This window comes from Melitaea cinxia, chromosome 16 (assembly GCF_905220565.1).
Source record: "Melitaea cinxia chromosome 16, ilMelCinx1.1, whole genome shotgun sequence".
Classification (NCBI taxonomy): Eukaryota; Metazoa; Arthropoda; class Insecta; order Lepidoptera; family Nymphalidae; genus Melitaea; species Melitaea cinxia.
The window spans coordinates 5,620,716-5,692,804 of record NC_059409.1 but is presented as its reverse complement, the minus strand read 5'-3'; the positions used below and the strand labels follow the sequence as shown (position 1 = coordinate 5,692,804).

The following is a 72,089-nucleotide window of genomic DNA, read 5'->3' as shown; positions in this document are numbered from 1 at the left end:
ACACGTCAAAGTTTTAAAGGTTAGTATTTAAGGTTGTATAATTTTATAAATAGTAATAAATTCCGTTATATCTTTTATCACGTCTATATACTGGGTCATTGAGTCTGCATATAGTTGTAAATAGATGCTATTTTGTTTATAATTTATTTAAAAAATACGTAGGCATCTATCACAATCACAAAGGATAGTTGCCCTGATTTTTTGAGGTATAGGTGCCCTTAGGGCTATATCTACCCTTCATTCACCATATACAGAGTAAGTTTATATGTATAATTTTTTTTTTGTGTCTGTTATATTTTTTATGTATTTACGTATATTTATGTTTGGATGTTTTATTGATTCTAGCAGAACTATGCCACGAAAATATAAAAGAAAGGAAGAAATGCGAGCTCGAGTATGTTCTTGGACTATAGAAAACCTCCCCAGTCAGCTTTCGATGAGAAAGTATGATTGTGCAATCTGCATGTTGACACTTGATATGAATATTTTAGACCAACAATTAAGAATTTATACTTTTGTTGAATAAATGCTTGTATAATTTAATTAAATTTATATATATATATATATATATATATATATATATCATGTTGAAACTTAAGAATTTATATTTTTGTTAAACAAAAGCTCTAAAAATTTAATTAGGTACTGTAATCTGTGTGATATAAAAATTATATTCTAATTATAACAATTAAAAGATATAAAAAACACAAATTTTTTTTCATTGCTATGGCCCATGTTTCTTGGAGACAATCGATGTTTTAGGAGTAGAACTAACCTAACCTAACATTTGGTTTGGGTTTTTCGTTTACACGGTTTAAAGGGCATCTATCCTACTCACTATTTTCATGGTGGGGGCAACTATCCATATAGGTAGGCATCTATCCTCAAAAAAAAGGGTTCACGAAAAGCTAATTTCTGCTTAATCTGCATTGGCTAGGTTGAAAAAAAATAGTCATAATTTAACATAAAGGATTGAGCTAGCTACATTAATAAAAATTATTTGAATAAAAATCATATTTTTAAAATTAGGTGGCTATTTCAAAAAGTGAGGCATCTATCCCGGTTTTACCCTATATTGGACGTAACGATCTATAAACTACAACTGAACATTCTGATTGTGATAGTTAAATGTTTAATGACCTTTATCACATTTGGCTAGAAGTTTTTAGTAGTGAAGTAAATAGTTATTAAGTTACTTAAAATAATCGAAGATTTTTTTTTTAAATATGAACGTTAATAACTTAGAATCGATCTATTTTGGTCCACTTTTTTCGGGAGGCCCACACCACGAGTCGCTTACTAGAGCACCGGAAGAACAAGAATGAATGTAACTCTTTAATGGAGTTTATAGCTGCTTAAAAATCTTGTACCAATAGTGACTCACATAATATGTGCTAGACTGAGGTGCGAAAGAGCAGTAATTTAGTTAATAAATTACTGTCTACTATACACTTGCCTAGTTTACGGTCAAAGATGAAGTTACAATTTAAAAAAAATGTTGATAGAATATATTAACCAGATTTTTTGCATTAGTATACTTACATAATGCTAGACTCAATTGAACTGCATATATTTGAGTTTATGGTAATGTCTCGTCCAGTTTTTATTTTGATATGGCTCATCGCAGATTTAGTAAAATTTAAAATTCGCTTGTCAGAGGTTATTGCACCGCGAACAGTTAAACCACGAAATATGAAAAACAATGGAATAGCATCACATTAACTTGAAATAATATTTAACTGTGTATTAAAAAAACATTTGTACTTAATTTATTGAAAATAAAGTAGTTATAAAAGTTACTATTGAATTGTTCTATTGAAAATTATTTTCATTTGTGTTTGTCTTTTATAAATTAAATATATATATCACCGTCCAAATCAATTGTTAAATATTCTGAATTTTTCGAAGTATAAATGAAACATTATATAAAATGAATTCACAAAATGTCATGTATTATAGATTTCCTCAACCCCTTGTACATTTACTAAACCTATTTCTTAGTCGCGAAATTGTTTTAAATGTCAACATTCCGAAATTTATGTTGTTTTGTAACACTTTTTTATGCAAATTGATACTAGTAGATATTATTATACTACGAAGTACACTATTGCTTTCAATTGAATCTTTATACGAAAATAAATCACATTATCAATATATTTTATATTCGAAAATCGTTTTACTGTCACTACAATAACAAAGTATCAAATGTATAATGTTGTTGTAACATTTACGGGAATCTCATCCTGCTTTTGAATATTTCTGTAAATAAATGTCTGTAAATAATTCTCCTCAACGTTGCAGGAGAGCGTATGCTTATTAACACAACTATGCTTATTATATTTCAACAACAATTTCTTCGCTCTGTTAAAAGTTTTAAGCCTTCGTTTAATATTAAAGACTGAATTTTATTTTAATCCGTTTTCAGTGTAATTTTATGATTATATTAATTTTATATTTAGTATTTACTTTTTATAAAATAAATTAAATCGTAAGACGGTAAATTAGGGAATTAAATAATTTTGTGGAGTAGAGAAAGTATAAAAAATATAAATAAAATGTATTTTAATTTCTAACAGAAAAATTTCTTTATATTTTTTGTACCTATAAACATGTAGATATGTATTTTCGTCTCAAAACAATTCTATCTTTAATCAGCAAAGAAAGTGCATGAATTTTATACTCAGTATTTACACCAACTATTAATATGTATTTGTGTTTTACCTATCCACAAATTCGTTCCTTAACTCGTCGTGTTCTAAATTCCAACGTTTTGGAAAATGGGAACAATGTCATTTCCCCGGTGACGACAATCCTCATCACATGCTTTCCTAAGAACGCGATCTTTAGCTTTATTTAGAACAAGTAGTTAGAAGTAAAGTTAGTTGACACGAAATAAAATGATCAATTCCAGAATACTTTTTAAAATATATAGTTATACATATATTTTTAATATTTTTTTATGAAATTGTTAAAATTTTTATCTTTTTTATTGGATTAAACAAACTTATTTTTAGACATTTGACGAGATTGTAACGCTCTATATACACAAAGTTTCTTTTGCTTTTTTTGAAATGAATAATAGTTTTTTATTAAAAAGTATAAAAAAAGCAATCCACATAAATATTTCTTCTAAAATAAAACTCCAGTACAAAATTAATAGCTACTCAACAATATATATAAATTAACTTGCTCTACCTTTGATGATAATTAATACCAATATAAATAACATTATGCTCATTTCCTTATAATTACATTTTACCCGTTCACATCACACCTTACATTTTGTTTTAAGCTTTATTGGCTAGCCTATCCAAAAAGAGCTATGTACACAAGGCCAGACACTTCCTTTCAAATGGCTATATATAAGTTCAAACACATTGCTTTTCATTATGTCAAGTGGACCTAAACTTCTAACGACTCTCGCGTGACCCTAAATGACTCCGAATGAACGAAAGAGATTTATTTTCTCACTTGTATAATCAACTAATTAATCCCTGAGATAAAAACTACAGCTTTAAATAAAACGAAAATCTATCAATGTCAAAGGAACTCTCGCTAGGCATTTTTATTATTGTCAAGTAAATGCGTCTACATTTGTACAAATAAATGTAATACAAGTGTTATATGTATAAGTAATGTAGTTATAATGTTGTATCTGTTTATGGAATGGTGGATACACGCGAGAGGTATTAAATTACATCACAAATATGACATACCGCTTTAAGCTAACAATCAAAATCGTTAAGAAGCAGGAATTTAGACAAGATTTTTAATTTTACGATAGTGAAACACTTTGTAAACAAATTCAAATCAAAGTATACGATACAACAATTGATGAAGTTAAGCTTGATTGAAACACAAGTTACAGTTTGTCATTATGAAAAATGAAAAAAAAAACATGGAAAAAATATAATTACTCTGTGGTTTATAACTTTCACAGAAAAAAATCCAAAAGTCATTTTTACTTACTTTTATGTTGAAAACGACTCAAAATAATGCTGAAAAAAAATAACATTTTGTGAATTACAGCTGACTTTTGATCACTACCATAAATTAACATAGGACATTCAAACATTATTGATAGCGTTTTGTCGGATTTCCGTTTCCCGTATCCGAGGTTATCCGTAAAAAGGTACGTATTTTTGGCGGATCTTTGTAACAATCAGTATTTTTTTTATATGTCGCTTATGGTTAACGAAAAATACTATCATTCATTCATTAATTCATTTATATTGACTTTTAATGGTACCGAAAAAACATAAGCGATCCAAACCTGAAAAACACTGTTTTTCTACTAAAAATTTCAACTTTTCTTATAATGAATAACAAACCAGAACTTATTATTTGTGTTGAGCTATCCCCGTGTAAATAGAATCTTAAACTGCATTCAAGATAGAGTATAAAGTATTTTAAAAGAGTGAGAAATGAACCTATATAAAATTAAGTGTTATACTAAAATATTTATTTTATTTTATTTAGGAAACATTTTTTTTATAAACGTTTGTTAAGTTAAATTTGCTCAAAAGTGATAATTAATATACAAAAAATTATTAATGAGACCAAAATATGTTGTACTTACTAATTTCTACGGCTTTTATTCTAAGAAATATGAAAGAAAATTTTTCTGAGTTCTCGGGTCGGGTCTCGGTCTTTATACGAGTACAATGACCTCTATTCAAACAGTATGTAGACCAAAGGATTTTCTATTGTTTCTTTACAAACTGAGTAAAACATATTGATTTTGATTAAAATGCAAAAAATATATTTAATTATAATTAAGATCGTTTATTCGTAATCGCTTAACTCTAATTATTACCTGATTTTAACAATTTTGTTTATATTATAAAGATGATTTTTTTAAGTTCTAATTCTTTGGACTATTATATTTTATAGATTAAAGTTGAAGAATAATAAATATAAATATTTATATCTTATAGATCAAAGTTGAATTCAAAAATTGTTATGTATGTATTACATGTATGCATATTAGTAGTGGCTAATTTAGGAAATTGTAAATAGTAAAAGATTCTAAAATGCTGCGCCATAATAATATCAACGCGTATAATTAATGCCTATGTGCTGTATACCGGAAACAAGTGTATCATGAAAATTTCGTCGTTTACGAAAATTTTTGTCGTATTACTTCACATTCTCTATAATAATAATAATAATAATACACTTTATTGTACACCAAAAACAGAAATGATACATATCAAAGAAAGAAAAAAAAAATATTGACAATTCATAAGGTACAAAGGGCACATTCTCTATAATATACATTGTTCAAATTTTAAATCGTTAACAAACTACGTTTTACTTATCCTCTCTAGTTGAAATATTATTTTATACTTATAGTGTATGCGGTATCGCTTTTTTTTACAACTAGGACAAACTACTCCCAATCCCCCCAGGTTTTCTGGTCACCTTACTCACCACAGAAACACAAAACTGCTTGAAAGCAGTATTATTTAGGTGTGACCTTCTGTAAGGTGCTGCCCCTGTCGGGCTCCTACAGATTTTAAGCAAGATATTTTCTGTTAAGCCTTACCTAAGTTAAATGCTAATGTTAATAGAGGTTTACAAACACGGATTCATTAATAGGAACAATTTACATTAAAACCTTTTCATATTACTTGTTTATTTGAATTATATTAAAAAATTGTAATTAAAAGAAATGTGATTATAACACGACTTCATTAGAATCCTAACAAGTATTTTAATTAGTCGTTAGTCTATCAAAGGTTATCGTTATAAGTTTTCTTAAATGTTGAACATTTCTTGAGTGACGCAAGCTTGAGCAACGAGCAGCTGTAAGTGCCTTAATTTAACTTTAAACAATCGCAAGTTCCTTCTAATTAGGATTCCCGTTCTTAGCTTTAATTGAACTATATTTTTATTTATACTGGTATAGAAATAGTTCATTTGTTCAGGAAAATACACGCAAAAAAACAATTTGGGCTGATATTAATTTATGTACTAACCTTATTATCCAATATGATTGCTTATTAAAAAATTGAATTACGATTATAAAGAATCAACTTAAAAATCTAGTATATAAAATTCTGGTGTCACGATTTTTATGGTCGCACTCACGAAATAGAACAAGCTATTAAGTAGTTACTAGTTTTTCTTATTCCGAAATGTTTCTCCGATTTTTATAATTCTCTATGTCATATTTGGTTGAAACACGAATAGTTTTAACTTCACATATTGTGTTTGAAAGTTCTCAAAAAGACAACGTGTGTTGGGTAAGCTAGTAGGTATTATGATGTTATTTGAAGCTAAAAGTACGTCAACAAAATGAGTTCACGCCATTTTTGGCGTGAACTTGTGGAGGCCTGTGTCCAGGAGTGGACTGTGATAGGCTGAAATGATTGATGATGATGATGATGAACAAATTAAGCACTAAGTATATATAAGTAAATTATACTTTATCAAATTATAGCTTAAAATTACATATTTACTTGTGTCTTATTTAAATTCTCTCGGAGTCTTGTAATATATACATTGCCATACAATAACTCAGCTTCAAAACGAACTGTAAGCTATGCACTGTCTGGCTAGACTGGCGACCTAAAATGAAACGTTCTATTAAATCTGTCGTACGAAATACGAATATATACATACTTATTATACAAAACGGTATTTAAATTGTATACAGCGTTTACTGAAACTTCTATTATCTTCAGATTGTGTTTATTTTAGCATTCTTAAGAGTTTATTACGTCACCACTTTAGAATTATTTCTTGTAATATTTTTTTAGCATAACTCGTTTTAACCGAGTTCAAAAAAAGGAGTTTTTTTGTTGGAAAGGAGATATTCCTACTTTGGTATCATGATAAGGAAACCGGGCTCTGATGATGGAATCCCAGAGAAAACGAGGGAAACTCTCGAAAATCTGCATAAATTTTTACTGGGTGTACCGATTTTAATGATTTTTAATTTAATCGAAAGCCGATGTTTACCATATGGCCACATTTAAATTTCATTGAGATCTGATTACAACTTTTAGAGTCATCTTTGATAATGCGTATTCACTTGACTATTTTTTCGTCTACCTACGTTGTATTACTTGTCAATATAACTGAAGTCGGTTTTTCTTCGTTTGCCTGCAAACACAATTATTAAATATTATCTTCAATAAAAATCTCGAAAGAAAAAAATAATTTTTAAAACGTTACGTTCAGTATTTAGAAAGTTAATTTAAAAAATAACAGTTGATCTTCTTAAAAGAAGTGTAATTGGCGAAGGGAGTTCAATTCGAGTCCCTTCTTAACAAAGACTATTCAAAAACTGGTTTTTAAAATCATTCACTGTAAGTAGGTCATGTGAAACAAGTATATCTAGACTTTTATGGTGACAGAAATAAAATTCTATTATTTATTACATTAAATAATATAAATAAATAAATAAACGCCCAATATTATTCATATATCAACTTATTAAGATTAAAGATCTTTATTTTCTCATTTACAACCATACAGTCACTTGCATGAGAAATAACATTATATGACAGATTTAGTTACAGTCCAGTTTATAGGTGACAGACCTAGTCTGTGATTTTTGTAAATTGTACAACCAACGCGTGAAATTTTTTTAAAAAAAGAAAAGAGAAAAAAAAATTAAACGACGATAAAAGAAATTCGTAGTCAAACCATATCGTTTTGTGTGATGTATTGTTTAAGTCTCCGTTTGAAAACAATGATCGATGATAATTATAATATTTTTTGCATAAATTTAAATACACTGTAATAACAATTGTCTATATAAATCGCTAAGTAATGAAAATAAATCGCTAAGTGTAATGATAAGTGCAATACTTGAAAACGGATATACCAATTCGTCTGAAATAAAATATGTATCAACAAAATTGCACAAAAAAAATTAAAACTAAAAACGTTACGAATATTTTAATTTCACAGGTTTAGTTCGTAATACGCGAAAAATTTCCTCGGGTTAGTCTAAAATATAGTAGCTAACTCAGCAACCACATACCGTATGTATTTTTTTAGGGTTCCATCCTCAAAAGAAAAACCGAACCCTTATAGGATCAATTTATTATCCGTCTGTCTGTCAAGACCCTTTTTCTCAGGAACACGTGGAGGTATCGAACTGAAATTCGTATCAAATACTCAAGTCGATTGTCTCTTGGAGCTGTGAAAAAATTAAACTTCCAAGCCAACGTAATCAAAAGATACAACCATTTATGGTGCAAATTTTCGACACTCGCAAGGGAATCAAAACCTACAGGGAGCTTCCCGTGACCTCAGAATCTTGAAATTTGGTACGAAGCTACATTTTACACAGATAAACGTACGCTTTGAAATTGCGAAAAGCATAAATTTTTAGTTTCATCATATAATAAAAATATTTTTAATAATTTTGTTTGTACGGAACCTTCGGTGTGCGAGTGCGAGTCGCACTTGGCCGGTTTTTTGTACAAACTTTGCCCTGGTAGGCTGTTAATTATGAACGCAACAAAAAAAAAGAGTAAATTCTAATTTGGAGCAGTCGTTCGTAAGTTATACGTATGTACACACACAAAAAGATTTGGTGATTCGTTTTTATAAATATAAAGGTATAGAATTGTTAATAAAGGTATAGAATAAATAATCATCGGTATACCTGTTTAAGATTCCATTTCTGAAATTTACATCACAGTCTAAATAGCTTAATAGGGTAATTTGGCGATTGAGGTTGCCATTACGTAAGCCTATTTCATTAGCAGGTACAGTTCTATGTTATAGAATATAGTGACCGCTCATTAAAAGGTTAAACGGTAAAAGGTTAGACTGTATAATGTTACGTCCTTACAATACAATAATACCAACATATACATATAAACGTTATGTAAACTTAAGTAAGTGTATAACTAAGTATTCTAGTAATTGGTGTGCTAAGCAATTTGGTTAAATAGCTTATATTTCAGTGTTTAAATTGTCTTTAGAATTTTTTTTATTTATTTACTAACATACGCTCTAGAGTAGTTAGTGGTGCGTGTGCCGTGTACGCGCATAAACACCGGCCGTTTGCGGGTTTGATTCCCGCTCGGAATAATTATTTACATTGGTACAAATATTTCTTTCCCGTTTCGATGTCTGTTTTTATTGGTCTGCCGACCGTATCTTGGCGAGCACATTAAGCTGTCGGTCCCAGTTGTTATTATATACACCTGATAGCAATCATTACTTATAGTTCCTATAGATCCGCTATATATAGAATATATCCGCTAACCCACAATGGAGCAGCGTGTTGGATTAAGCTTCGATCCTTCTCCTATATGAGAAAGAGACCTAGCCCAGCAGTGTGATGTTACGGGCTAAAGCGAATAAACTATTTTTTATTTTTTGTAAGTATTCAATCGTTTTGGCGTAATTGAGTAACAAACATCCAGTAACGCCTACCTTGAAATAGAAAAAAAAAAAAAAATTGCATGTTTTTAGAATAAAAAAGGACATGGGTTCATAAGCCCGTGGATGTATATCACTAAAAAAAAAAAGTAACAAACATCCATCCGTTAAAACAATCGCATTCAGAATAATATAATTTTTACATTCATTACATAGTCGTACAACAATACAATATAAATATGTTGCATCTTACCTCATATATTAACACTGTCGTAAATTTACTACGGAAAATTTACAAAACAACTATTTTACACAAACCAAAACTCCAGACGAAAACAATAATATTTTGATCTTGTTTACTTCAACGGAACGTGCCTATCATCTTCAGCTGACACAGTGAAGCGTTAGATCATGTAGCCTATTATCAATTTACTAACCGATAATATAATCCTGGCTTCCAATTCACATAATTGTAGCTTATTATACTGTGGCCATTGACACGTAAGGATTGTGTGGGCTCGTTGGAGCAAATCAGGGAGTGGTACAGGAGCGGTACGTTCAGAAAAATAATGAATAAATTTTATGCACCTACATACAACTTGAATGTAAAGTATGATATGGCGTATCGGAAAAAAAAACTTAGCTACACAATGCCACTGAACTTGAATAAAAGTATTTTTCATCATTAGAAAAATTCGATATACCTCATAAGATAGAAAATAATTAAGTAATAGAATAGCGATCAATTACAATTTCAATATAAACGATAATATAATCTCTTACATTTTTATCTCAGTTAATAAAAACGATTTCATTATAATAAGTGAAATTCACGTAAACGTTAGAAAACAAAAACGATTTCATTAATATAATAGCAATTCTGACCCAAAATCCAATTTAACGACACATTAAGCATTATTTATTAAGTAAATGTGCTTATATTTTTTCCTTCTACAATAATAACCAAGTAATAGCACTTTCGCGAACGAAGGTGTTAATTTATTGTATAATAAACTTAATTTCTTATTCATAGATATGCAAATCGCGTGTTTTGCGTTCATTTGTAACGCATCAGGTAATTTCTGGTTGCGATGTATCGATTGACGCTCAAACGCTACTTTAAAATAAATATTTTGTAATAGCTTGAGACGGAATAATTCTTAAATTATTATTACATCATACCAAGTTTTTTTTTTTAATCTTGTCTTAGTTCAAATTATTTTGAATGCTTAGCTTAATAAGATAGATGTCTTCTTGAGTCAAAGTATGTTGTCTCTTATATCTTAGAAACGTCTGAGACTTTGCATCTGCAGGGAAAGAGTGTTTCAAATTAAATTCTTAAAAGTTACAAATTTAAATACTTTCTACTTAAAAACTTTACAAAGTATTTCCCAAAGGTTAATTTATCACTTCAGCCTCTCGCAGTCCACTGCTGGACAAACACATATTTCTTACATCACTTTAGCCTATCCACTGTTTTCCACTTCAGACCACTGCCGGACATAGGCCTCCACAAGTTCACGCCAAAAATGACGTGAACTCACGTATGTTGCCCATAGTCACCACACTGGGCGGGCGGGTTGTTGCGGGGCTGGCTTTGTCGCACCGAAGATGCTGCTGCTCCTCTTCAGCCTGTGTATTTCAAAACCAGCAGTTGGATGGTTATCCCGTCATCGGGCGGCTTTTATAAGTTCCTGCCGTAGCCACACAACTTCATAAAGTAAAGTTCGATTAATTGCTTACATTGTTTGAGATTGTTTACAAACAAAACGATCGATTTTGCAGTACTGATAAACAAACAAAGACGCTTTTATTTCCTTCTTATTTTTATAATCATGTCATAAATTTGGCACGTGAAGATAATACCACACGTGCAAAACCGTTAAAAAAACAATAACGTAATCTTTTGGAACAAACACGATTGCTTCGATGACGATTAAAAAAGACAATCACAACAATTAAAAATATTAACCTCAATTATCTTTAGATTATTAAAAGTACATTCACCTATGACAAAGCTTTTGTTTCCAGACATGCATGCACACATATACATTTTAAATAGCCAGATCCTTATAAAAGCATCCTGTCAAATTTTGAGACATGGCTCAGAATACAACATTCTTATTTCGTTTAACTCTATTTGCAAAGTCCGTTTATCAAAAAGACGGAACTAGACAGTTAAAAATCTAAATTGGTAAAGAGCAGTTCTAATCATAAACAACAATGAACGTTTATAAGATAAAATATGAATCAACTAAGCGCAGACTACAAATATTTAAAATTGTGTTACGAAGGAAATAGGTTTAGTTGTATTTAATTTTTGAATGACGACAACATAGTGATCGCACGCAAGCCTATTTTATACTAAAAAAAAAAAAATGTTTTCGGAAGAAGAAGAAAACACCTCGTTAACAATATTACTTGAAGTTTATAATTACCATGTTGTTTATTTCTCGTTACAGGATAACTTTCTTTTGCTTGTTAAAGTAAAACACGCCTCCAGCGTTTGAGACACTTATCAACAGGTTCAAACTTTGAAATTGAGCGATGATTTTGGACTAACTAGATTATGAAAAGAAATTGTTTCTACTTATATTCTGAACTTATTACATAAATTTGTCGATATGAAAAGCAGCGTCATTCAGAAAGGCTAAATCTAAACGGTTGCATCATGTTTAATGTGTCGCGTCTTTTATGAAAGAATAAATAAAATTATGCCTTTTTGCATTTAAAAAACATCTCACAAGCAAGACACACATAAAAGAAATAATTAAATTTCCAAAATAGAACTTTTATATACATAATAGCTAATTTGCTGGCTATTTTATTATAATTACATAAGGTGTGCGACTCCTAACTATGTTTCTTCAAAGGGAGGGTTCTGTATGTGTAATAAGATCACGATCAGCGGGGAAAAAATTCCTATATTTTTAAATTTGACTTTGTTTAAATAGACGAGCTTCTTTGACGAGCGATAAACGCGTAAGCACAGCTATAATTTACAGTAAAAAATATTCTACAAGAAAACGAATTCGTTTCCATAGGCGGCTCTTTAGTTGCATGTGGCAGCTATTATTGTGGCAGTATGTGGTATTATTAGCGTTTTTTAGGGCTAAGAACAATAGTTTTGGACGATTATGCAGAAGCACGTTGCCAGAGTAGCTCTTATATTAAGACAAAGTAAAATTAAAAAGGGGCTAGAAATTTTATTTCACTTGGAACGTGATCTATAACTCATCCAGGATACCTTATTTGAAGAAAGACAGTTAGGAGTTAAACAGGTGGTATATGTAGGTATAATTTTAATTTTCAATTTTCAACAAGTCCATAAAATGGCTCTCTAGAACCTAAAAAGTATTCGTTTAAATTTGGATTACTTAAAGAAATAATGCAATGTTAACTTTTGTAAAAATAAATGAAAATGTGCAATCTCATGTTCGTAAATACATCTTTATATTTGATTATTTCGTGGATAAAATAACTCTTACAATTATTAAAGTAGACACTAAAAATTTACTTAGTTTCGTTTTATGAGTTTAGTTACAAGAAAACTAACAAACAATTCTCAAAGTGCGATATTCGTTAATAACACAAGTTTATAGTTTATATTGAAATACAACATAAAATCCAATATCACAACCGGTACACAAACAAACGTAAACAATGATTTACAAACAGATGAAACTATACGTCAACATAAAAATAATGAGACTAAAAATATATACTTGACACAGAAAAAAAAAATGAAATGACATGTAATAAGATTCATTTTCGTTTGAGCTTACTCTCGATTCTAAATAGGAATGGTACTCGTACAAGCGATTGTCCTGGTAACCACAGATGATGTAACTGGCAGATGTTGACTTTTATTAAACTACAACAACTAAAACACTATTCAGAATTGTATTTGAAACTATTGTAGCTAGGTTCTAGTACAATATGTTATACGTTTAAATATATGACTGTTATAGACTGCACATTCAATAACTATTCTATGCTAATATTATTAAGGAAATTATATATACCGATTAAAATGCCTATTAGAATGCTACGTTTTCAATGACATAGTCTATATTTTGATGGATAAAGCCGAAACTGTCCAAGTCATATAATACACACACGCTCGAGGCAGCGAATGAAACTAGTTCATTATTATTACATTATTGACACTTAAACTTTTAAAATTAATAAATTACAAATAAAATGATTGATAGATAATAAAATAAAAATAGATTGTAGCATCAGATGGTTTAATTATATTTATTTTTGTTTCAGATAGTAAAAATGGCCGACACAGAAATATTTAATTACACAGATGTGCAACAGAGTGAACTCTCAAAGTAAGTACAAAACAAAGCTTTTAATTTTTTATTTTATATGTAGTAGATGGTATTTATGAGCTATTTTCCGCTACGTTAGTCTGTGTTATGTTTGGAAAATACTGTTCATTTTTAACCGACTTCCAAAAAAGGAGGAGGTTCTCAATTCGACTGTATTTTTTTTAAACAATACCTATGTAACAATACACGCACTACACATTTTATTAATTTTATTTTTATTTTTTATTTTTTTACGTAAGTATAATAATATATTAAACTACGGTTTCGTAATCTATTCAATATTTTTCTTTTAATAATTTAAACTAAATATGTTTATACTTGTAACAATGTTAATGAAAGCTACCTAAATTATTAGATATAATAAATATAATAAAAAAATTCTGTAATTCCCTGAATTTATCAGTCAGATAACGATTCAAAAAAGGAGAGTTGTAACCACAAACTGTACATGCCTTAAACATTAAAATGCTTAAAATTACGAATACATTCTAGATACAAAGAAAATATTCTTACATGTATTTTTAATGTTTCGTTTTCTTTTTTTTTTTTACGAAAAAATGAAAAATTCACGCATACATGTGTTCATTTAAAACAAAAAATAGCATTCGTTGTTCAGTCCTCTTTATGCTTTGTTTTAAAATCTTTTTATTCATTATTAAAAGTACTTACAACACCGCTGACACTTAATGCTTTGGTTATTTTCACGTTAGCAATAAAAGCTAGGCACAAAAGACATCCGGTCCGCTCTGTGGTACCTAAGGGTTACTTGAATGAATTCTATGAAGTCTGAGAATATGCTTACTTTATTTTATTTCGATACGATAATCGGATTGAATTTTTCTTATTTTATTTAATTATAAATGATTTTGGATAGAAATTGCTAAAAAGTACGTTACAAAAGCTTAAAAACAAAAAAAAGGATGGAGGGACAAACAAAGACCGCTTTGCTATTAAATAACGTATTGTATAATAGCGAAAATTTTGCAGTAAAAGAAAAATTTGTATAGGTATTACACCGAATACACGTATTATCCTAATATTTGATGTAACATTTTTAAACTATGTGCCTGTATATTGCGATGATAGTATTAAATATCAATTTAAAAAATCTGATAGTTTAATAAAACAAATACTTTACTTTAAAAAAGGAACATAAAATGAAAACTAGCACGTGATAATTTGCTACATATAAAATATCATAAAAAATATGAATAAAAAAAATCATATATTATAAAGAGAAAAACTTTACTGGAATGTTATTTTAAAACAGGGTAATAACATTTAGACTCCCTAATAGACATTACATTTTGTTTCGTGCCTACGTGTTAAGCTTTTTAGACTCTCATTACAATTAATTAAGTTTTTAGTCGTGCTATTTCAACATTTTCACTTTTTTTAAAGTAATATTGAAAAAAATGTTTTGTTTAAAAACTTATTTAACTTTTCATAAATTTAAAGAACAGTGTAGTATTTTTATGTGATTAATTTTCCATTAATTACTTAGTTATAATATAGATTCAGAGCAAAATTTAATCAATAAAAAGTTTAATCTTAGTAAGATAATTAAATATCACGTGTATTTTCTTTCGTCTAAACAAAGTTTAATAAATGCACGCTCCTCTGGGTTAAAAGTAATTTAATTTAATTTACAATAAAAATTATACCAGTGAACATTTCTTAAGCTTTTACAAAGTGCAGGCTTAACAAGAAATAATAGTTAAAAGATGAATGTTAAAGCATAACAATTAACAGGATTTAAATAATAAAAACATATTGCATTACTTTTCTCTTTAAAAATGTTCACCGTAGTTTATTATTACGTTTCTATTATTAAAACGTTTCCTGCTAAATGCTTTCAACAACAATCCCCTTTTTTCCTCTTATTTAAATGAAATATAGGGTAAAATAAAATTGAACCTTATTAATAGACTTTGAACTTAAATTGTAGTTTGTATTAAAAAGTGCAAACGTGAAAACTTGATACTGTAAATTCGTCTTTTTTTGCAATATCTCTAGACTTGGTTTTAAATTGCTTCTACTCAATTTGTCAATGCATATAGCTCGCTCTAGGGTTTGCGACCACGGGACAAATAGAATATACATTTTATAATAATTATAAATATTGAAGCTTTTAATATAACTTTAATTTACTTACAAATAACTTTAATTATTACGTTATAATTTAATATAGAACCAAATAATTATAACGGCTTTCATTTTACTTTCTTTACAAATGTCACAAAACTCGGATTAAATTTTCATTATGTCCTTTCGTAGGACCAAATTCAAAAGTTTGTTTCGTAACAATAGAATTTTTCTTTCAGATTTCTCTTTATATAACATATTAAAAATTTAATTTCCGTTAATATTCCGTCTAGCCACTAGATTTCGTCTAGCTATTAGAAAAATCGCATCTTGTTCTTATATCTGTTATATTGCTTGCCATTTTATTATACATTACATAATTATTATCTCATCTTACATCAGACCTGTCTGTGTATTTAACTAAAAATATTAAGAATTTTGTATTTATACGTTGAATTTATACGAAGATACAGTTACTGGAGCGCGACGTGAGAGATTATTATAATTTCTGACAGCTTAATTTTTTTATATAATACTTGTTGTCTTACTCTTTAAATTTGTTCTAATCTAAACAAAACTCGCATATAAGTTGACTAAAGATACAACTTTAATAACTTAATAACGAAGCGTTTGACACATTATGTTCTTATTTAGTTGATTTTATATCATATAATTAAAAACACAATTAAATTCACACATAAAATGTCACAATATAGTTTGACTATAGCAATTTTTTTAAAAAAAAACTTTTCTGTGGTCTCGGCGTTTGTTTGTGTAGTGTTGTTCGAATCCTTGACAGGCAAATAAATATTTGTATAATTATTGACATCGAAAAAAGTTGCGTTTTCATTCATAATTTTATCTAATATTAAAAAGGAAAATAAAACTTAAATTTTTTTAACCAAGTTTGTACTTGTTTAGGTCTTCCCCAGCACTTCTCACAGTCGCGGCGGTGGTCACAGCCATCATCATGGTGGTGGGTCTGTCTGGGAATCTCCTCACAGTCGTCGCCCTGTTAAAATGCCCTAAAGTGAGAAACGTAGCAGCTGCATTTATTATTAGGTGAGTACGTGTTCAAGTAAGGTTTTAAAGCAATGACCAATATTGAAACAATGAGTGTATTCTTGTTGGGTAGTATTGAACAAAAATAAAATATATCTATTATGTATTGTAATAAGTATAATATTACCCGCTTATATTTCGCTTTACAAACAACCAATTCTGCCCGGTGTTCATTTGAGGAATAAAACTAAGTAAAATATTATATAGCCTATATATAGCCTTCCTCGGTTTATGGACTCTTATTACTTTACGAACTTTACGGAATCTTTTGACAAATACTAAAATAATTATTCAGTTCAAACCAGTAGTTCCTGAGGTTAGCGCGTTCTATCAAATAAATATTCAAACAAACTCTTCAACCTCATAATATTGGAATAAATGTACCCCATTACATTTTTACATTAAAAAGGATATTGAAATTCGGATTCATTTTTATACCATAAAGCTATTGCGGAGCTAAGTCTTAAAATGCGTAAATTCATTATTAAAATAATTCTTATAAATATCAGTCATGAGATATGACCCACCTCGAATACAAAAAAAATGCTCTTTTTTCTTTTTTATTTCTCCCTCGTAGCAAAGCGAATAAAACAAACGAGTGTCATGAGACTAGATTCTTAGAAATTCAAGTTTAAAAAAATAACAGACGTTAAAAAGTTCTTTTATGTTTTCTTTGTTATCTTTCAGCTCGTTTTTCCTTAAGATAAAAAGTATAATGTAATGTCTTGTGTCTCTTCAAAGTAGCTTATTTTTCAATGAAGTTAATTTTAAAAGGAAAACTAGTACGGGTAAGGTAAACTAGTATAGCCTTAGTATAAACAAATCTTTATTTGCGTATTTATTTTTATAACAAAAAAGTGCGTGCGTACAAAGTACACATATCAGGAGTGAAACTTCTTTGACAAACTAATGTTTAAGTCTCCTTTATATTCATACAAATCTAAAGCATTGGATTTTCGTTCTAGTGTCATCGACAAAAAGGTTGCCATTTCATCAACACGTTGCCGTTTTATCCGTAAAAATTTTACCCTCATACGCCTAAAGAAGTAGCATTTCAAAGAACCTAAAAAAATTTTTCGAAGAATTAGACTTCGAACTGATATATGAAACTATTAAAGCTAATTTAGTATTTTTTATTCCAGTTTGTGCATAGCTGATTTTCTATTCTGTGCTGTGGTACTACCGTTCGCTATATCGGGCTTCTGGACCAAGACTTGGTCTCATGGGGGCGTCTTATGCAAACTGGTACCGTTTCTACGATATGGGAATGTAGGAGTGTCTCTACTGAGTATTGCTCTCATTACCTTAAACAGGTGAGTCCCTTGTGTTTTCTTTGTATGTTAGTTTATATAATTGTTTAATTAACAACCTTGAAAAATATTAGAATACTAAAAATTTAAACTCCCGTGTGTCGTCCCTGCCCGTATGTCACTACCGTAAGCCACTGCTCTAAAAAGAAGCCTCTCCTATTTCCAAGTTGCCGTTTTGACTTTGCTACCTATCTTTCTGAATCAGGGAAATTATTAAGATATTAGCTGACGATATCATGACTATACGAGAGTGCGCTGTGACGAGGGACGATCAGTGCTTTTCATAAAATCTAAATATAAAAGGTTAAATGCCTAATAAGCTTAAAAATCACATTTTTTTTTAATTAATACAATTTAAATGTACATATTATATCATCTTAAATTATTTGATTGTAATAAAATTCATTCATGCATGATAGAGCGTATAATCACGTCAAGAATTTCATATCGATTGGCGACTACGACCGTTAAGAGTCATATGTAGAATCCTAATGAGTAATAAGAATGCACAGCATGTAAACCTTTGCGACTTCTCCTTGGTCTCAGCGTTGTATCTCGTGTGTAGGTCAGGGGATAACGGTTACATTGTCTTTGTTCGTAACACTGGAAAGAACACAAAACGAGATTGCACACATGGCTACCTTTGTACGTGATTTTTTACATTAATCCCGCTTTAATTATTTATTATTCTTATCTCTATTTCAAGTAATCGACCGTAAAGAAATGTATTTATTTACGTTTTAAATATGTTACAGAGATTTATATTCTATTTGTTATTAATAATAATAATAAATACTCTTTATTGTACACCACAAAGAAACATTATAACAAAAGTGATACATGAAAAGAAAGATGTACAAAGGCGGTCTTATCGCTAAGAGCGATTTCTTCCAGACAACCTTTGGGCATAGGACATAGCGAAGAAAAAGAGAAGCGGTAGGGAAGTGTACAAACAGTTGATAAAGAATTGGCATATAGTTAACAAGCAGTACGATATTAATAGAAGTAAATATACATATACACATACATATACACACAATATACATACACATACATATATACAAATAAATATATACATATATACTACATAAACAAATACTATATAATATATATATTTATGGAGCTGATAATGATAATTATGAAGTATTTAGTGACAAAAAATGCGCCTTTAGATATTTTTTAAAACAGGCAAGAGATTGAGCTTTTCTTATAGAGAGAGGAAGAGAGTTCCAAAGTTGTACAGCTTTAACAGAAAAGGAGTTTGAATAAAAGGAAGTAGTATGAGAAGGAGTTTTGAGTGTTAAGGTTGAAGATGACCTGAGGGAACGTTCATGAGTGTCACAGAGAAACTCAAAGCGATTTTTTAGATAACGCGGTGTATCTGGATGGAAAAGTACACAATATAGTAAAGAAAGGATGTGAGTATTCCTGCGAAAGCGGATAGGGAGCCACTTGAGTTGATTACGAAAATCGGAGACATGGTCATATTTGCGAAGACCAAATATGAACCGTATGCAGAGATTCTGGAGGCGCTCAAGCTTATTTAACTGCTCCTCTTTAAGGTCTAGGTAACAAATATCAGCATAGTCAAGAATCGGTAGTAGGAGTGACTGTGCTAACGCAATCTTGGTAGGCATAGGAAGAACATATTGAAGCCGGCGGAGGGATCTGATAGCTGCGAATAATTTGCGACTTAACTCACTCAGTTGATGCGTCCACGAGAGGTGACTGTCAAAAATTATGCCGAGGTTTTTTACTTTATCGCTGTAATTAATAACGGTGTTATTAAAAATGACGGGTGGTATAAGTGACCAGTCAATTCGAGACACTAGTTTTGAACTACCGATGATAATGACTTGACACTTAGAAGGATTGACGTTTAAACCGTATGATTTACTCCAACTATGAATGTTGTCCAAGTCATTATTCAACTCAATTATAGAGGTCGGTAAGTCCACTAATTTTGCATGAGAGTAAATTTGGAGATCGTCTGCATACAGGTGATAGGGAGAAGTTATATGAGGACCGAGAGAGTTTATGAAGATCGAAAAAAGAAGAGGAGACAACACGCCACCTTGTGGAACGCCGGCAATTACGTTTAACCAGTCTGAAAATGAATTTTCGACACGCAGACGCTGCCGCCGTCCGCACAAGTAACTATGAAACCAGCCAATTGCCGATGGAGATATGCCAAGAGAACACAAGATAGCCAGTAGAATATCAAAATCGACAGTATTAAACGCATTGCTAAAGTCTAGCAGGGTCAATACCGTGGATTCTGTCCGTCCATAGCTAATCGAATGTCGTCAGTGATTTCGACCAGAGCCGTAGCCGTACTATGACCTTTACGGAAACCGGACTGATAAGGATTTAGGAGATTGTTTGAGTGCAGGAACAGTGAAAGCTGCTGATGGACAAGACGCTCTAAGACTTTGGACAAAAAAGGAAGGATTGATATTGGACGAAGATCAGAAAAGGCGATGAAATTAGGTTTCTTGGGTAAAGGAATAATTTGAGCGTCTTTCCAGCAGGTAGGAAAGGTATTGGTACACAAGGATTCGTTTAAGATATGAGTTATAACAGGTAAAAGGGAATCTAAGATAGGGATGATCATATTACGGTTAATAGAATCAGATCCTACGGCATCTGAATTAACGGCTAATATGCTCTTCTTGAGATCACATACAGACAATTGAGAAAAAGTAAAAGATGATGACAGTAACGGAGTTCTAATAGCAGAAAGTTGGTTGAGGGTGTTAGACTTAGTCCTAGAGTCTATATTGACAGAGGATGTGAAATATTTATTAAGTTGGTTAAGGTTAAATGAGTTTGAAGCTATATTTTGTTTGATTTTGCCAACTCCTAGTGATTTGAGGAATTTCCAAATTTTCGCAGAGTCTGCTTCCTCTGAAACAGAAGTATGGATATGGCGTCGTTGTGCATCCCTACATGCCTTGTTGCAGCGATTCCGAGATATTCTATACTTCTCCTTGTTCGACGGGCTTGGGTCAGCCTTAATCTGACTTTTGCTTTGTTCTTTAGAAGCTGTAATGACTTAATTTCCGTTGTAAGCCAGGGAGCAGGCAGATGTCTAATACGCACGGGTCGAACAGGAGCATGCACATCGTATAGTTGGATTAGGCGGGAGTTAAAGATATCAATCTTTTCATCCACTGCAGAAGAGCTAAATAACGCTGACCAGTCAATCATAGCAGCATCCTCACGTAGGCGGTTCAACTCCATACCCCCAAAACTGCGCTGCAGAAGAATTCTCGACTTTGCCTTTGGTGGTCTGATCTTATATGAGAGGAAAATGAGATCGTGGTAAGAGAATGCATCGGCCGGGCACTGTCCATGCTTAACAACAAAGTCTGGAGAGGAGACAAATATCAAATCAAGGAGTGATGGAGAGCATGTGGGAAGGGTATGGGTGGCGTTCAAGGGAAGGATGTGCATGCTTACAGAGCTTACAAGAGAGCGTAGGCGTGAAGCTCTGTAGTCTTGCTTGAGGAGGCAGGTGTTAAAATCACCCATCACTACCGTGTGACTATACTGTGGTGTAAGTACTTCTAAGAGATTTTCAAGGGACTCAAAATAGTCAACAGCGTTTGGTGGGCTATAATAAACACCCAGAAGGAGCTTTGTACTAGACAGGTGGATTTCTAAGAATAGGTGGTCTGGGCCATACCCATCGTGAGAAATAGATTGGCTAACGATTTTGTAGGAAATGTGAGAGCGAAGGTAGATGGCAACGCCACCTCCGGGTCGCCCAACACGGTCGTTGCGGATTAAATCGTAACCTGGGAGGGAATAGGAAACTGATGATAAGCAGGGCTTAAGCCAAGATTCACTTACCAAGATCGCATGAATATTATTATTTTGGAAAGAGGACAACATATCAGGATAGTGAGCAGGAATACTCTGTGCATTAATGTGGATGATATTTAAATTTTTTGGAACATCAAGAAATTGAGAGTCAAGAGTTTCGCTAAGAGAAGGAATACTAAGGAAGCTTAAGTCATCGCTGCACAATTCAGAGGAGGAAAAAGAATGAAATGTTTCGTCATTGTCACTAATCATAAACTTGCGTATGTATAAAAAAATAGTAATATAATAGAAATTATTATAAAATATGAATATATAAATAATGATATATTAATATGTAATTAATTATGTAATAATACAATAATAATATGTATATTTATATTAGCCCTAAAAAATGGCATCCATACACCCGCCAGCTGCAGAGGAATATACAAAAATCATTAAACTAGAAGAACAAAAAAAAGAAAAAAAAAAAGAAAAACACTAGAAGCAAAACAACATATACACGTGAGACAAACACACTACCAGAATATAGAAATTATAATAATGATATTAAAATTTAAGTTAACAATATTTTTAAAAATAGATAATCCAACTAATAATTTTTTTACATATATATCAATTCAAAGATGAAATTAAAACGGAATAATACAATATAATCACATCAATACAGAACTTGACACTTGCATATTGCACTTGCTTATTCTTCATTTGTAATTCATATTAACATAATAAATATTAGAATAATTCTATTAGTGTGTTATATTTCAAAGAAATCCAATGATCAATACCTTAATTTACTTAGGTAAAGATGAGGGCTTAAGGCATAATGTATACCTATAATACATTTTTGTAATCTTTTATCGTTTAGGTTTATATTATTCTAGCACTTAACTTACTAACCCACAGTGCAATGATGCAATTAGCATTTAACTCAGTCAAGGCATTATTAAACCTAGTTATGTACTACGCACCGTATTATAATTTCATGAGAACGAATAATCATTACATGACTAGCATTCAATTTGTAATCAAATTATTAGTAACATAATCAGTATAATGAATAATTGTATTTGCTCGCAAACGAAAAAAAAACCGACTTCAATTACATCGACATGTAATACAACGTAGGTCAAAGAAAAAATAGTCAAGTAAAAACGCATTATTAGATATAACTCAAAAAGTATTTGTTAGATCTCAAATAAATTTATGTGGAACCAAATGACACACACCACCTTTCGATTAAAAAAAAAATGTCCAAATCGGTCCACCCAGTCAAAGGTTCTGAAGTAACATACATAAAATAAAATAAAAAGAAATACAGTCGAATTGAGAACCTCCTCCTTTTGGAAGTCGGTTAAAAATATATGACTTTGTATTTTTTAATTTTACTTTACCTAATGAATAACATTTGAATGGTCGGATTAAAAAAATCACTAAGTCCATTTTATAGCATTTGAAATAATGGAATGGCATTATTTCATTGTGTACACATATATAGGAGTAGGTATTTTTTTAAAAGACATCTGTTAGTGTAGATTAATACATTTCGATGGAGGAAAATAAAAAATAATGAATTTCCATTAGGATAGAAACCATTGAACATAGGGATTATAACTTCTACTTAAAAATCTTGAGTACTTGGAAAAAATAACAGGTACACTAGGTAGACTAGTTTATAACCACGGCTTCGCCCTCATAAAAATCAGATGAAAAAATAAGGATAAATAAAAAAGTTCATTTAATATTCTTGTAACTCGAAAATTCCAATTTGGTCTATTTTAACCTAAAAATATAAAAAACTTATCAATAAACACTGAAAGGTACCTACGTAATTTATACTAAATATTAAATCTTAAATTAATAACTAAAATCAAGACAACTAGTAAAATAGAGCTCCGAAGTTTCAAAAAATGATCGTGCTTTACGACCACACGACTGAAGTAAAGCTTCTTTAGCAATAGGCCTGCACTGTGTCTTAGATATACGAAAGGAATACGGCTATGAGAGAAACAGTGAAAGAAAATGAGTGCTCGCACCTCTCTCTCTTACTCCGTTCGCGTCGCCTACTCACACTATTCATAATGCTCTCGCCACGTATTCACCAGCTTACTCCTCAAATCAAGCGTATGTAAAGAAGTTGTACTTCAAAATCGATTAGCAAACTTTGAAAATGACAGTTGACATCAACGACGTCTAGCGTAATTTAAATCATAGGCTTAACTTAATAATTCCTAACGATACACGGTGGCATTTGGTAAAAAGGCATCAGAATGTAGATATATTTTTACGTAAATAAAGAAATTGATTTATAGACACAGTCGCAGGTGCTGGTGATATTGTTGCAAATGAAAACGTATAAATAATTTTTGTGGATATATCTGTTACTATGTATCCAATATTCTAAAGAAACTCATTTTCCTGCCCTGTGTAGTTTTTAATAAAGTAACAGGAAGCTTTTGTATTTATCTGTATAAAGAATTTAATATAAATTATATATACCTATTATAAGTTTCAGTAAAAAAAAATTTGATAACTTAAACAATGCGGTAAACACTTTGGTGATACAAAATTTTGTATGAAATTTTATTAAATAAAATGTCTTATTTCCGAGTTATTTAAATATAATTAATCATATTGCCCTGAACTAATTTTGATAAGATTTTGTAGTAAAACACTTTCTTTATGTAACATTCTTTTAAAATGTAAAAAATATACCGCGTTTTCAAATTTTATAGTCAATGCAAGCCAAGTCTTTTTTAATTTATATCACAGAACGAATAGGCTAAAAAGTTCGTAGCCGTTTTACTTTGTAGTATATATACCTTATCCATACATTATAATTTTTTAACATTATTATCCCCCTGTAATCAGAAACATTGCTAAAATATACCTTATCCCTACATTATAATTTTTTAACATTATTATTCCCCTGTAATCATAAACATTGCTAACTATCGCTAGTTGCTGACCAATAACCAGAATTATATTATTATATAAGAAACATTATACACTTATTACATAAAAATTTTCAATTACATATGCAAAACGACTACCATTTTACAGTTTAGTGATTTTCGGGGATAGACTACACACTACATGTCTGTAGCTTACAATTTTCACAATGATTTGCTTTCGCTCCACAAATTTCGAAAAACATTTAAAACTATCACATCTGAAGAGCAAATGAACACCTTGTTATTACATTTAACATTATCGTTAGTGGTTCCCTCTTAAGAGTCTGAGCATGATTCAGCCAGATTTTTTTGTATCTCTTAAAACAAATTTTGCACAAAAATAATTTTAGTGTCTTACCAGAATATTCTGGGCACTTTGGTGCAACAAGCTATTCAACTTAATTATATTAATAAATATTATTAATTTAATTTACGAAACTTCAGTAAGTTCAATAAGTTCATGCAATGCCGATAGTTCTTAAGAATTCAGATTAATTTTATTTTATTTATTAAAAAGTAAATAAAATAGAGAATAGACGCAAACAATACTTTCTTTTGTTTATCTACATTTTTAACTGACTTCAAAATAGGATGAGGTTACTCAATTCGAACGTATATATACATATAAAAATATTTTTATTATATATGTTCGGGAATAACTTCGTCGTTTATGAACCGATTTTGACAATTCTGTTTTTGTTGGTAAGGAGATATCCCAAGAATATCGAGGGGTACCCTCGAAAATCGTAATGACCACTAGTGCGTTTGTTATTTTTATTTTATTTCGTCTACTTACATTGTATTACTTGTCGGTGTAATTGAAGTCGGTTTTTTTCATTTGCTAGCAAACACAATTATTATCTTTATTTATTCCATCAAAGATTTATGAGATTATATTTCATCAGCTTTGTAGTAAAAACTTATATCTCCCTATAAACGCCACAGAACAACACAAAACGGTTTTTATGTTTGTTATAGTGGGTGGTAATGTTTTTGATACTTCAAACAAAAAGCGTTGGTTTGGCTTTACCCAGAGAGATCTGTAGATGTGGTTAACAGAAGCCCAATAACTAAATACCAATAAAAAGCTGAAATTTTTTTTTTGTGTACCAACTTTCGTCGTCATTTTGAACTCAGACTCTGATATCTGTTGATATACATTTCAGCCTATCGCAGTTCACTACTAGACATAGGTAAGGTAAGGTAAGAACGGGCTGGTTTCCGCAACTCGACGACATTGCGCCTATTTTGCGTGTGTAACACTGTTAGACATTGGCATCACATGAGTTCACGCCAAAAACGGCGTGAACTCGTATGTTTTTCCCATTGTCACCAAGCTGGGCAGGCGGGTTGGTGGCCGCAGGGCTGGCTTTTTCGCACCGAAGACGCTGCTGCCCGTCTTGGGCCTGCGTATTTCAAAGCCAGCAGTTGGATGGTTATCCCGCTATCGGTTTGCTTTTTAAGTTCCGAAGTGGTAGTGGAACTGTGTTATCCCTTAGTCGCCTCTTACGACACCCACGGGAAGAGAGGGGGTGGCTATATTCTTTACTGCCGTAACCACACAGTATATCTGTTGCAACAAAAATAGCTTATATAGGTTGATAAAAGCTATTTTTGTTTACCTTTAATTAATTTAGATACGGTTTCTCCTTCCTTCCTTATACACTTGAATTTTTGTTTTAATAAATAAGTTAAATTTAATTTTCCTTCTAAATCCTGACCTTTTGTTTCATTTATTTGCTTTCAGGTATATAATGATAGCACATCACAGTTGGTACTCGCGTGTGTACCGGAAACACAATATAGCCCTTATGATCGTCTTCTCTTGGATGTTTTCGTACGGGATGCAGATACCAACACTCCTTGGAGTTTGGGGTAAGACTTGTCGCGCTAAGCACCTAAAGTGGTATTTAATTCAATATTATTGAAATAAACTATGAGTGTCGTTAAACTTGAGTATACCTTTTTAATAACTTTTGCTCTGGCTCACACGGATAAAAAAGACAAAAAACGAAAATTAAAGAAATAAAATTCTAGTACATTTTATGAATGACTTTAAAAGCAACTAATTCAGTTCCCTATAATCCTTGTGTAGGCAGTGTATACACAGTGCAAACGTATTCGTTTATTTAAAGATATGATGACACAATAGCCGTCGAGGCAATTGGTTTATTCCTTCTATTCTTAGACGTAATCTTGATCAATTTTAATACCACAAAGATCTAACTATACTACAAAAATTATGTGTATGCAAAACACGATATAATTTTTATGTTCATGTTTATTAGATAATATATGTATGTATTTAAATGTCCAAATGCACGATAATAATAATTACTAAAATCCAAATGCACATTCAGTTTCATCGTTAACTTAAAATGTAAATAGTCCTCAGAAATGATTAAATCCCCTGTAGCACAGGGATTATTGTTACAGCTTAACTGAAATGGATGTAATGTAATATAAGCAGATGTATTTTACTAACGAAGGCATTAATTTTAACAGTAAGTCTTTATTTAGGTAGGTAAATGGAAATAAAACTTTTCAGACAGCTTACTAAAGCCTACTCGTATTAAACAAAGCAGTCAACCTGGGGTTTTGAATAGCCTCTCTATTCCTAAGAGATGTATAAATTTAGTTTCATTTGGTATTCGACATTTTCAGGTTAATTGTACGTTTTTAATTATTATTCGTATGATTTATATTAAAACTAGCTGACTCGGCAAACGTTGTCTTGCCGCTAAACGTTATTTAAAAATAGAGGTTGGTGGTAGAAGGGTGAAAATTTAGGGTTCCATGTATTTTTCAACGCCAAATCATAATAAAATAAAAAATAAATAATTTATCTCAAAATTAAAAAAAAAAATTGGGGTGGACTACCCGTAACATTTAGGGGGATAAATAAAATAGATGTTGCTCGATTCTCTAACCTACCCAATATGCACACAAAATTTCATGAGAATCAGTCAAGCCGTTTCGGAGGAGTTTAACTACAAACACCGCGATACGAGAATTTTATATACCTAATAGATTCTGTTGTTAATTTGCTATTTTGTATACTGACTAAACTTAAAATAATCAATATTGAAATATCATAATTCAGCCTGACACATCCGACTGTTGGGCATATAAGTCTCCTTCTCCATGTAGAAGAAGGATCGGAGCTTAATCCGCTTAATCGACCACGCTGGTCCAATGCTGGTTGGCGAATATATTCCCTATTTGAGTAACGATCGCTATCAGGTACTTATAATAACAAACGGGACCGACACCTTGACGTGTTCTTCTAACACGGTGGGGAGACCAAGGACGCACACAAGGACAGACATCCAAATCGGAAAGAAATATTTAAACAAATACAAATATCCATCCCGAGCGGGAATCGAACCTGCAAACAGTCGGTGTTTAGGCTCGTACATGGCACACAAACCACTACACAGAGCGGTTGTTATATTGAAATGTGGCTTTTATAAATTTATTAATCTTACATACAAAGTTCTCGTGTCACAATGCTAGTTAAAATACTCTCCCGAAACGGCTGGACCAATTTTTATGAAATTTTGTGTGCGTATCGGGTAAGTCTGCGAATCAGCTGACATCTATTTTTCATACCCCTAAGTTATAGGGGGGGGGGACAAAGGGGGTTTAAAAACATATATGGCAAAACAACGTCTGCGAGGTCAGCTAGTTATTTAATATTTTCCTCCGTCAACGTATTTTATTTTTTTTGATACTATTTTATTTCCTATAATTTCGTTTATTTAATATTCATATTTCTAGGACTATTAATAAAATCGGTTGTGTTTTTCTAGTTTCTATTATTTTTAATTGAATGATAAAATTTCTGAGAAATAAAGCAGATATTGAAGCATTTTTACATCAAAAATATCAAATTTTATTTAGTATATGACTACAATTACTACAAAATAAAATTATATCGGTACTTAAGGTCGAAGTCGGTCAAAAGTCGTTCTTAATAAATCCCTGATTCGATATTGTGAACACATAATTTAATAGTATAAAATATATATATTTATTTAGGTAAATTCGACTACGACCCAGAGCTAGGCACGTGTTCAATAGTGCCGGATGACAACGGCCGCTCTGCGAAGACGGCACTCTTCGTCATCGCCTTCATCGTTCCAGCAATGTTGATCTTCATTTGCTACGCTAGAATATTTTGGGTCGTACACAGGTAAAACATTTATTATTCCTTGAACTGTAATACCAATCTACAATAAATAACCCCTAACCGTTATTCTTTTTCTTTCATGTCATCACCCGTTTACCTAAGTCAGCAACCCATTTGTTGTTGCAAGGTTCTAACCAGCGGTGATCTCTCAAGATCTTTTGACCCGCCTGCACATTTATCCAGAACCAAAAGGATAAAAATATAGCGCGTATAAAATTACATTTTAGTAACTAAATTTTTATATTGCTTTAAAGAAAAATAACAGACTTTAAAAAGTGCAATTTCATTGGTTTCAATGACTATTTTGGTACATTTCATTTCTAACCGGAAAAGGCAGGTAATATGATTTTTTATGCTCTAAAGCGCTTTCCTTATCTTTATGGAGCGAGAACAAATGGGAAGCTGACGTTTTTATACTTTATTGAGTTTTATGAACTCGTAAAATAGTATACCTTACGTATCTGTAAGGGTCAGGCTACAAGTGTTGTTTTGTGGACTTATAAAAAGGGTACTAGTCAAAATTATTAAACTTTTACATATTTCCTTAATTAAAAAAAAAATAAAACCACAAAACTATTACATTATTAGGTATATATTAATCTCTTGTCTTAAAATCCATACTCGCTTGAAGAATTATTATCGAATAAGTACTTACAAAAGTACTTAAACTGATTGCTTAAATATTTCAGCTCAGAGCAAAGAATGCGTGAACATCAACGTACTCAGCACACGAAACCGAGTAGTACGTTAAATAATGGCAGTGACAAACGATCAACGATCAAAGATACGAGGGAAACGAAAGCGCGTCGCAACGAGTGGAGAATTACGAAGATGGTTCTCGCAATCTTCCTGTCTTTCCTCGTCTGCTACTTGCCCATCACTATCGCGAAGGTTGCAGATAGCCACGTACATTATCCTGGTAAATTATTTTAATTAACGTCTTATATATATATATATATATATATAAAAGATTCAATTAAATTTATTAATACAGCTAACACTGTAAGTTTGAAACATTAAATACTGTACCATATACTCTTTTCCTAATAATAAACTGGAATATAAATTTTATAAAATTTAACATTTACGTTAATGTTGATAGAAAAACATAAAAAAAATTTTCGTTGATACATGAATTAATCATTTGATCAATGATTGATTACCAAACCTTTCCTATTATTCATTGAACCGCTAAAAATCATAATACCTCTGAGGACTATGAATCCTATAATTAGGTACAACAATAATGAACAAGTGCCTTCTATTTATTATCCGAAAACATTTATACCAACTATTTTTAAATAAATTGAAAAAGGGCCTAACAGCCTGTAGAAATCTTAACTGTCAATTATTTCACCAATACACATATATAAATTATATAATATCCACATACTTCTGCCTTACTGACCATTGACAAAACCCCCTCTCTTCCCGTGGGTGTCGTAAGAGGCGACTAAGGGATAACACAGTTCCGCTACCACCTTGGAACTTAAAAAGCCGACCGGTGGCGGGATAACCATCTAACTGCTGGCTTTGAAATACACAGGCCGAAGACGGGCAGCAGCGTCTTCGGTGCGACAAAGCCAGTACTGCGGTCACCAACCCGCCTGCCCAGCGTGGTGACTATGGGCAAAACACAAGAGTTCACGTTATTTTTGGCGTAAACTTGTGGAGGCCTATGTCCAGCAGTGGATTGTATAGTCTGTAATGATGATGATGATGATTATTTCAGTGTTTCACATCACGGGCTACCTCCTGCTGTACGCGAGCGCATGCGTGAACCCGATCATCTACGTGATAATGAACGCGCAGTACCGAGCTGCGTACGCGGCGGCGCTGTGCTGCCCGCTGTCCCGGCTCGCCGGCCTCACCAGCGGTGCGTATCCCTCATCGCCCGCATGCCACCACGTCAAGAGACCGGAGCGCACGTCCGCGCTCGCCTCCTATATACGAACCTGAAGGTATCATCGCTTCGACTTCCTTGTGCACGGTGCTGTGTTTAGATTTGCATGGTAGACGCTTTCGATTTGCTTTCACACACGCAAATACATTGTTTCGTCTTATCTAAAAAACTTTACCTGTAAAAACCATTTATTATTTTAATTTTAAAACAAAAACAAAAACTAATTGCTTCAATTAAATAAATTAGACATATTCAAACATTCGCCACCGATAGAGTTTCTGAAACACAGCACGAAGGTTTTATAAGCTAAATCAAATTTGCTGTGTATCTTTTGACAACTACTATAATAGTCACCGTCAGATTTCTACAATAATGATGCAACACGCAAATGTGCTTACTGTCTGATGCTTTTGATAACTATAAAATAAATAAAGTAGTCATGGCGCGAAATAACTAGTCCCCAATTCTTTTAGAGAAATGGAACGAGCGTCACGGATACAGCTTCAGCAACACGCGAACGGTTCTAAGCCAAGTGTCGCTGGGGGAGTCGAGGGCAGACCCTCGGGGATCCCTGCCTACCGGAAGGTAGAACAATCAGGGGTGTTAAAGGGAGATCCTGGAAGGTCAACGGGAAGTCTACAAAGTCTACGTAGAAATGAGTCGGTTACCAGCGGGCTAGCGTCGCATAATATGAAGATAACAAGATTCGAAATAGACCAATATGGCGCCTAAATGTCGCTCTTTGTCATGACTTACCAAAGATTTATTTACTGCACATGAGTGAGATTTTTATACTCCATTAATGTAATTAATTACGTAATCCAAAAGACATTTAATTTAAAAAATATTTTATATTGCTTAACATCAAATCCGTCCTGCTAATGAGCGACACTTGGGCACTGTACCTACTAACCGTTATGTATATAGTTAAGATTATTATTAAGAATTATAATTTAATATAGCAAAAATTGGATATATATATTGTTGAAAATATTCCTAATTGTCGTTTTTGATGACAAAACTAACTAAACGGATATTTTAAAGAAAAAGATTTTTTACACAATACCAATCAATTCATAATTTCAATAAAATAAATTTATAATACACCTAAGATACATTCCAAATTATAATATAAATACATATATACCTCGAATAAAATACCGATACATTCCAATCTATTAGATATTTTGGATTTTGTTAATTTTAAGAATTGCCAAAGATTTTTTGGGTGTTGCCATGTGTAAAATTCTTTTTTTAATGTAGACTAAATTTACTTCAATATAGGCACGGACCTTGAGCGTTAACTATCAATCTGCCCAGCAACTTTGTTTTTTTGCTTGTTTGATGGTATAAAGCGAAACATGGGAGCGAGGTAATCATCATGTTGTACATTTGCCTAGCCAATCGCACTTCGCTGCAAAACTGTCATTCGTTTTTCGTGATTCGTTCCTCTCCCTTAATTAGTGCCTCATTACAAATCCTTTTTCTCGTCCTCGTGACTGACAAATTTGGCTACCGCTAATACTAATAACATTTTTAACACTTTGTATAATTATAGTAATTTTTCTCTTATGTATAAAAAAACAACATTTTACTGGTGTGCGACGTAAATGAATCGCAAACTAAAGGCAACTCCTGCACGATGAGCAAACCGATCCCCCTCTGTCACCGAGAGCTCAAGATCTTTGCCGATATCTTTAATAATAGTTTTTGATACCTATTTAATGTATTTAATTATTGCTTAGTAAAATTTTAATACCATGACAAGAAATATATCATTAGAATAATCATTTTATTTGTCCATGAATATTAAATGTATATTTCTGAGTAAGTGTCAGTATTTTGGACATATCAACGTAAGATTATGAGTGAAGTTTAGTATATAAATATTAATATTTTCACGACAAATTTATGTACCACAATGCCATATTAATTTTTAAGGATAGTGAAATGCGACACGCTTAATTTTTATGGTTATTTAGGTCATTTTATTTATTTTGTTTTTCGCTATTAGTTATTAATGTAAAGTTATGGAGATTGTTAATGTAATAAATGAATATGAATTATTATGAGGGTATTTTTTATCACTCGCAGCGAAACTGTATTTTATTCATTAAAATGTTATAGATTTTTTTTTTTTTTATGATGCACCATTGAACCCACACATTGTACCAAGGACCGTTGATACAAGTCGTAAATACATTCAGAGCGAGGCAAAAACTAATATGTTTTTAAACTGTGTTCCTGCAAGTCAAGAAATATAAAAACTCATTGGATTTCGAACATTTACGATCTTGTGCCGTGAGATACTAGCGACTACTCCACTATTCGATTAAGGTCGTCTGTCCTCTGATGATGGATCTACCAAAGCTCACTTTAAGTACACGGTCACTTATTCCAGAATATTACCAAACACACAAATAGGACGCGTTCTTGTACTTCTGTTAATTAACATTTAACTGATTTAAATAAATCAATCTTGTAAAGATACTCCGTGTATTATTCTTTTTAACCGACTTCCAAAAAAGGAGGAGGTTCTCAATTCGACTGTATTTTTTTTTTTTTTTTTTTTTTTTTTTTTTTTTATGTATGTTACATCAGAACTTTTGCCCGTGTGGACCGATTTCGACAAATTTTGTTTTAATCGAAAGTTGGTGTGTGCCAATTGGTCCCATTTAAATTTATTTGAGATCTAACAATTACTTTTCGAGTTATATCTAATAATGTGTTTTTACTTGACGCTTTTTTCGTCGACCTACGTTGTATTATACCGCATAACTTTCTACTGGATATACCGATTTTGATAATTCTTTTTTTGTTGGAAAGGGGATATCCCTAGTTTGGTACCGTGATAAGGAAACTAGGATCTGATGATGGGATCCCAGAGGAATCGAGGGAAACTCTCGAAAATCCGTAATAACTTTTTACTGGGTGTACCGATTTTGATAATTTTTAATTTAATCGAAAGCTGATGTTTATCATGTGGTCACATATAAATTTTATCGAGATCTGATAACTACTTTTTGAGTAATCTTTAATAACGCGTAGTTGCTTGACTATTTTTTCGTTGATCTACGTTGTATTACTTGTCGATGTAATTGAAGTCGGTTTTTTTTTCGTTTGCGAGCAAACACAATTATTAAAATAAAAATCTCTTTCACTTCTGATTTCTAATGTATATAAATATATATATATATATATTTATTTATTTATTTATTTATTTCATATATATATATATATATATATATATATATAAGCGAAAGGTCACTCATCACGAACGAAAGTCCTGTGTTTTTGAAGTAAGAGAATTGAAATTTGAAATGTATGCTCTATAGATGGTGAAGAGGTGTCCAAATAATGCATCGTAATCTTTATATATAAACTAGCTGCTGCCCGCGACGTCATCTGCGTGAACGCTATACAGCACCAAAAATACCTACGATTATACCTTTTAAAATAACATTCATTTACCCGTTTCTTCTTTACTTTTCAAATCTACAGAAAAATCTCATAGATGGCGCTGCTTTAAAATTGTCTTGTCTACCTAGTTATTTTCGTTTAAATTATGTTTATGGGCTTAATTACTTATATTGCGTGATTTTTATATTGTGAAGCTAGCTTATATAGCATGGTTATTAACATAATAACAACAACATTCAAATATGCGTCGTTAGATTACACGTTGTTACAGAATTTGTTGAGGAAATAAAAGTTCACTGCTCGTTCCCGGTAGGTGATAGCATGATAATATGTAGCCTATATGTTGACCTGACTTCTTAATAATATTCGTGCCAAATTTGAAGTAAAACCATGCGGTACTTTTTGAGTTTATCCCGGATATACATACAGACAAACAGACAAAAATTCTAAAAACTATATTTTTGGCTTCGGTATCGATTGTAGATCACACCCCAAGTATTCTTTTAAAAAAATATTCAATGTACAGTTTTGACTTTCCTACCATTTTATTGTATGTATAGAAGAGAAAGGTCACTGACTCACTCATCACGAGAACTCAAAAACCGCTGGATGGTCCATCCATCTAAGATGGACAAAGATGAAATTTGGCAGGGAGGTAGATTATAGTTAGTAGACGTCCGCTAAGAACGGATTTTGCGATATTCCACCGCTAAGGGGGTTTAATTGGGGTTGATAGTTTGTATGAAACAGATCTTCGTCAGTGTTCACGTCTCGGCTCCGTATGTTAACACAGGCACGATGAATTGCTCGAAGACTTTTGTCTTCAAGCATTGCGGAATCTTCGAAGTGGAGACTCAACGAAGCCTGCCAAACGCCGTCCAGCCCAACCAAATCTACCTGTCGGCTTTCTTCTCGTAGTTGTTGTGGCCTATTTGGATGGTATGGCCTAGGTAAACATAATCCTGAACAACTTCGAGAAGGGTACCATCGACTGATACCAGTCTCAGTATGACTTGGTTGACAACATATACTTTGTTTTGTCCAAGTTCATACCGAGACAGACTCGTCGAAAGGACTCGTTTAGATCGGTCAGTATTTGGCCTAGCTTATACAACGTCTCCGCAAAGGTGACGATATCGTCGGCGAAATGAAGGTGAGAGATGCATGCGCCGTTGACATTGACGCCTCGTTCCCCCCAATCGAAGGTCTTAAAGACATCCTCCAGCGCAGTGGTAAGCAGTTTCGGTGATATTACATCTCACTGTCTTACCCCACGCCAGAGGAAAATTATTCTTGTTCTCTGTTCTTGGATATGAAAGGTCATCGTCGTCGCATCGTAGATACATCTCAGTACCTCGATATATCGCCAGTCGATATGAAATCTCTGCCGTTAGTCTAAATCCCAGGTCTCGACAGACTCGAAGGCTTTCTCATAGTCCACAAATGTCATACAATAATATAATAAAATTGAATATTTAACTGACTGCAAAACGTGCATTTAACTGTGTTCTTATTGTGTCGAATACATCATTGAAAAATGTAAATTAAAAAAAATATATAATATATATATATATATATATATATATATATATATATATCTTGTTTTGAAATTGATAAACTGAAGATAATTCTTCAAAATGTTTTTTTATTTTTATTTTCAGTCGAGTGTTACTCATGGGTTCCGCCTTGCATCATGCGTGCTGTTGAAACACGCTGGGGACAGGGTAGTTACCTCCAACTTTCAAACAAAGATGTTCGAGACTTGTTGGGAATTTCTCTGTAACTTTTCAGATAACTTACCATTATTAAATTCGCGTTCATGGAATCTGGTTTATTTATATTCCAAATGTGGGAGAAGTTTTCATTAGTTCAATTTATAGTTTGTAAGAGTCCGAGGGACCCCCTGAGCTCAAGGGCCCCGAGGCCCTGTCTCGCTTTGCCCCTTTATAGCTACGCCACTGGGAACAATGTACCCGTTAGATCGAAAATTTTGATATGATGATTTTATATTCGATTCTAAGAAACCGCGGCGCCGTCGATAGTGTGTTCTAGAACCCGTATCTATTCAAAGTTTAATATTAAAATGAAAATCTTTGACAGGAGACGACACCGTGCTATTTTTGATTAGTACGATTTTATTTTTGTGTTACCCATTAGGGAATTCTAAGCATAAAATAAAATGCTCAGTAATTTATTTCTTTTTTTTAATGATATGAGAAAGTAGTACTAATATAAGCTATTACAACTTTACTTAGTACTAATATAATAATGATTACGACAAAAATCAAACTACTTTTACACGTTAGTGTAAAATTATGAGAATATTTTTTATGATGCGCGCGCAAGCCGTCACAAAAAAGCGATACCCTGAAGTTAGCTAGTCAACGAAGAAGAAGATAGCAACGTGAAGTTAGCTAGACTATGAAGTATAACTTCTTAGGTGCTTACACAAGTACACATACACTATTTTAATAATGTGTTATAGAAGTTTTATGGTCTAAATACCCAAATCCAGTAAATAAAAATATCTTATTGTGAAACTACATCGCACATAGACAAGCCTATATCTTTTGGAAAAAAACCATAAATAACAATTGGCAGCACTACAAAACAATTTGTTAAAAGTCACTGTCACCTAAACGCCAAATTGCCAATGGCTACATATCGCGATTAACATGATAACCGATGTGGGTATTTTCTCGATGAAATAAACATTTTATTACATCAAATGGTGCAAACTTAGATAGTTCATTTGATTTTATTTATTAATTTTTAGACAATAAAACCTAAAAAGTGTACTTGAGATTATACAATTAGATTTATTTAACATTTGTGACTGTGCTTTGAACGTTTCAATAAAACTCTTCAAAAATGGATGTTGTCGGCAGTGAAATTGGTCAAAAGATGCGGGTAAATAGTAGAATATTTTATATAATACTCTAAAGTAATGTTGAGTCGAGTCTTAAATTAATGAATCCAAAATACCCAAAGCATATTTAGTACATAACTATCGTAGAACCTTTGCTTAATATTGATTAGATATCTATAATAAAAGACCATTCTCAAATTACTACGATGTGTATTTTTATTAATCGAAAGTGGTTGTTTTCAGTCTGCAATCAAGGCCAAGCTTACTGAACTGGGCTGTTATGTGGGTAAGTTTCTTATGTTTTTGTATTTTCTCCTATAAGGGATACTTTTAGGGAACCTTACTCCACTCTCGGTTCGTCTATATGCTACTTGGTCATTCTGCCATAGAGCAGTATCTTTAGAAATGTAAGAAATCAAATAAAAACTTACTAGTGTTATGTTACTAGTAGAAAGACCAATACAGAAGTAAACTAAAATTAGAATTTTGTAACTTCAGCATTCATTGATATTATTTACATCAGTTCTAGTCTGAGTCGTTCAAAAAAGTGCCATAACCCCAAAAAAGTGACAAATATTTATTACTGGTTTATCACTCATGGTTGAATAATTATCCAACAACTAGTGACTTATTTTATTGAAGTTAAACTTCTTTAGGCACATGAGGGTAAAATTTTTACGGATGAAACGGCAACGTTTTGATGAAATTGCAACATTTTTATAGAAGACTCTGGACCGGAAATCTGAAGCTTTTGTTTAGTATAAATATAAACAAATTTCTGAAAACCAACAACACAAATAACAATACATAGCAATTATACTAAACAACATTTGCTAATGATAGGTCTTCACGTATAAGAACTACATATTAAATAAACATTTCATGCAGACAAAATGATTGCACATCAAGATTTTACACAACCTTTTTTAAAATGAAATATTATTATTGTTATTTATTATTTTTATTTTACAATAAATACACGAATACAAGTGTGTATAAAAGGTGGACATAACGCTAATGCATTTTCTACCAGCCAACCTTGGTATGTGCAAGAAAGTATATTCTGTAGGTCTACAATAAAAAATAATACAAATAATATAATGTAACATTACATTACATATTATGATATAATACTAAATATCATGTGGAATTAAACTGTAACCCTCCTGCTGCTGTATAAGGAAAAGAAGCATTTGTCCGATAGTGGGATGTTAAAGGCTTACTCAGTTTTCTGTAGCCATTTATTTTAGCACTGCCTAATTGTGTCCATTAATAAATTACTAACTCACATTAACTAATAAAATTATTCTTAGCTAGTTTACAATAAATATTATAATTATTTAGATATATGTATATTTTTGAAGTATTTGGGATTCATATGCTAATTTAATATGAAAAAGTGAAAATGTACTAATGAAATAAATAAATGAAATTCTATTTACAGATGATGAGTTACCTGACTACGTGATGGTGATGGTAGCAAATAAACGTACCAGGGCCCAGATGGAGGATGACTTACAATTATTTCTCGGTGACAATACTGAACTATTTGTGAATTGGTTACACCAGGTGCTTAAAAAACTTCAAGAAGTTACAGTGACGGCACCATTAAGTGAGTATACTTAATATAATTTTTATTTATTTTATCATAAAACTGGGTTGGCAAAAAGAATATGGCCCACTGTTAGGTGAGAGGGTACCGTAGCCTACTACCCCTGCAGCACCAGAAGCAAGTGTAATGCCAATCCTATCCTCAAGCCTCCACAGGAACACAGCACTACTTACGAGCGGTGCTATTTACCTGTGTCTGTAAGGTTGAGGTACCTCAAAAAAGAATTCAAATTACATATACTGTTTAATAATAAAAAATATATACTTACTGTGTTCGTTTTAGCAATGGAAACAATTTATATGACATTAGTGACCCTCCATTAGGTAATGAACTATTTAAACAATGTTAATTACAATTTATTATAATTGATTCTTAATCATTTATAACTGACTTCCAAAAAAGAGGTTCTCAATTCAACTGTATTTTTTTCTTTACGTATGTTACATCAAAACTTTACCGGGTGGACTGATTTCAATAATTCTTTTTTTAATCAAAAGGTGGTGCTTGTCATGTAATCCATACAAACTTATCGAGATCTGACATTTACTTTTGGAGTTATATCTAATAATGCGTATTTGCTTGACTATTTTTTCAGCGATCTACGTTACAACATATATATTATACTTCATAACTTTTTACTTGTTGTACAGTTTTTTGATGATTCTAGTTTTAATCGGAAGCCGATGCTTGTTTTGTGGTCTCATTAAAATTTGATCGAGATCTGATGAGTAATCTTACATAATGCGTATTTACTTGACAATTTTTCCTTCTACCTACAGTGTATTACTTTTTGATGTAATTGAAGTTGTTTGTGAGCAAACACAATTATCAATAGAAATAGTAATGGTGCTTAAGCTGATAATTTGTTAATGTAATCTTAATAATTAATGCTTCTATTTAAAATTATAAACATAAATTTATATCAGTATGCTGTTTGTGTTCAACACATGAGTTCACTTCATTTTTGGCGCGAACTCGTGGAGGCCTATGTCCAGCAGTGGACTGCAATAGGCTGAAATGATGATGATGATGATGCTGTTTGTATTCATACAAATTATATAAGTCTTGTTTTTTTTTTATTATTTTAGAAGATCTTGAGAAAAAGAAAGAAAGATCTACATCTAAAGACAGAAAGGATAAAAAAGATAAAGATAAATCAAAGAAGGCCGAGTCTTCTAAAAAATCAAAGAAAAAGGAAAAAGAAAAGAAATCTAAAAAGAAAGATGAAAAGAAATCCAGTAAACATAAGAAAAAAACTAAGCATGAAATGATTCGTCCCAATATCCCACCTTTACTTATGAATATGGAGAAAGAATCTGAACCATCTATAACAGACGTATTTGCTGGTCAAATATTAAAGAATCATGGGATATCACTTGAATCATACAAAGATGATCCAAAACAAATAGAAAAAAAGATTGTAATTAATGAATTAAAACGACCAATAGTGCCTATAATTGATCCTGCTACTATATCTTCACAAATTGAAACAACGTCAACTTTGGAAAATAATCAAAAAAATTCTGATGAAACAAATGAAACTCCGGCTGTAGCAAATCCTAGAGATGATAATATTAAGGAAATGAATAAGATTGAAGCGAAAATACAAGGATTAAGACAGAAATTAGTTGAACAAATGGATTCTATCTCAGACGATGAAGACTTTTTGAATATAAGAACTGAGGCAGAGGAACTAATGAATGATTTCGCGGAGGATGTTTTTCAGGTATGTTAAAACTATATTAAATAAAACTAGTCACTTATTTTTAAATGAGTAATTTAATTAAAATGCAAAATATTTACTTCTATTATCTAAAGTATAATTAACATTATACTTAGTGTCTGTTTTATCAGTTACTGACAAATCTATTGAATGTTTGATGGTGTTGAAGAGAAAATTAATCAAATATATTTTCTTTTCCTCTCTCCAATACCAATTTATATGTCAGATATTTCTATTATATCTTTATTTTTTTTTTTAATTTTTAGATAAATTATAAATTTTTTATTTTATTATGATTTGAACAAAAATAATTGCTGATTGTTTATGACTTTATACACGTTAGTAATATGTTACAATGAATACTACACAACCTGCTTTCGAATGAAAACCGCTTGGTTTCTACTTTGTTGACTGTCACTTTGCACACGAATGCACAACTAAGTTTGATTTAAATATTTAATATTCATATATAAACATGTGTCTTGTAATATTTCATTGCATGTACCTTTTAGATACAATAGTTTGCTTTTGTTGGATGTATCGACAGTTGTGTAAATATAGTCAGTTACAAAATAAAAGACCCTACATTTAAGAGAATGAGAGCTAGCCGGTTTTCTTGTTCTATAACTTGTATTGTTCGTAATAAATTATTAAAATAAAATAATATTTTTCAGGAAATATCTCAACCTCCTCCAGTAACACCACCTTTAAAACCTACTAAAACACTAACACCCATCCAACAACCGTTACATCAAAAACCAAATTTACCCAAAGAACCAGAAACCCTTCCCCAGATAGAATTGAATCTACCCAAAAGGTCAATACGCGAGAGGTTGGGTACCCGCGAACCAACGGTTACGAGTCAAGAAGTAAAGGAAAATTTATCAACAAAAAAAGCAGAGAGTCCTGAAAGGTTGTTAATTACAAACTCATTTAAGGTAGTAAGGACAAAACTTTTTAATTCCTAAGGTTTACGATCGGCATAATTTTGAGGTTATCGATATTTACTAATTTTGCTTTTTTTTATTTATTTTATCAGACATTATTGTTCAGTTACAAAATATTTGTGGCTAATCCAATAAATATTTTGAGCATAATTTTCGTTCATGGCTGATATCCAATTTCTTGATATAGGCACAGTAGTAATCTTCACAACATGACGAGTGAATTTCTCTATCACATTGTATTTCAATATATAAAAAAAATGTTAAGAATCATCACTGAAATATTAAAATAACAATAAGTAATTATTCATTTTATATTCATTTAGTTTGACATTTTTCAGTGCAAAGATATCAGATGATGTTGCCAATTTCAATTAGGATACATACTACAAGAAGGAGATTGGTCTAATCTCAAAATATATCATTAGCAGTAGTTGTTTGAAGCATGCACTGACTACTGGTAGATTTTTTACAGTAGTTTCGCTTAGCATTGCTAGTGTGCTTTGATAATTATTGGTAGGAATGACTTTTACAATTAAAGGGTCAAGAGAATGTTGCCATATCATGTCCTTTTTTACCGACTTCCAAAAAAGAAGGAGGTTCTCAATTCGATTGTATTTTTTTCGATAACTTTTTTTAATCAAGAGGTGGTGCGTGTCATGTGGTGCCATTTCAATTTAATTTAGATTAGTAGAAGTACTTTTCGAGTTACATCTAATAATGCGTTTTTACTTGACTATTATTTATTATAGTTGTCGATGTAATTGAAGTTGGTTTTTCTTTCGTTAGCGAGCAAATACTATTATTACTACATATTAGCATGTAAGGTTTTTTTTTTTACATCAAAGCATACCATGTGTTGATTTAGTGTGGATAAGTCACTTATTTTTTTTAACTGTGCTTAATTTTGTTTTTTTTCATTCATTAGATACGTTATTATTTATTTTTTTTGGCGTTTTGCATATTAAAGTAGAGCTTGCTTATTGCTTAGTTATTAATTTAGACATAGATAATAAAAAAAAAACAAAGAAATAAATTAAAGTTGTATGAGTTGATTTCTTCAAAACTATTTTAGAGACAAAACCAAGCGTGAATAAATTTTAATGACAATTTTGTTCTTAATTTATTTTTATATCAATCTGAGATTTGAAATAATACAAGCTAAGTAGTTTAAAGTCAGAAAAATAAACCATGACAAAATATTGTGTATAATCTTGTACGTATAAAAAATTGTTAAATAAATAAATAAATAAACCTTTAAAAATGTCCAAAAGTTTCATGTGACGTTTATTATTCGTCTTATAATTGTTAATAACTTATAATCTTACTCAACGTTGATACATAAAACATTAAAGGACAACAAACATTAGATTTTAAACATTTTAAAATCTAACACAATAAAAAAATAAAAAGTTTGTCTGTAAAGTTGGTTTTCAGACGATAGTTTAACGTGACAACGTCGTAACAAAACGTCTCCTCGAACGTATAGGCCAATCGAGTGATCACTGAGCGTAACGGGACAATGAGCGTAACGCAATGAGTCATCCTTTTTCGTGCATGCCGCCGGCGGTCATCGATTTATTAGACGTTATCACGTCGAAAAAAATGGATAGGTAAAATCGTCATTATGTAATATATAAATTAAATTTGCAGGTTTACTCCTGAAAAGGAAATGGAAATTCGCCCTCAGGTCAAGTCTGCAAAGAGTCGATTAGGAAACCAGAGTGAACCACAAAGGAAACATTCTGTCTCGGAGGAAACCTCTGAGAAATCAGAGTCCACCTCAAAGAGACTGACTTCAAAGTAAGTACTTTAGTTTTTAAAAGCATTATGTTTTAAATTTGACTTTATACGTGACGTGTGACTCTATATAACTTTTATGATGTAAAATTAAACCTTAAACGGATTTCGTCGATAGTAGAAATATAACACATGATATTAATAGTACTAATACTACAAAACAGGCATGCAGTGTTGAAAATAATACACCTCAACGTTTTGTTATCAAGGCATGGTGGCACTTAAGAGCCCATGGTTGTTAAAAAAAATACATAACTACTAATTAAAAAAAAGTGTGTATGTATTTATATTCCGTTTTTTTGGAAGAGTCTTATTTGGTAAACAAACCCCTGTCAATCGTAATTCACGTTTTTTCCGCATTTATCACTCACTTTTACAACACATTAGCTTACGGACATTTGTAAAACTCCATTTACTATTCATTTCACTAAAAACAAATATCAATTTATCATTTTCAACACGTAAAAACTACTAAAATACAAATTCCGCGAGTACAGATAACTAATATTTTTGAATATGACATTTCAATATCTTTTTTTTAAAGACAAATAGGGATGTGGTCATAATATTTTTAGAGGTGAATGAGTATAAGTGAAAAAATAAATGTTTTAGGCCGTAGGATCGACAAATTTTATACAGATAATTTTGTTATATATTTTTCTTTTCGCAATGTACCAGAAAGAGCAATATTTTCCATATATAATATAATGGCTACGGATAAAATGGTCAATAAACACGTTACTAATATAATATAGTTATGAGCGTTAAGTTCTAGTAAGTGTAGTAGCATGCGTCGTTGTTCGTGCCTAATATGTTCCTGCCTAATACGTTCCTAACACGAGCATATTACGAAATAGTGGGCAGAAGTTTATTACTATAGTGATAAACAATCGTATTACTAGTACGTAATGGGTGTTTACCAAAATTGTATAGATCTCATAACTTTTTATTGAACTTATCGTAAAGAAAAAAAGTGTTTCATTATTTTTTATAAATAGTAGTTACAAAAGGTTCGTACATAAACTGTATATCAATGGATATTTTATTGGTCATAGCATATTTCGAGAACCACTGTTAACATCCAGAAAGGAAACCTCCTTTTAGTTTGAGTATCTTGTATAATTGATACTGCTCAGCTTATGTATTGCGCTAGCTGTTGTTTCAATCATTTCAATAGTTAGGCGTTTATGTGTTTTGTAACAAAATTTTCGTCCAATTGAGAATCGTTGAGTTTGAACAATTTTTTCTTTAGTTTTTTATCTTTACACATGATAAGGAATCTTCCTATAGTTTGAGGTCTTATTTAGTTTAAGAATCTCGTACAGTTGGTACGGCAGAAGCATATGATTAAATTATTTAGCTAGGTTTCTTTTAATAATTGAGGTAGGCCACAGCAGAAAGTATCTAGAGCAGCCTGTCAGGGGGAGCTACCTCAACTTTTCAGAAAATCACAGCTAAATAACACTGTTCTCAAGCAGTGTTCCTGTGGTGAGTAAGGTGGCCAGAGCTCCTTAGAAAGGGTCGGGTAATCTCGGCAACGCGCTTTCAATGCGAGCGTCTATAGGCGACGGTAACCGCTTGACATCAGGTGGGCCGTAACCGTAAGATTGTTTGTCGACCTAGTTGTATAAAAAAGAAAAGGTCATTATCACCATCATCATCACCTCAACCTATCGCAGTCTACTGCTGGACATAGGCCACCACAAGTTCGCGGCAAAAATGGCCTGAACTCGTGTTGCCCATAGTCACCACGCTGGGCAGGCGGGTTGGTGACCGCAAGGTTCGCTTGTTGCACCGAAGTCGCTGCTGCTCATCTTTGGTCTGTGTATTTCAAAGCCAGCCGTTGGATGGTTATTCCGCCATCGGTCGGCTTTTTAAGTTTCAAGGTGGTAGTGGAACTTTGTTATCCTTTAGTCGCCTCTAAATACATTGGCCGAAGACGGGCAGCAGCGTCTTCGGTGCGATAAAGCCAGCCCTGCGATCACCAACCCGCCTGCCCAGCGTGGTGACTATGGGCAAAACACATGAGGGTAAAGCTTTAGATTAGGTAAAACCGAATTTCGGGACCGTGGGGGGATGGGGGGGAAGAGGGTGGGGAACGCTACCCCTGGTACCACTGTCACACCTCGGAACCCCATGGTTATGGAGATATCCATGGTTAAAGTTTTGAGGTTAGAAGAAGAATTTCGAAAGTTAGAGGAACGCTTGGCTCCGGCGCTACGGGAAGTGCAGCCCTTCCTTCGCGCCTCCGCGGCACAAAAAAAACACTCTAGGGGTAGGACAGACCAAGACCACGTGGACAGTGGGGTGCTCCTATTCGGTTTTGGGTATTTTTCGAATTTCTAAACCTATATTCTAGCACGCAATGTTACTAATTTTATTAGAATATTATGTCTGACGCGTTATTTTGTTTAAAAGTGTCGATTTGTCACACAATGCAAACAGTACGAGCTCAAAGGTATTATAATAGCTTTAAATTCTTCTTCTAACCTCAAAACTTTAACCATGGATATCTCCATAACCATGGGGTTTTGAGGTATGACAGTGTTACCTTGTATAGATTCCCCTACACCCTCCACCCTCCACACCCAAAAACCCCATAATTCGGTTTTTTTTGTACGGAGCATGAGTGAGCGTGCTTTCGCACGCAAGGGCTGCACTTCCCGTAGCGCCGGAGCCAAGCGTTCCTCTGACTTTCGAAATTCTTCTTCTAACCTCAAAACTTTAACCATGGATATCTCCACAACCATGGGGTTCCGAGGTGTGACAGTGGTACCAGAGCTAGCGTTTCCCACCCACTCCCCCCCCCATCCCCCCACGGTCCCGAAATTCGGTTTTACCTAATCTAGATCTTAGCCCACATGAGTTCACGTTATTTTTGGCGTAAACTTGTGGAGGCCTATGTCCAGCAATGAACTGTATAGGCAGTAATGATGAGTCGCCTCTTACGACAGCCACGGGAAGAGAGGGAGTGGCTATATTCTTTACAGCCTTAGCCACACAGCGTAGTAAAGGTCGTTAAGTAAATTAAAAAAAAAAATAAGTTTTGTCGTTAGTAATATTAGACATTACTAAAAAACATTTTTACGAAATAAGCGTCCCCGGCAGGGTGTCGTCAATAGAGGGCCGCTGCGCGTCCGTGGTGCGCGTGCGGCCGCGGCCGCGCGGCGCCGTGCCCGCCTCCAGCCTGCTGCTGCGGGCCGTGGCCGACGCGCACAAGAGCCTGCTCAGTGTGAGTGCGACACGCGCCGCTCGTACGACTATCTACTTATACTATTAGACCTGCGACGGTTATTGGGGTAGGCCGGGAAGCTCAAAATTCAAACTGAGGTAGAGCACAGCAGGAATTTCCTGTTCAAAATATGGAGCAGCCTGACTGGGGTAGTACCTCGACCTTACAGAAGATCACAGCAAAATAATACTGTTTTCAAGCACTATTGTGTTCCTCTGTTGGTGAGTAAGGTGACCAGAGCTCCTGGGGGATTGGGGATTGGGTCGGCAACACGCTTGTGATGCTTCTGGTGTTGCAGGTGTCTATGAGCTACGGTAATCGCTTACCATCAGGTGAGCCGTATGCTTGTTTGCCGACCTAGTGACATAAAAAAAAAATCGGAGCTGCTTGACTGGCTTGGCAGGACCTCAACCTTAAAGAAGATCACAGCTAAATAATACAGTCGAGTAATGTTGTGTTCTTATGGTGAGTGAGGAAGTCAAAGTGAGGTGAGGGTGAGGGTTTAGGGTTGGAGCTTACGATGCTCCTGGTGTTCAGGCGTCAAGTGGAATGTACGCTTGTTTGCCCTGAAAATATTTAAAAACATGTTGACAAACTTAAAACATATATGTTGTCCCCAAATTACTGCTTCTTTTTGACTGATTTTATTTTTGTACAATGTATAGTAACGTAATTTTTTCTCGCTTGCATCCATTCTTTGTATCTAATACCAATACAACAACACGAACAACGAATGTACAACGAATATTGTACAACGAATTATTTATTTGTTAGTTTGTTGAAATCAAATGTAGGTATAACACATCTAGATCAACATCAAATTCCGATCCCAAAAGTAAACTAAAAATTTACGTAATTAATTTTTTTTTTTTTTTTTTTTGTATATATCCTTCTTTGTTACAGAATTAGGCCTTGGTTGTACATTAATTTTAAATAATTTAAAGTTACTTTATTTTAATAATTTGACTATTTACTATTTATAATTGTCTGCATTGAAAAACTAACTATAAACATAACAGCGTATATTATTTATTTATATCATATTATATTATTAATATCATATTACTCTAGTTATATCATACTTTGTTTTGTTATAAATAATCCATTAAAAAGCACATAAAAATTCTATTCTCACCAGATACCACCAAAGGTAGATCACGAAACGCAAAAAGTTAAGCGTGCGTTAGTACTGCCAATGCGACGCGCGGTGGAAACGCAAAAGATAGTCATACAAGTGCCCGTGGACACGCACTCAGACAGCCAGGAAGACATTATACGCTTGGGCGAGATGGACAGTGAGGGAGATGATAAAACACCCAAGTAAATTTAATATATTTTATTATTAATTATACTTTTTATTATTGTTTTAAAAATATAAGGCCTTAAACATAATCAATAATTTAATAAAACATGTTATTTTTTAAATATTGTGGCTGTTCAAGGACTATTATATAGCTATAATATATAGCTCTAGTCGCGTGTTGGAGCTGACACACACATTTTTTATTATTTGCACTAAAGTGTACAAAATATACTAACAGTATTAGTCAATCGTAAAAAGATATATAAATTGTATGTCATTTTGTCGTTAGTAATATTAGACATTACCGAAAATCCTTTAATTTTCTCCGTTCCTTTTATTTTGTATTGTTTTTTTTTTGGTTTTCAATTTTTTCCTTGCTAATGATATATAGCTCAGATTTATGTAAAGTAACGTTTTTCTTTTACATACACATAAAAGCATTATCAGCTAAATAAAATATAAAATACATTATTAAATGTCCGAGTTTAGAAGCTCTTCCATACATGTTTAATTAATTCATTTTTGTATCAATACAAAAGACACTGTATTGTATACCAATATTGTACAACGAATTATTTATTTGTTAGTTTGTTAAAATCAAATGTAGGTGTAACACGTCTAGATCAACATCAAATTCTGATCCCAAAAATAAAATAAATTTTGTGTCACGATGTATGTTAGCGATAAACTCCGAAACTACTGAACCAATTTTTATCAAATTTTGTAGCATCTGTAATCTGGTGAAACTTATGAGATATGTTAATTTTTATCTCGATTATTGATCTCAATATTTTTTATTGCAAATTATGTTTATTATACGACTTTAGTGTGTATTTATCGACTAGTTCTGTAAAACCCTAATAGATGGCGGTTTTCCTTCTAAGTTGCAAATATATCCGGTAGATGGCGCCGTATTCCTATTTTTAAATTATAGATGATGCATTTGAATATATATATATTAATAAATTATAATTACTGAGCCACAGTAATGCGTGGCTGGGTCCTACTAAAAGATCTAGTAAAAAGTTTTAAAACTATTTCAACTATTGTTACAGAAACACAAAGAAGGATGTCCACAATCCTCATAATATAACAAAAGTTATTAACAATACTGAATATAATTCAAATAGAACGAATCGCCAAGACAATAACCTTCTAGAGACCATGTAAGTTCCTTGAAATACCTGCTATATATCCTATAATATGAATAATAATATTTTAAATGATTTATATTTAATATAATAGAATTAATTTTGATGATAGACATTTTAATTAAATCACTGTATGTGTCAAAATTATTTCTATTGTTTTAGTTTTTGTGTTAAAAATGCATAATTTAAGCAAACGGCACAGATTTCTTGAATGTTTCAGTTTTAGTATATTTAAAATATGTTGTCAATCTAACTATCTTCATTAAGTCAACCGTAAAAATAAAGAAATAAATAAATAAATTGTTGCAGCACCGTTCATAACACTACAGTCGATAAAGACAAAGGAACACAATTCATTGTCACAATGGATGGCTATCACCCGAACGCATTTCTAGCTAAGAAATTAATGACAGAAGGCCTCTTAGACGAGGATGATTCTACTAAAAAATTAATAGAACCATTAAAACCTAAGCAAAAAGACACTAATCAAACTAAAGAAAATGTAGCAATAACAGAAAATAATAATGAAACCACGTCAATTGATTCTAAGAAAAGAATATCTAGTACAAGCGAAGAAAGTGAGACTCAAGTAATTATTAACAAACAAGAAATTCAAGCTGAAAAGAGAAAGACAGAGAATAATGAAGAATCTAAAGTCGACGACCTTCAGGTACCTCCAGTTAAGAAAAGAAAAGCTTCGCCAATAATATTTGATGTTGACAAGAAAGAGAATGAGAAAGATAAAGAGAGGATAAGAGAGAGAACTGTTAGCGCCAGTAGTGATAGTGTGACGCTGAATACAAGCGCTAGTACCCATAAATACGATGATTTACCTCCGTGTAAGTGATTTTTATTACAATTTCAGTATAGCACTTTTCACTCTTATATTATTACTAACTGAACCCATACACATTGTTTTCCCCTATATGTTATTTGCCACTCTTTAAACCCCCCCCCCCCGCCTTGTAACTTAGGGGTATGAAAAATAGACGTTGGCCAATTCTCAGACCTACCCGCTATACACACAAAATCTCAATGTAACCCCCTCCCTCCTTATGATATTTCGTGATGTTTTTCTGGACTCCCCGTCTTCAAGCGTCACGTGATTAATGTACGACCCCTATATGGCTAATACAAATGACTCTCGTGAGCGGGAATCGAACTTGCGACTTGCGCGTCGTACAAATCGTCGCCGTCGTCGTAAGTTAACGTTTATAGGATTGAAATATAGTTTTTTTTTTCTTTTTAAATTGAGTAAAAATATCAAGAACTGGTGTAACTTATGTATACTACAATTCACAAAAAATAAATTAATTAAAATAAGCGTAAATGTAACCTTTCCTTTTTTTTACAGTAAATCAAACGGAACGTAAGCCGGTATGGTGTCGTACGTTCCCGCTTTGCCGCTTCGGATCATCGTGTGCCTTTCAACACCCGCGCTGCAAGTTCGCGGCCGCCTGTACACGTCGCAACTGTCCCTACTCGCACTCGCCCCTGGCGCCCCTCACCGCTCCGACGCCCCTCGCGCCCCTCGCCCCCCTCGCCCCGACTGTTGGGGTGCCCCTGCTTGGTAATAATAATTTGCTATTTACTACATAACATAAATCATTTAACATATTTTATAATATTTATTAATTATGTTTGTACTGTGTGGCTACGGTACTAAAGAATATTGCTACCCCCCCTCTCTTCCCGTGGGTGTCGTAAGAGGCGACTAAGGGATAACACAGTTCCGCTACCACCTTGGAACTTAAAAAGCCGACCAGTGGCGGGATAACCATCCAACTGCTGGCTTTGAAATACACAGGCCGAAGGCGGGCAGCAGCGTCTTCGGTGCGACAAAGCTCAGCCCTGCGGTCACCTGCCCAGCGTGGTGACTATGGGCAAAACACATGAGTTCGCGCTATTTTTGGCGTGAACTTGTGGAGGCCTATGTCAAGCAGTGGACTGTATAGGCTGTAATGATGATGATAATAATGATTAATTATGTTTTGGCAAATAGTTCTCGATAAACTTTGTAATTGTGCCTTAATTGTAGTGACACGGATATAAAAATATAATTAATTTACATATAACAAATAAAAAAACGAGTGTGCTAAAGACCACACGACTGAAGTAAAACTTCTTTAGCTTTAGGTTTACACTGTGTATTAGATATACGAAACGTATCTAACTGGCTATGAGAGAAAGAGAAAAAGAAAATGTGTCCTCTCTCACATCCTTCGTTCGCCTCGCCCATCACACTTTTCGTAACTCTCTCGTCCCGCATTCACCAGCTTACACCCCAAGTCAAGCGTGCGTGAAGAAGTTTAACTTCGAAAAAATGGAATTAAATAGTATTTAATATATTTTCTTTATTAAATTAGTGTACTGACTGAAGGACACGTAGATATGAATGATGGTTGTGTCAATAGTACATTACGATTCAGCCTGTAACATCTCACTGCTGGGCTTAGGATCGGAGCTTAATTCATCACGTTGGTCACTACGGTTTTGCGTTGCTGTTTTTTTTTGTACATGTACTCACGTGTTATAATTACCTGTCGATATCAAATATATATTGAGAATGGTTGTTTTGCTAGCAAACGAAAAAAAAACGACTTTAATCACATCGGCAAGTAATACAACGTAAGTAGACGAAAAAAAATTAACATAAGCACTAATCGTCACTGCGATTTTCGAGGGTTTCACTCGATTTCTCTGGAATTCCATTACCAGATCCTGGTTTTCTTCCAACAAAAAAATAATTATAATAAAAATCAAAGAATTATGAAAATCGGTTCATAAAAGACGAAGTTATCCCCGAAAATACATAAATATATATATACGGTCTAATTGAGTAACCTCCTCCTTTTTTGAAGTCGGTTAAAATCACAGACGTGTTTCTAGAGATATACCTTTAAATCTAGCTTTCATCTTGATCTAGAAAATGTCGACTATAATTTTAGTGAAATTGTAACTTGAAATGTTCAAGCGTATAAAGTGACGAAAAAAGTAAGTTAAACATTTAAATAACATTTTTTTATTAATTCCAGCGTCTCACGTGGTACCGGCAGCAAATTACAAATCGATATCAGCGGTGGTACCTCCCAGTATGTGCAAGTTCTACCCAAACTGCGTGAATCCCGCCTGCCACTATTACCACCCTAAACCCTGCAGATTCGGCAAGGCTTGCACAAACAAACTCGAGTGCAATTTCTACCATAATGATATGCCTGCTAAATGGAAATATTCTATTTAGAAATATATTAATGAGTGATGTTATGAGTGTCTTTGTTTTATTTGTTATAATCCTTCTGTTACGCTTAGCAAGCTTAATTTATGTTATTTCTTAAACAAATAATTAAAATTCGTGTCTTTTTGTATATTAAAATAACTGCTTTTTACTAAATGCATATGGATACGGTACATATACCAAAAAGAAAAAAAAAATTGTCTGTCTTTTTGTTCCGGCTGATCTCTGAAACGGCTGGACCGATTTTGACGAGATTTCAACTGACAGATAGCTGATGTAATAAGAAGTAATTAGGCTACCTCTATTTTAGAATTTATAAGTCTGCGAACTGAACGATAACGTTTTTGTTAAATTCCACGCGGACGAAGTCGCGGGCACAGCTAGTTATAATAATCACCATTTTACTTTTCATCACTAAATAAAACACAATATGTTACATAGCAGCATATACATTTAAATCTATATAGCTAAATATTTTAAGTGTTACTTCAATTATTATTAATGTAAGTAATTGTTTTTTTATTTTACACATTTTTTTTTTAAATCAAGAAACAGACATGACAAAAGAGCATAGACTACGCTCTTTTCTTTAATTATTACCGACAGCGCATTCATTGTCCGACATACATAGATATTTTTTTTTTTTTTTTTTTTTTTTTTTTTTATGTAGTATTTGCAATCAGTCTGTCCTAACTATAAGCAAATTGGTTGTGATATTCGTCTGTGGCTGAGTGTGCCTCCAATGAGACATCTACTCTCAGTTTTTCTCCAGTTCACTGTCTGTTTTGTAGTTCCAGTATGTTATGCCTTCTTAGCCTTTTGATACAGTCGTCGATAGTTAATTGACGGGCTAGCTCATTCGGGTGGTTTAATAGCCTTTCTTTATATCTTGAGGTATTGGACCGGATCTCGTGCCTCACAGAATTCATCGATAGGTGTTGCATGATCTCATTGTTGGTGACATACCAGGGTACATTGGCTATAGATCTGAGTATCTTGTTCTGTTGCCTCTGGATTACATTTACATTAGAGTCGCTTGCGCTTCCCCATAGCTGTATCCCGTACATCCATATTGGTTTAATTATCGCTTTGTAAAGCAAGAGCTTGTTATCTAGCGATAGTTTTGCGTTTCTACCTAGCATCCAGTACAGATTCCGGTGTTGTATGGATATTTCGTCTCTCTTGGCCTTAATGTGGTTTTTCCATGTTAGACGACGATCGAGGTGTAGACCCAAATATTTTACGCAATCGCTGGTGGGTAGTATGTTGTCGCCAAGTTTTACCGGAGGGCAATTTCCGTGTCGGAGGGCAAAAGTTACCTGCACCGATTTAGTAGCGCTTGCTTTTATCCGCCACGTCTGCATCCATTTGTTCACTTTATCTAGGCCAACTTGTAGCGTATCCGATGCTTGTCTAGGGTCGGCACTAGAAGCAAGAATTGCGGTATCGTCTGCGTAGGTGGCAGTTACAACGCCGGGTGTTAAGGGCAGATCAGCCGTATAGAGCGTGTAGAGCACAGGTCCAAGGACTGACCCTTGCGGTACTCCAGTATTTATTGCATTGAAATCTGAAGTTTCCTCAGCCTCTTTAACGTAAAAAATTCTCCCAGACAGATATGATTCCAGTATAAGGAAATAGCTATGGGGTAGAGTCTGTTTTATTTTGCAGAGTAGACATCTGTGCCACACCTTGTCAAAAGCTTGTTGTATGTCCAGGAAAGCCGACGAGCAATATTCCTTGTTTTCTAGGCTCCTTCGTATCGATGCACAGACTCTGTGGGCCTGTTCCACGGTTCCATGTTGAGGTCTAAAGCCAAACTGGTGATTCGGTATAGTATCTCGCTCCATGAGAATTGGAGCTAATCTCCTGAGTAACAGCTTTTCAAAGACTTTTGACAGTACCGGTAGCAAGCTAATTGGTCGATATGAAGTTTTATCATATGGTGTTTTGCCTACTTTGTGGATCATTATGATTTGTGAAACCTTCCATAAGCTAGGGATGTACTGGAGTCTAAGCATAGCGTTATAAAGCGCTGTGATGAGGACGATGGCCTTTCTTGGCAATTGCACGAGTATTTCTTTGGTGATCAGGTCGAATCCCGGGGCCTTCCTGTTATCAAGGTTTCTGCTGATCCTCTGAACTTCCTGTGGAGATGCAGGTTTAATGGGTAGATCTAGTTGTAGGTCTTGGGCTAGTATCGAGTTCACATCAATGTCCAGGTTTTGACCCGCAGCCTCATTAGGCGAAAAGACCATTGACAAGTGTTCTGCAAACAAGTCTGCTTTTTGTTTATTTGTTCTGGCCCACCCGCCATCACCAGATCTGATAGGGGGCTTGAGTTCCTGAGGTCTATCACCTGCTTTCGCGGATCGCCACAGCGAGTAGTTGGTAGAGCTAGTTGCTGTCATAGTTTCTAGTTTGCTTTGAAGTGTGTCGTCGTCAGCCTCTTTGATCATTTGCCTCAATTCGACGATAGCTCTATTTAAATCCCTCTTGTCCTCACGATGGCGACTCAGATGCCATCTGCGGCGAAGCCTGCGTTTCTCTGCGATTTTATTTCTTATTTCAAGGGGATAATTTGTGTGCAAACGTTTCTTTTTCAACTCTGGGGTGTTCCGCCAGCATGCTTCCTGGACAACTTTGGTAAATCTCTCCAGCGCTGCATCGATTTCCATTGTAGTTTTCAGTTTAATGTTTAGTTGCACAGAGTCCTCAACAAATTCCCGGAAGCCACTCCAGTCCGTATGCGAGTTACTAAGGCGCATGGGTCTTTCAAACTCGATTATAGTAGTACTGAATGTAAGTATTACAGGAGTGTGATCAGACGAACTGTCAAAACATGGATCGACTTTAAGGTAGCCCCCGGAAATGCCACCGGTAATGAAAAAGTCCAGCAAGTCTGGCAGTTTGTTGTTATCCGTTGGCCAGTATGTCGGTTGAGGAGTGGAAGCGATGCGCAGGCCCATTGTATCGATGCACTGTTTGAGTTGTCTACCCCTCGTAGTAATTAGTCTTGAGCCCCAGTGAGTATGCTTCGCGTTCCAATCACCTCCAGCAACAAATCTAGTACCCAACGTAGCGAAATAAGCTGAGAACATGGTAGTGTCTATGCTATGTTTTGGAGGGCAATAAACCGCTGACATGGTAAGGTGTCCATTGTTGTCCGCTAGAGCTATTGTAGTAGCCTGAATATAATCCGTCTTGTACTCAGCTAGAAGATGGTGCTTTATATTTTCCTTAACCACTATTGCGGTTCCTGCATGAGCTGTACCATCTGGATGGTTGGTAAGGTAAGTAAGGAATCCACGTATCTTTATCTTGCTCTTTTGCGTACAGTGAGCCTCCGATATTAGTACAAGATCCAGTTTGTGTTCCGATATTAGTACTTCAAGGTCTTGTTTATTGGGTGCAAGCCCATTTATGTTCCAGGTTGCAATCCGCAAGCCTATGTTGTGAGTTTCGACAAGAGCGTTGTTAAGAGTCCCATCAGAGTACTCATTTGTTGTAAGAGTAGTTCTAGCTTTTCTGCTTGTTTGATAAGTATGTTGCACATTGAATCATCTTGCTGCGTAGATTTTGTCTCAACATTTGTCTGTTTCAAGACTTGGGCGTATGAACCATGCTGGCTGTTGTGTCTTGTATTGTCATGTGTTTGGACAGGGACTATTTTTTCTGGCGGATGGCTTGTAGATTTTCCAATTGATGTGGGAGCTCTATTTTTGTGCATTTTACGGGCGAGGATCTCTCTGTAAACATTACAGCCCTTGTAATTAGCTGGATGCGCACCGTGGCATAGAGCACATTCGGCTGGTGTACTGCGGTCACGTTTAGGGCAATCAGAAGTTTTGTGTGATTGAGCACACTTCACGCACCGGTATGGTTTCATACAATAGTTTTTTGAGTGGCCGTATTGCTGGCATCTTTGACATTGTATTACAGTATTTCTCCTTTTCGGGTCTTCCACGGTAACCGACTGATGGTAAATATATTTAATGTCCTTTGCATGTTTGTTATTGTCGCTAGGTACTAGGTTGACAAAGAAAGTTGTAGTTGGTTTTTTGTCTGGGCCGTATCGAGTATTAATGATCTCGCCAAGCACCGTGTTGCCTGTCTTCGCTATTTCAGCCTTGATCTCTTCATGGGGTGTTGAGTGGTGCAAGTTTTTGATGACAATTCTGGAAGGTCTCTGGTCTTTCCTTTTAAAGGTATGCCCTATTAGGCCTTTCTCCCGAACTAGGTTTATGACTTCTTTATATATATCAACTGTTGAGCTACTTATTATGAGTTGATTTCTATTAACATTTTTGTAAGTGATACCATCCGAACCTGGTATGCCTTGAAAGAGTTCCTTTAATTCTTTGATGTTTTCTAATCCATACAGAATGATAGGTGGTGGTTTGCTAGTTTTCTTTTCCTTAGCAGTCTTGTGTACTTCTTCGGTGGGGTCTATTGGGAGGTTGTCAAACCTGTTCGAGGTTTCAATTTTGTCTGGAGAAGGTGTGGTTGACATTTTTTTCCGTTTGATGTTTCTATTGATCGGGACATCTTTCCACAAAGGCGGCGTATCAGTAAGTGGGGCACTCCCGATTGATGCGCTCCTCTGTCTGCGCAGGGATAGATCTGGGCGAAGTAATTGCTGCAAGAGTTTATTTCGTTTTCCAGTAGCATCCACAACCGTAGGAGCCTGGTCACCTACACCTACGGAGTCTTCGGTAGCCAATTTCACACTCTCTGGCCCGGGTACCAGAGAGCACCGGGGGTTAACCGGGTCGCATGACAAATCGCATTCCTTATCGTTCATTTTCATAAAGAGGGGGTTGGGACGATTCACCTAATACTTTCCCAAGGTACTAGTGCTGCAGTTTTGAGGGGATTTAATACCTCCTGGTCAGCAGTGGCCAGTATTTACAGGTTATTTACCGCCGCCTGTTGCTCGGCGTTGTCACTCGTTTGGCACCACCCAGGGGGCACGTGTAGGGTAAGCACGGCTACGAAAAGATGGTAAATCCTACGGACGCGAGCAACATCACCCCCCATACATAGATTTGATATTCAAACTTGTTCCTCTCAAAGTGGTTGGCCGGGCAGTCCAGAAAGACAGACATCGAACACGCAGGATTGCAGAGGCACAACGGAACTTGAACTTGAAACGGGGCAAGTACTCGAATAGCCCCGTTAAAATTTTGGGTGACAAATCTGTCCACCTTTATTTTGAAGTAGAACCTCTTTACGCACTCTTGACTTGAGGAGTAGGCTGATGAATGCGTGACGAGAGCGTAATGAAAAGTGTGATTGGGCGAGGCAAACGGATGTTTTGAGGGGGATATAAGTTAGATGAAGCTAAAGAAGCTTTACTTCAGTCGTGTGGTCTAAAGCACACTCGTTTTTGAGGCGTTTTTTTTTTAATCTTTGATTCTGTATGCCGCTTATCAGGGAAGAGATATACTACTACTGCTTCAGAAATTATTACATTATAAACTGTTCATATTTTGTCAAATCATATTTTACATTCCACTTTTTTGTTTTATTTTTATTTATTTTTTATTTTATTTTTTTAATTAAAAGGCAAAGTTTACACGTTATAATATCATTATGGTTTTTTTACAGAGTTAATAAATGAATTATCATTGTTGCCACAAATGAGTTTTTTGCACTGATAAATATTATAGACAATTCGTTTATAATGGAATACTACCGTGTGAAATAAAATAAACAGTTCTAAATTAGTATTAAATCTTGGAACCTCGTATTCAATTGCTTTTAACCTTGGACCTAAAAGCAATTGGGCCAATTGTAGAGTTGATTAGTATTTCGGACTTGGTCTTCCTTGTTGCGTAAGTTAAAAGTATCATTCTGTATAATGTTCTATATCACTTTGAACAGATTTATGATTAACAATGAATCATACGGCAGCTGTGCTGTGCTGTTCAGCAGCTGGGTCTACTGCTGGACACAGGCCTCAGCAAGTTCGCGTCAGACATCCCTGTTTTCCGCAATCCTCACCCAGCCTACACCGGCAATCTTACGTAGATCGTCCAGTGGGCCGCAGGGTACACACTTTTTATAAGATCAGTTAATAATCTAATAAAAACTTAAATAGCTGAAATACTGACATCAAATTGAAATAAACGGCCATAATTAAACTTGTAGGTATATATATATATATATATATATATATATATATATATATATATATATATATATATATATATATATATATATTTTAAAATATGTACAATCTTCATGTATTTACAAAGTGAATGTGTATTTTTTTCTCTAAATAGTTTCACATACATTTTACATTGTTTACCGCACTAGTTTATCACTTGATAAAATTTACCATATTCTTACTCTAGGTATGTTTATCCTATGTTTTTCATTATTACATTTTGTAGTATTACTTTATAAAAATAAAGATATATAATCTATAATAAAAAAAAGACAGACAAATTATTATTTTTCTTAAGTACATACAAAGTTAGGAACATTTTCTATTGCTTTTCTGTGACACACTACATAATACAACAAAAACTAAAATAAAACATGCATTTTCAAAAAATAACATGGGAAACTTGGCTTTTTACATTTTCTAAGCTAAAATATTTTTAAAATCTAATTAAAAATATTATTTCGGCTATACCAATCTCATGTATCCCGTATTAAAAGGAAATTAACAAAGGAGATAGGTAAATCAAATTGCTCCTAACGGTGAACTCATATAAAGGGTCAGCAAAAGAAATTTAACTGTGGCGTTTTTATTTTTTTAATTTATGTGTTTTATACTATAGTGAGACAGCTCATCAATCAAACCATATAAAAATTCTTCTTACACTAAATCGGCTCATTAGTCCAGTAAAATGGACCAAAAAAACTTTTTATTTTTTACGTTTATCCCTTAAAATTTCATAAAAATCAATTTGGATTCTATATGAATTTTCATTGTGTTTGCAACTTACGGCATTCTTTTCAAATTGAATCTTGTTAAATGTTATCAAATACTAAATAATAAAACAACTGTTGTAACTGTCTGTTGTTATATTAAAACAGTTTCAATATCAAACAAAATTTACTTAGAACAATTTTGAAATGTAGAAGAAATTGTTTCAAAATGTCTTTGTCAACTTTACATATAGAGATCTTAATACGCATAGGTAATAAAAGAGAATATGAAACATCCGCAGGTCCCTATCGTCCCGTAATCATTTATGTACCGACCGTTTCATAGTAGTGAAATAAATCTGTGCTTACAGTCTCCTAGTCTTCGTATTAAACAGGATATTAGGACAAATAGAGGTATGTCATTTTTTCTATCGTAATATACACGTTACATTTCAACAAAATATTTTAAAAATTATAATACATCCTACACATATTTGTAATAGATAATAGCTGCTAAAAAGATTTTACCTAAAAAGAAAATGTAGAATTCATTAAGAATTAGTAAATTAATTTTTCAATGCAAAAATAGTATTTTTAAAATTGCTTTTATTTACTTACTTAAGTTGAACTAAGGTTTAGAAGTTTTGTAGATTTTTCTAAAACATTTTTTTTATTTTCAAACTAAACACTGTTAGTATGTGCTAAAAGACACGACAAATGAAACTTTTAAACATTATTCTGTTTAAGTAATTTAGTATTAATTAATTTATTTATTTTTTATCCTTATTTGATATTTTAATACTGCTCTATTTATTACGAAAATGTATATTACAAGCATTAAGAAGACGACGTCAAGATCTGCGCAAATCATTTAATAATATTTCTTATCTATTGAGTGCAGTTCATTTACCACGTTTATCTATTTATTGCACGTACCTAACATAGAAATGCACATATGTATAATCACAAACACAAAACACAAGTGGACTGTAACTAAGTATGTAATAAATATTTTATATATCTGCTGTGCGGTTACGGCAGTAAAGAATATCTATAGCCACCCCCTCTCTTCCCGTGGGTGTCGTAAGAGGCGACTAAGGAATAACACAGTGCCACTATCACCTTGGAATTTGAAAAGCCGACCGATGGCGGGATAACCATCTAACTGCTGGCTTTAAAAATACACAGGCCCAAGGCGGGCAGCAGCGTCTTCGGTGCGACAAAGCCAGCCCTGCGGTCACCAACTCGCCTGCCCAGCGTGGTGACTATGGGCAACACACATGAATTCACGCCATTTTTGGCGCGAACTTGTGGAGGCCTATGTCCGGCAGTGGTCTGAAGTGGAAAACAGTGGCTAGGCTAAAGTGATGTAAGAAATATGTGAAATATAGTGGTTTTGTAAGAGTAAATTTCTTAACGGTCAAGTTATTTTCGTATATGCCTATAATTTGTACTTATACGACAAATATCGTGAAGTAAGTACTAATGTAATTACATAATATATATAACACAATATATAAACTAACATAATATAAATCCCTAAAAGTTTATTATAATTGCAGGTCGACTTTTGCCGTTTAATCGTAAACGAATGAAAGTGATCTTTTACTCCATTAATCACACGGCTAATCGTAGAATTGTTTTTGTTAAGTCTTGTGTAGATTTTATATTTTTTCTGTAAACGGAATGATTGTTGCTCAAATTAAATGTAAACAATTAAGCATGGAAACAGTATAAGAAATTAATGAAATACGTAAATTAGCTGATTTAAAGATCCATTATAGACACAATAGAGTATTTTTCAATACAGAAAGAAAACTATAAAATAAAATTAATTTTATAGTTTTCTTTCTGTATTACGGTCTTGTTTGCCACTTTAATAATAATTAATATCTATATAAAATATTTATTATTATTAAAGTGGCAAACAAGCCCGCCCGCCTGATAGTACGTGGTTACCGTAGCTTATGGACACCTGTAACTAACAGGAGCATTGCCAGCGCTTCCCGACCAAAGTACCTGATAGCTAAAGTATCAACTAACTCGTTGCCCGCTAGACCAATGTGAGATGGGATCCACTGTAAAATAACAGTTTTCCCACTCTCTTTGATTTGTGTAATTGTATCTAGCATGGAGTAGGCTATCGTTGTACCTCGAAATGTCGAGGTGGAACGAGCCAGGTGCTGCAACGACGTTTTGGAGTCAGTTAATATTAAAATCCTGTTAGTGCTTAAAGTTTTGGTATAGGACAGTGCCTGTGCAATAGCAAGAAGTTCAGCTTCCATAATAGAGATTTGAAAGTTAATTTTCAATTTTATACAAAGTCCATTTTTTAATATGTACTAAATTTTGGCATCCGAAAATATTTACATACATTTTATAATTCATCTCTTTTTTTATAAATGCCGTAGTGATAGTTTGTTACTAAAATTATAAAAATAATTGAATATATTCCGGTTAAAAAACAGATAATTATCCGGAAAATTAAGAAAAAGAATTTAAGTATAAATCTGATTTCTAACACTTCAAAAAAAGGTTCCAATTCGATTCCACTACTTTTTACTGAGTTTAACGATTTAGATTAATCTTTTTGTTTTCGAAAGCAGGTGTTTGTCATGTCATCATGTGGTCCCATTTAAATTAGAGTTAGATCTGACAAGTACTTTTCGATTTGTTCCTAATATTGCATAATTAATTAACATCGACTACATTGATAATGAGAACATTATATTGCGAAGGTGGTTTTTTCTTGTTTGAGACCAAACACAAATCTTTCTTACAAACATAACAAAAGTTATGAGTATTATCTCTAAAACCTAACACAATAAAGTTAAGCTTCATTATTTTTTTTTGACCCAGAGGAAACCCCTTATGGGTGCCCGCAGCCCGAGGGAGCCAAAGGGTATGTCCGACTCGCACAGACTAACCTCTAACACCTCTGTTCTGCCGACGCACCTATGACGGGATTGAGGGGACGCTATAGCGCTTCCGCAATCCCGACAGCGCTTGCCCTTCCGTGGTGTAGAACACCTTGCATCTCTGATGGCGCACTTGAACACATAAAGTACGCCTTTTTCCTCGGGGCCGATTAGCGCGGACGACGGATCCTCCGACCCACCCCTCACCCGCAACACCGCGCTAACTCGCCCGTACTCACAGGTCCACTCCGAGAACCAGAGCAGTATCCGGAGCGCACCCTCCTCTGCTAGTTTTGGTCCGCGGGGGTCCGCAGACACCTACCATCCACAAGCGGGCGGCGTTCCACTATCCGCCACCTAGGGACACGCCCAGTAGGAGATCCAGCAACTCCCTTGGGAGCTTTATTATTTTCAATTTCGTTCTTTTTTGCTAAAAACTTTTAAATATAATAAATAAATAATAGGTACATTCCGTACATTGATACATTCACGTACAATAAACATTTAATACATTTGTTTTTTTTTCTTTTCTTATATCCCGTCTAAGTAAAAAGTATAAAATTAATAATATAATACGTTTATTTTACCATAAGATACGCATTTAACTAACATGGCAGCATATCAATATACTAACAATTTAGATATCACGTTAATTTATGTTAGCTAACGTTAGGCCCTGTGGGCATATGTATTATAGAATTAAAAAATTTAGTTGTAGTCTTGTACATCAGAAACTACTAGACCGTTTCTATTTGAATTTAAAATTAATATGAAAATGAGTTACAATTGAACGAAAACAACTAACTTTGCTAACTTATGCAGAAAGCGTAAGCAACAGCAAATTGTTATTAACTAGGTGGTGCCCGCGGCTTCTACCGCGTAGCCGTCGCTATAAAAAACTAACAAAAGATGAATAAAATCAGTAGTGCCCAGCACACCCTCGAGGTGTGCCCGAGATGGGCGGCACTGCGTCGCGATCTGACGACAGTCCTCGGAGGAGACTTGTCACTGCCGAGCGTTATCACCGCGATGCTCGACGACGACGAGTCCTGGAAGGCGATGGTCTCCTTCTGCGAGACAGTAATGTCCCAGAAGGAAAACAACGAGCGGATGAGAGAGGAGGCCACCGACGAGGCTTCCGTCCGCAGGCGACGAACAGGGGTAGGGGTAACGTCCCTGTGTTCGCATCGGGCCAGGATGGGAACCCGGTCCTGCTAGACATGGCGTCGTCGGGATTGTTCAGAATTGAGCCGGACAGTCCCCATAGAGGAGAAGTCTGGCCTTTTCGCCGAGGCCAGCCGATCGCTGGAGGGATCCTGTTGCCTGCATATCCGGGACACTCCAATTAAAGCGGCTGAAGGCTCCTACAGGGGTTTGGTCGGTATTGCACCCCCAAGTGCTGAAGCCGAAATACCAAAAAAAAGTTATATTAAGACCAAATAAAATTATAAAAAGAGCTAGGATTTTTTTTTGATTAACATGTATATATAAAAGTTATATACTTTTACAGTTTGATTTAATTTATTAAAAGAAAAAAGGGGAATTTTTACAATTTAAAATAGTAGAAAAGAAAATATGTTATATTTATTCTATTAGTACCATCACAACAGATAAATAGGTAATTAACTTATTAATAACTGAAACGTTACTTACAAAAAATAACTACACCTTTTTAAGTAAAAATCGAAATCAAACTCTCTACAACTCAAAATTTATTTAATTATTTATTATTATTTATTTATTACATACCAACAAATGTTTATATATTTTTAGATTAATATATATAAACATTTGTATAAATATAACAATTAACAGTATGATACAGATACAGGCAAGATACTATGGCTAAATTCATAAATAAAAACTCTTTTATTTCCGAAATTGCTTCTTTTTAATATACATGACAGCAGAAATTAAAGATTTATTTTCATTGACACCGCTTATAAAATAGGGCACTTATATATTAAAATGTATGTATATTAAAAATGTCTACTTTTTGGTAAATGGATATATTATTTAATTAAATCAAATACAAAATTCTCACATTATGGTTTTTTTATATTTTTTAACGAAAATTAGTAGTCTTTATATCTATGACATTCAACTTTCTTGTTTGTTTAGAAAAAAAACATATTTACTTAAAAATAATTATGTACACAATAACCGGAATGCTTTTTGACAAAATCAATCAAAATTATGCAAATATATATTTTACAGACAATAAAAATATATTTTAATTGAAAGCTGCTGTACTATATTTTCTCCGAAAGACCTTGTCTTTGAAAACAGTCATAAAATGCTATATATAAAAATAAAATTTTACAAAACTACTTTTTATAACGAAAGCTTTAGAATATATAATATTACAATAAAACGCACCAAGGTCGGATTACCATATATAGTTTACTTCGAAATTTGTCGTTTCTTTTGTTTTTTAAATTGTAAATAAACAACCGCCGTAATTACAATATATTTTAAAAATGGAAACTATTTGTATTCGATTTTAAAATTAAACACACAGTACATTTTTAAAAATTAATTTAATTTCTTATTTATAGTACGAATATCGAGGTTAATAGTTGCTACCAAAATTTTTCGACTTTAACAGCCAATTAATTTTACTTTTAATACAATACTCGTACATCGATTTCCTATAAGACAGTCATCGTACGTAGTAGGTAAACAAATTGTTCACAACTTCGATTGACTAGGGAATACAAAATAACAGACGACCTCATAGAGAACACAAATCTAAAAATAAACTAACTCAATTTCGTAAAGTAGTCATCAATACTTTTTAATAATAGATTTTTAAGATCAGTTCAGGGAGCAAGTCAACAACTGTAGTCAATTAGCTACAGCTTAAGTCTACCACATAGAGTAACTGTCTAACTGAATCCCTTATACGGAATTCCAGACACTTCCCTTAGACGGATTTCTAAAAAAACTACCTAAAAAAGGAAAAAGTTGTTATAAAGTCATAGTTTATTGTAATATTTTATCCTATAAGGAAAAAATTAATAAATCAAAAACACACGATTTATCTTAAGATTTTTTTTATGTAACTAAATCGACAAACAAGCGTACAGCTCACCTGATGGTAAACGATTACTGTAACTTAATGACAACACCAGAAGCATCGCAAGTGTGTTGCCGACCCTATCCCCAATCAGTCCCAGGACTTCTGGTCACCTTACTCAGAACAGGAACACAACACTGCTTGAAAGCAATATTATTTAGCTGTGATCTTCTGTAAGGTCGATGTACTTCCCCAGTCGGGCTGCTCCATATTTTGAGTAGGATATTTCCTGCTGGGCCCGGCCCTACCTCAGTTTAGTGTTTTCCTGACGATTTATCTTAAAACACAAAAAGTATATTTAAATTAAAATTTCTGATTTAATTATTTATGCTTCAAATCTAGTTATTTTTTTAACTTATAGTTATTCTCAATTTTAATTTTATTTTTTTAATGGGTGAAATCTAAACCTACCTATTCGCATTCAGCTTGTAGCATCCTACTGTTGAGCATAGGCCACTTTTAACATGTAGTAGAGAGATTGCAGTCCAATCCACCACGCTGCTCCTCTACGAGTTGGCGGATATGTTCCCAACTATAAGTAACGATTGCTATCAGGTATTCATGATAACAACCGGGACCGACGGCTTAACGTGCTCTCCGAGGCACGGTGGGGAGACCCACAAGGACAGACATCCAAACTGGAAAGAAATATTTGTACAAATACAAATATCCATCCCAAGCGGAAATCGAACCCGCAAACCGTTGGTGCACCACTACACCAGAGCGGTTGTTACCTATTATACCTTACAAAAACCATTGTACTAATAAATTATTAGTTTGGTTATGGGTTTAATATTGCTTTTAAAAGTTTCAAATTCTGGTTATAATTGTATTGAAAAAAAGAAAAACCAAAAGTCGGTTTTCAGGCGGATTACATGGTTTTTACTGTTCCGTTTTATCCCATTAAATATGTCGGTGACTCAGTGCTAACGTAGCATTGTCTTGGAAAAGAATTTTAAGCAGGTTTTGAAATTATCCATGACAAAATAAATTAAATCTTTCTTTTATGTATTAGTACAGATATATGTAGAAGTAAAGATGTTGTAAATATGTTTTTTTTGTATCACATTGTGAAATATTTATTCTCATGTTAATGAGCATTGACATCTCATTTCGTACTATTATTCGCAACAATGTTGTCGATATTAATAACCATGTATTACACGCTTTATTTTCAAGAATGGAATTTAAAATAATAAATCGAGTATGACGGCAACGCATTAAGTGAAAATACGCTGGTTTTTCGAAGGTTATGTGTGTGGTGTTATTGTTAGGCTACCGAGAACCTCAGTGACGTGGAGTTAAAGACTAGCTCTAATGTAATTATTACTTTCAGTTTATATGCAAGTCATTTTTAAATTCCTACTATTGGTTCACACTCTCCCTGTATGTTAGATCGCTCTTTTAGCGATAAGATCGCCTTTTGTACATGTCTATATTTTCTTTTTCGGTGTAAATTTTTTTTTCTGATAGTGTACAATAAAGAGTATTTGTATTGTATTGTATTATATGTTTATATGAAGCTTGTACAAATTTTCAATCATTAGGTAATTGTTTACTTTTTATCCATTCAATAAAGTTTAAATACATTTTTAAGCTATTAATGGATAACTCTTGATGTTAATGCAGATTTTCTTATCTTTTAACTAAATTTAGTCAATTTCAACTTTTAAGTTAAAAAAAAAATTGTTTTAACTTTAATTGTTTTTGTTGGAATTACTTGTTAAGATACATTCAAAGTACTTAAATATTTCAATGAGTTTGAATGAAGTTTGTTAAGAATATGTTTTATAAATAGAGATACCTTATTTCATATTAATAAATTCTAAAAAAATATACATGTTGCCTTTAAAAAAAGAATAATTTTAAGATTTCAATAAAAATCTGAAACGTTGATAGAAACACATATTCATATACATACCAGGTAAATTGTATAACTGCATGTGCCGTCAGCACATTACATTATAATATGTATTTGCAGCCCTCAGTTGGAATGAGACACTCGAATGAGATACTCGCACACTTAATAAATATATCGTTCAGTTGTCGTGTTTATTATTATCATCATATACCACCGAGCCGCTAAATGCACATTAAGTGTTGTATTTTTTACTATATCTATAACAATTATTAATAGTAAAGGCTTTGCAAGCTGGTTAATAGCCACAGTGACCTGTTTGCTATTAATGCAGACTCAACTAATAAAGTTCGATCGCTGTTAAATACCAAACTCCAATCATCTTAAAAATGTGTTTATACTTACTTCTATTTATTTATGTACATTATTATTTTTTAATCACTTTTTTACTTTCTTTTTTTAACCGACTTCCAAAAAAGGAGGAGGTTCTCAATTCGACTGTATTTTTTAACCGACTTCCAAAAAAGGAGGAGGTTCTCAACTCGACTGTATTTTTTTTTTATATGTTACCTCAAAACTTTTGACCGGGTGGACCGATTTCGACAATTTTTTTTTAAATCGAAAGGTGGTGTGTTTCAATTGGTCCCATTTAAATTTATTTGAGATCTAACAACTACTTTTCGAGTTATATCTAATAATGCGTTTTTACTGAACGCTTTTTTCGTCGACCTACGTTGTATTATACCGCATAACTTTCTACTGGATGTACCGATTTTGACAATTCTTTTTTTGTTGGAAAGGGGATATCCTTAGTTTGGTACTATGATAAGGAAACCAGGATCTGATGATGGGGTCCCAGATAAATCGAGGGAAACTCTCGAAAATCCGCAATAGCTTTTTACTGGGTGTACCGATTTTGACTATTTTTTCGTCGATCTACGTTGTATTACTCGTCGATGAAATTGAAGTCGGTTTTTTTTGTTTGTGAGCAAACACAATTATTTTTTGTATTTCTATTAAGCATGATGTATCTACCTATAAGTGTTCGTTACACCTAGATTAATTTCTCTATACTATGAATTTTTGTTTTTATATGTATTAATGTAAACAAATGCTAGTGGATCATTTAATATATAAATAAACCGGTTTCCTTAATTTGAGATTATTAAAAAAACAATTAATAGCTAAACTAAATCTCCTAAATTGAACTTAAAATTTAAATTATATCATAATTTAATTAGTAAATTGCATATAATTTAACTTAAATACGATTGGTCGCTCATAACTTTTGCACTTGTCAACTTGTCTAATTACATAATGATCATGTACATACATATGAACACTTTATATATGTCATTCAAGTCCTTGACATGACGTGCGAGAGCCTCTTGCAAACGCACCCCGAAGTTCAGTGACCGATGAAGGGGATGTACTCCGCATAGACTTATACCACGACAACATTCAGTTATTTTTCAAATATTTTTTTTTATCCTCGATAAAACAGGTGTGTGTGTACATCTATTAAAGCGTGAGTTTTTTAGTTTATGTTTCTTAAATTTTCTAACTACCATTGAAGAAAAGCAAGCTTTTTTATATTGCCTTTATTAAATTTTAACATAAATCAGTATTGTTAAGTTCGTCAACTAAATCGAAATTTTTAAACGTCAAAGTATTATAATAAACATATTTTAATAACTACCTTATATGTGTTATTTTGTCTATAAGTCCAGAAATAGAAGAAAACCATGTCTTGTCGTGGAAAATCAGATGGATGGATAGGAACGAAGTTTATTATTATAAAATACTAGCTGACCCGGCGAACTTCGTATCACCTAACAGTCGATTCTTTAATTTTATTATTTTTTTTTAGAATTTTTCTCTCCGTAAAAACCATCCTCGTACTTCAAGGAATATTTTAAAAAAAGAATTAGCGAAATCGGTCCAACCGTTCTCGAGTTTTGCGCTTAGCAACACATTTAGCGACTCATTTTTATATTATAGATTGATTTCAAGTTCTATTCGAGGTATAAAAAAAAATATTATTCGGGTATATATTTTTTATTATGACTTTTTATCGATAAAAGAAACTACTTCACAAAATTATCTTAACACCTTTATTTTATTTACAATGACTTCTAAAAATATGTAATAATTATCGAATGATATAATAATAATAGCAAACTGCAATTATAATAATAGTCAACACGTATCTATCTATACATTAGAAACTATATAACCAGCATACATAGACTATACATAAAAAACTTGCGTTTTTTTAACGTTACGGACGTTTTTTTCCCCGGCTAGGGTACCCCTCCGCAACGCCCCTTAAGGAACTTCTACCTACTTAAATATTCAAATGATTATTGATTTCATGTTATTTTTTAAAAAACGGAATATTTTGCATGTTCATTATTGATCATTTCAAATTTCCGAGTTTCCGGCAAAATATTACACTCCATGTTCACGAGCTCACCGGTGACATGTTACATATTTGTGTCTACATAATATATCATAAGTATTATGTAGTACATACATATTATTATTATTATTATTTTAAAATTTGTTAAAATGTAATTATTTAGGTTTGTAATTGTACTAACATTAGATTATAAGAAACTTGAATTGTTACTAACCCTATATGGGCTAGTCCCGAAATAAAGATTATTATTATTATTATTTTTATTTTTTCCATAATCTCGGCTAATAACCACAAAGCCAGGTAGTCGATGACACGGGCCTAAGCCAAATGTACATCAACGGGTTCGCGAATAAAGGATAAATATAAGATAAGGCCAAATTCGGGTTATTTCATTTTTTAATTCGGTATACTTGGATAGTTTTTCAGCTATTGTTGATTGTATTCGGTACTGCTATGTCAATAAGAAAACCAGTCTTGCTTATTTTGTCGATTAGTGTTATATCGGGTCTATTAAAATGGATTGTACGGTCTGTAAGGATGCCTCGGTCAAAGTACAGTCGTGTAGTGGGGTTTTCCAACGCGGGCTCTAGGGTGTATTTGTAATACAGTAATAACGTATTTATTAATTTATGTTCATAAGCAATTTTTTGGTGAATGATACTGTCTGTGTTTATAGTCCGTTTGGGCTATTGATTTGCACGCGCCGGTTATATGTTGGATAGTTTCCGGGTTACTATTACATTTTCTACAGGAGTCAGTGATATTTAAATTTCTAATTATATATTTTCTATAGTTTTTTGTCTCAATGACCTGATCCTGTATAGCTATCATGAATCCTTCAGTCTCCGGAAAGGGTACACCTCCATAAAGCCACTCGTTCGACGCCTCTTTGTCGACGTTTGAAAGGCATAGATCCTGGCGATGTCTTCCATGTAGAGATTTCTGGGACCATTCTGTGATTTTAGTTCTGTCATCAATTAGTGTTTCATTTTTCTGAGCACTTCTACTTTTAAGGTTAAGAGGCGTAAATTCTTGATCCATTTTTATTATTATTTTATGAAGTCTGGAAGAGTCTATTTTAACTGAGGTAGGGCACAAACTGAGGTAGGGCACAGCAGGAATTTCCTGCTCAAAATATGGAGCAGCCCGACTGGGGTAGTACCTCGACCTTACAGAAGATCACAGCAAAATAATACTGTTTTCAAGCAGTATTGTGTTCCTGTTGGTGAGTAAGGTGACCAGAGCTCCTGGGAGGATTGGAGATTGGGTCGGCAACGCGCTTGCGATGCTTCTGGTGTCGCAGGCGTCTATAAGCTACGGTAATCGCTTACCATCAGGTGAGCCGTACGCTTGTTTGCCGACCTAGTGACATAAAAAAAACAAAAAAGTATTTTCTGAGAGTAGAAATCCGTTTATAGTGTCAGTTTAAAATGTCTATGAGGTCTCTGCTTCCTTCTTTTCTAGGTAGTGTAAGTCTTTGTAAGCATGATCTGGGGTCATGTTTATGAAATTTAGTCATGCTGGTGTTAATTTTTCGTTGTAAGCTCTTGAGTTCTGATTTTGTCCATTTTATAATACCAAAAGAATATGTGAGTATAGGTGTTGCATAGGTGTTTATTGCTTTATGGTATTTCGTGAATATAGGTGCGTTTTTAGAATTGTGTTTAGTCTGTGTTGAAATTCTTGTGTCAGTCTAGTCCTAATTTCTTTGTGGTGTATTTGTACAGATTGATTGTATCCTAAATATTTGTAGGTGTCTTCTTCATTTAATGGTTCTATTTTTTCTCCTGTTCTTAGTTCATACTAATGTTGGTGATTTTTTACTGCCTTAGTTGAGTTGATTCTACATTTATCTATTCCAAATTCCATTTTGACGTCCTTTTAAACTGTTCTGTTATTTTAGTTATTTCAGTGATTTGATTTTCTTTTATTATTGTGTGATCGGACGTCACTCCACACGCCCAATATATAATGATACATATATTATAATAATAACTTATATAAATAATATAGTAAATTTACTTATACTTACATATATGAAAATAAGCGGGTAGAGAAATACGACCCCGGAAGGGAGATCAAACGGCCGGGGGTTAGGGCTGCAGGCTGAGAAACCGGCAGACAATCCTAGCAGAGTCAAGTAACACTGCCTTTTGCATTCTAGCTGCGAGCGAACCGTCCCGGATCCCCAGTTGCCTCAGATGGTGAGCGAGGCTAACCGGGGTCAAACCGTTGGCAGATATTACGATAGGGATTATTTCAGCGGACCCCACACCCCACATGTCGACAATCTCGTGCGCCAGATCCAGATATTTACGTATTTTCTCAGTCTCGGCTTTATTATTATTATTATTATTAATAATAACGACGACAGCATAAAGATCAGTCATTGTTAATTAAATTAGTTCTACAGGGTCAATACGATTCGTGTGAAGTTTACGACTAATTAGGCTCCATCGCGTCGAGTTTATCACATTTTAGTGTTCAATTTACAATAAGTCAAAAATTCAATGTCCTAAATATTAGCATTTGAATATAAAGAACCAAAGTTCATATGACCCATATGATAGATTGAAAAAAAAACTCAATTTTATTCAAGTTAAAATATTTTGTGCACAA

The 72,089-nt window shown here is 33.3% G+C and overlaps 2 protein-coding genes across 2 annotated transcripts; both read left to right on the top strand.

Moving 5' to 3' along the window:
* The first annotated feature begins 13,635 nt into the window (after positions 1-13,635).
* Positions 13,636-31,757, top strand: LOC123661224 (G-protein coupled receptor moody-like). Its single transcript, XM_045596211.1, has 8 exons — positions 13,636-13,691; positions 16,698-16,838; positions 17,981-18,151; positions 26,678-26,805; positions 28,972-29,125; positions 29,812-30,041; positions 30,855-31,046; positions 31,501-31,757. Exons 1-8 carry the CDS (start codon positions 13,636-13,638, stop codon positions 31,755-31,757), a joined length of 1,329 nt encoding a protein of 442 aa, XP_045452167.1.
* A 5,306-nt stretch (positions 31,758-37,063) lies between these two features.
* On the top strand, positions 37,064-52,347 carry LOC123660870 (zinc finger CCCH domain-containing protein 14). Its single transcript, XM_045595896.1, has 12 exons — positions 37,064-37,355; positions 37,558-37,600; positions 38,759-38,926; positions 40,015-40,652; positions 41,324-41,562; positions 43,247-43,396; positions 46,502-46,625; positions 47,764-47,945; positions 48,984-49,094; positions 49,389-49,918; positions 50,434-50,649; positions 52,115-52,347. Exons 1-12 carry the CDS (start codon positions 37,317-37,319, stop codon positions 52,318-52,320), a joined length of 2,646 nt encoding a protein of 881 aa, XP_045451852.1. The 5' UTR covers positions 37,064-37,316; the 3' UTR covers positions 52,321-52,347.
* The last annotated feature ends 19,742 nt before the right edge of the window (positions 52,348-72,089 follow it).

Bases quoted from the DNA above. Each gene is read 5' to 3' on its own strand.
- LOC123661224 (XM_045596211.1), top strand. From the start codon at position 13,636: ATGGCCGACACAGAAATATTTAATTACACAGATGTGCAACAGAGTGAA. The intron at 26,806-28,971 runs GTAAGACTTGTC...ATATTTATTTAG, and splicing joins AACACTCCTTGGAGTTTGGG to GTAAATTCGACTACGACCCA. The intron at 29,126-29,811 runs GTAAAACATTTA...TAAATATTTCAG, and splicing joins ATATTTTGGGTCGTACACAG to CTCAGAGCAAAGAATGCGTG.
- LOC123660870 (XM_045595896.1), top strand. From the start codon at position 37,317: ATGGATGTTGTCGGCAGTGAAATTGGTCAAAAGATGCGG. The intron at 37,356-37,557 runs GTAAATAGTAGA...GGTTGTTTTCAG, and splicing joins AAATTGGTCAAAAGATGCGG to TCTGCAATCAAGGCCAAGCT. The intron at 50,650-52,114 runs GTAATAATAATT...TATTAATTCCAG, and splicing joins TGTTGGGGTGCCCCTGCTTG to CGTCTCACGTGGTACCGGCA.